At 43.3% G+C, this 72,089-nt stretch overlaps 1 protein-coding gene across 1 annotated transcript; it reads right to left on the bottom strand.

Moving 5' to 3' along the window:
• Positions 1-17,882: 17,882 nt before the first annotated feature.
• Positions 17,883-48,050, bottom strand: TIPARP (TCDD inducible poly(ADP-ribose) polymerase). The gene is made up of 6 exons (XM_077290695.1): positions 47,754-48,050; positions 43,348-44,292; positions 25,061-25,229; positions 24,796-24,977; positions 20,217-20,492; positions 17,883-18,545 (listed from the first exon to the last, which is right to left on the bottom strand). The coding sequence occupies exons 1-6, from the start codon at positions 47,972-47,974 to the stop codon at positions 18,098-18,100; spliced, it is 2,241 nt and encodes a 746-aa protein (XP_077146810.1). The 5' UTR covers positions 47,975-48,050; the 3' UTR covers positions 17,883-18,097.
• Between the last annotated feature and the right edge of the window lie 24,039 nt (positions 48,051-72,089).

Raw genomic sequence — 72,089 nt, forward strand, 5'->3', positions numbered from 1 at the left:
CCCGTAAAATACGCATAACACACGGCCCAATGATTCTCTATGGCCCAGCTCCTATCTGCCGTATTTTACTGATCCGTATTATACGGTCTTGTACGGCCGTACAAAATCGCAGCATGCTGCGTTTGTCACCGTATTGCGCAAAAATGATCGCCAATGAAAGTCTATGGGGGCGAGAAAAATACGGATTACACACAGACCAGCAGTGTGACTTGCGAGAAATACGCAGCAGTGTTCTATAGAAAAGCTGGCAATTCAATTGCTGGCTTTTCATTCCTCCTTCCCCAACCCGACATGATATGAGACATGGTTTACATACAGTAAACCATCTCATATCACTTTTTTTTTGCATATTCCACACTACTAATGCTAGTAGTGTGTATGTGCAAAATTTGGGCACTGTAGCTTGTAAAATAAAGGGTTAAATCACGGAAAAAATTGTCGTGGGCTCCCGCGCAATTTTCTCCGCCAGAGTGGTAAAGCCAGTGACTGAGGGCAGATATTAATAGCCTAGAGAGGGTCCATGGTTATTGCCCCCCCCCGGCTACAAACATCTGCCCCCAGCCACCCCAGAAAAGGCACATCTGGAAGATGCGCCTATTCTGGCACTTGGCCACTCTCTTCCCACTCCAGTGTAGCGGTGGGATATGGGTTAATGAAGGGTTAATGTCACCTTGCTATTGTAAGGTGACATTAAGCCAGATTAATAATGGAGAGGCGTCAATTATGACACCTATCCATTATTAATCCAATAGTACGAAATGGTTAATAAAACACACACACATTTTTTACAAGTATTTTAATGAAATAAAGACACAGGTTGTTGTACTATTTTATTATACTGGTAATCCACCTGATGACCCTCGGTCTGTAACAAAGGAAAAATAAAAACTCAACAATATCTCATACCTTCCGACGCTCAGGTAAAGTCCCACGAAGTAAATCCATCTGAAGGGGTTAAATCATTTTACAGCCAGGAGCTGTGCTAAAGCAGTGTTGGTAGATGTAAAACCCCCGGGAATGAATGGATTGCAGGAGAATGACCTGTAGTTACCTTGAGTTGCGGTGATGCGCCCTCTGCTGGATGTCCTCATGAACTGGAGCCTGGTAAAAGTTCCCACGCTCGAGTTCATATGAGGACATCCAGCAGAGGGCGCCTCACCGCAACTTTAACATAAATTAATGTTAACTACTAACATTAGTAGTGTGGAATATGCAAAAAAAAAGGGATATGAGATGGTTTACTGTATGTAAACCATGTCTCATATCCTGTCAGGTTTGTGAAGGAGAAATGAAAAGCCGGCAATTGAATTACCGGCTTTTCTGCTATATCGCGCTGAAGTAAATATAAATATATATATATATATGTCTCAATGACATATATATATATATATATATATATATATATACATACTGTATATATGTTTTAACGAACATTTGAGCACATAAATTCATTAGATGTCGGTTTTGCAAGCCTGCGAGAAAATATCGCAGTACGGATGCCATACGGATTACATACGGAGGATGCCATGCGCAAAATACGCTGACACAACCTGCCTACGAATGACATACGGATCACTATTTTTGGAACATTTCTGCGTATTACGGCAGTAAAAAACGGACCGTATTTACATACGCTGAGTGTGACGCCGGCCTTAGACCCCAGTCCTGAGCCTCTCACCTAGCCAAATCAGTTCTCATGCTTCGCACTGACGAGGGCCAACAGCCCGAAACACCGTGTCTGCGAATTGATTTGGCTTTTATCCTAAGTCATATTACAAGACTCGTTAAAGGGTTGATTGTGACTTGTAGGTTCGCTACTTCCAACAGGTGGCGCTATAGAGTTCAAGTCCTCTTTTTCAAGAAGAGGCAATTTGCATATGTTGTTGTTTATCGTTCTGTGTCCTGCTCGTCTATACTCTGCTGTTGAGTTTTATTTTTTGCATTACTAATAAATGGCATATTAGTGCATATAAGGTAGTGAAATGCTAGATTTTGTGCACTATGTTAAAATATGGAGAAGTATGCTCACATACTGTTTCCATTTTCTGGAATTTTGGGGTCTATTTTGCAGGTGTAGAGTACTTTCTGCACGTGCTTCTTCAAAAATGTCAGTACGCAATGACAATAATGTAAAAACTCCCTAAGTTTCAATCAGCTGGCATTTTAACATGTCTAAAACACAACAACAATAAAAAAACCTGTTATGGCCACGTGCACTCGTTGAGTATTTGGTGAGTTTTTTACCTCAGTATCTGTAAGCCAAAACCAGGAGTGGGTAAAAAATACAGAAGTACTAACATATTTTTATAGTACTTTTCCCACTCCTGATTTTGGCTTACAAATACTGTGGTAAAAAACTGACCAAACACTCAACGTGTGAACGTGGCCTAAAGTAATTCTATCCACGAGTCTCAAATGCAGCAATTTTTCAGACAGAAGTTCAGGATAATATTACGATGGCAGCAATGTATGTCATATTTCTAGAAATCTCAAGCACATATTGCAGAGAATATCCACAAGGTAAATTCACTACCATTGTGGATTTGAAATCCATAATATGTGAAATTAAGACCGCAATTTTTTTTGATGATTTCACCATTTGTAATGCAAAGAGCCAAGTATGAGGTTAGGGCACATTTTCACATCAGTTTCGTTATGGCGTTTCTGCTGTCGATCTCCTGTGGAAGTATGTTGTTTCCTATTTGTGTGATTTTTGCATAAATATCTTTATGAAGAAGGGATAGGAGGCTCCACCAGATAGTAAAGCCCATCTCCTTTATTATAGTAGGCATTAAAAGTATACAGAGGACGGGAGGCGTGCGTGCGGCGTGACAACCTGGCTGTGGCCATTTCGCATTTGATTACATGTTTGAGGCACTATCATTATGATGCAGTGTGCCTTAGTTAAGGCTATTTTAGCTAACATGTCATCATTGTATATGTTGTGAAAAACAAACAGAAACAAGCAGGCAGAAGAGTTAGGCCACATTCACACATTCAGTATTTGTTCAGTATTTTACTTCAGCATTTGTAAGCCAAAACCAGGAGTGGGTGATAAATACAAAAGTGGTGACTTGTTTCTATTGTACATTTCCTCTGATTGTTCCACTCCTGGTTTTGGCTTACAGATACTGAGGTAAAATACTGACCAAATACTGAACGTGTGAGTGTGACCTTATAGAAATACACTGAGGTTTTGTTTTAATTAACCATTGGAATTCTTCTGTCACCATCTAGTGCGAAGGGTCGGACATGCTCTAATCCCATAAATGTCAGTAATATTGGGCTACTAGCATGGCCTTTTGCCAGTAGCGTTGCTACTGGGGGTACAGAGGGGGGGGCGATTGTCCTGGGCCCCGCTCTAAGGGGCCCACCCAGAGTTACACTACTGTAACTGTATCAGCGTGCACAGCATGCCTATATAGACTGCACTGCCACCCTGCCGCTGTGGGGCCCCTGAGCAGACGGGGGGCCTGGTGCAAGCAGTGCAGCCCCGCCACCCATCATTTCAAGTTCAACTGTATCAGCTGGATGCTGATACAGTTGTCCGCATTGATGAGAGTCGGAGCGTCAAGCCCCTCTCAGCATCTGACGTCCCTGATGCAGACACTGACAGGGGGTCGCGATGACGTCACTACTCGGCGTCCGCTGTCCAGAGATGTGTGGGCACTTGGAGCAGTAGAGGAATGAGGAGGAGACGATTGGAGGTATTTATTTTTTTATGGTGGTGCTTTATATTATTGTAACACACAGGTGCTTAGATGCAGTGACACAGATGCGCAAAGCAGGGGTTAACTATTATTTAATTGTTCAACAGCAATAAACTCGCAGGGAGATAACAGGGAAAAAGGGATGCAAAACTAAACTGTATAACGGTTGTTTAACTAGACAGTCTTTGGTTATCAGGTTCGCTTATCGTGGCTCCGCTGTCCGTCACTCTCGGGAAGTCTAGTGGGTAAAGGGATGCCGGCGGAGGTCAATGCAGAGTCTTCAGGCGTCCTCACCCAATACACGGTCCCGCTTCTGGCGGCAGCGGGCGGTCACCGGTTTTGCCCGCTGAGCCCCTAGTCCATTTAACTGCAGAGCTGAAAAGTAGAGCTCTCTGCAAAATTCCACTCAGCACGTGTCTCCCTGAGCAGCCGCCATCACCTGAATGGCTGCTCTGCAATGCTCTGCCCGGCGTGCACTTCCCTGTGTGTCGGCCAATACCTGAACGTCCATGCTGTGATACTCTGTCCAGCACACGTTTCCCTGTGCACCTGCCAATATGGATGAGTCTTTTACGCGGCTGCCCTGTCTCTGCGTGCTGCGGCCTATCGCTCTCCTCACTGCAGCTGCGGTCCTCACCTGTTCAGCACTCTGGCGGGAAGCCCTCTTCAGTTCTCGCACTTCCCCTTTTAACCTACTTCCCCTGGCTATGCCCCCTTCACCCAGGTTACTGGCTCGCTCCGTCTGCAATCTCATTCCCTCCAGCAACAGGAGGTTCGGCCCTAGCAGTTCCGGACCCGGCGCTTCAGCAGCACTTGCAGCCCGGTCCTCTCTTCTACACTCCCGCCTTCCTTTAGCGCGCCGTTATTGTACACCCACACCAGCTCTGCCACAAACTCACTGTATCTCCCGATTTTCTTCCCAAGTGCGTAACGTCTGGATCAATGTTCGATTGAAATGTTCCCAGGCTCCATTCCCTTGAGGGTGATAAGGAGTAGTTCTGGACTTTCCGATCCGGTACAAACGGTGTAGCTCTTCCATAACTCGTCCCTGGAAACTGGCGCCTTGATCGGAGTGGATTCATTTTGGGCAGCTGTACACGCGGATGAAATCTCGACAGATGGCCTGTGCAGCTGATTCGGCGGTCTGATCTCTAGTCGGAGTTAGCACAGCAAACTTGGTGAAATGGTCGGTCATCACCAGACAATGTTCATAGCCAAGATGCGCTGGTCCTACAGTCAGGTAGTCGATCTTCATGACTTCTAAAGGGGCGGAGGTCACAATGGTCTGTATTGGGGCCCGCTGTTCTGGGGCTTAGCCAGCTCACAACTTCTGCATTGTTGGCAAGCATCTTCCACCACATTCTTCAGTCGTGGGTGATTCACTAATCTCTGTAACCATCGGAACGTTTTCTCTGCCCCGAAGTAAGCCCATTGCTCATGAGCCTTGGTAGCCACCATTTTGACCGACTTCTCCGGGGGCACTACTTGCCAAGTGACCCCCTCTTCTCTCAGCAGCTACACTTTCCGATATAACAATCCATCTCTCAAGTAGAGTCTTACCCATTGTCCCAGAATCAGAGGACAGCGCATTTCTCTCCCTCTGACTAGGAAGTTCTCCTTGTCCATCTGTTGGAGTTGGATCCAATCATCTCGAGACCTGCCTAGCATCTGATCTTCAGGCTCCTCTTCGATCTGTCCCTGCATTGCCAACAATGAAGTGAACAGGTTCTGAAATCCAGGGATCTCTTCTGCTTCAAGCTCTTCATCTCGGTCACAGCCAGGACGTTCATGTATCACTCTGGAGAAGGTGTTGATATGAGTATTCTCGGCCTTGGCCCGGTAGACAATCTTGTACCGATACTTCGCCATGTGGGCACGCACCGTTGTTCCATGGTCCCTAGTTTTGCACTCTTCAGGTGGACTAAGGGATTGTAATCCATCCTCACCAGAACTTCCAATCCGGACAAGTACTCTGTGAACTTCTCAGTCATGGCCCATAACAGGGCCATCAGCTCCAACTTGAAGGAGCTATAATTGTCTGGGTTTCGCTCTGAGTCATGCAGATGTTACGAAACTGCAGCACAGAACTAGGAGAGAAGGGGGAGAGCTGACCCTGCACTAAGACTAGGCTGAAACCCTACGATGGAGTGGATGACCTTGCAAATAGACCCACCAACGATCCTGGCCTAAACTCAGCGAAGAACTATAGATAAGGGGAAGGAGGTCCCTAAAAGATCTAAGGACTGGGTACAAAAAACAGGTCACCTCCTAATAGGAAACACAGAGAAGGCTGCAGGAACAAACTGAAAACAGAAACAAAAGATAGCAGAACCAGAGATCCCAGAACTGCAAAATATCAAACACAGAAAGCTGTATGAGCACCTAGCCAGAACTCTAGCGGTTTAACACTGTTGTCCAGCAAGGAATGGGAGGCAGGTGCTGGGTAATAAAGGGTGATACAATCACCTGCGCAAGACAACCCAGCACCAGGGGAAAAAGACCAGCAGCTAGAAAACCACAACAAGATGGCGGATGGTTAAAACAAAACAGATTCTAACAACAGAGACCGGCTTGCATAGGCTATCACCTGTTCTTTCTCTCCTTGTACCTGTGACAGGACTGCTCTCAGGCCGTGTAGACTCCTGTCGGTGTGAAGGATGAATGGCTGTGAAAAATCGACATAGGTGAGTATGGGGCCTCGGTCAGAGCCATCTTCAAGGCTCGGAAGGCTTCCTCTTGACGTTTTCCCCACTGGATGGCTCTGTTCTTCGATCCGGCTGGCACTCCCTTTAACAGTTCCATCAAGGGGTTTGCTATACGGATGAAGTTTTTCACAAATCTTCGGTAGTAGCCAGTAAGCCCTAGGAAAGCCGGTACATCTTTCACCATCGTAGGAGTGGGCCTTTCTTGTACCGCCGCCATTTTCTCATTTTCAGGTCTTACTCCTTCACTGGACACATTATGTCCCAAATATTCAATCTGCTTACGGAAGAGATGGCATTTCTGTGGCTTCACCTTTAGGCCATGGCTCTGTAGCCACTCAACATTTGCTCAAGCCGCTGCAGGTGCTCCTCAAAGGTAGGTGCATATATGATGATGTCATCAAGGTAGATCAAGGCAGCCTCAAAATTTAAGTCCCCAGACATCTCTCCATCAAGCGCTGGAATGTCCCTGGGGCGTTAGTCAGGCCAAAGGGAATGCAATTGAACTCAAACAGTCCTATGGGCAATACAAACACTGTTTTCGGCCAGTCGTGCTCAGCCATTGGCACCTGCCAGTACCCGCTGGCCAGATCAAGAGTGGAAAAATGCTTTGCCTGTCCCAAGGCAGAGAGGGATTCCTCAATTTGGGGCAATGGATAAGAGTCTCGCACTGTGAAGACATTCAGCCACCTATGTAAACAGTAATCTTCAAGTCTCACCACAGACTATCAATTGAATTAAGGTCTAGGCTTTGACTAGGCCACTCCAAAACATTTACACTTTTCCCCTTAAACCACTTGAGTGTTGCTGTAGCAGTATGTTTGGGTCATTGTATTCTTGGAAGGTAAACCTTCGTCCCAGTTTCAAATCACTGACAGACTGAAACAGGTTTTGCTCAAGAATATCGTAGCATTTCACACAATCCATCTTCCCCTCAACTCAGACCATTTTCCTTGTCCCTGCTGTTAAAAAAACATCCCATAACATGTTGCTGCCACCATCATGATTCACTATGAGGATGATGTTCTTGGGGTGATGAGCTGTGTTGGTTTGGCGCCAGTCATAGCGTTTACCTTGGTGGCGAAAAAGTTAAATTTTGGTCTCATATGAGCACAGCACCTTCTTTGATAAATTTGTAGAGTCTCCCACGTCTTTTGGAAAACTCAAAAAGAGCCTTACAATTTTTGTATGTAAGTAAAGGCTTTATTTTGCCCACACTTACATAAAAGCCACCTCTATGGAGTGTACAGCTTATTGTGGTCATATGGACAGATACTCTAGTCTCTGCTTGAGAAGTTTTCAGCTCCTTCAGGGTTACCTTTGATCTCTATGCTGCCTCTCTGATTAATGCCCTCATTTCCCGAGACGAGAATTTTGGTGGATGGCCCTCACTTGGCAGGTTTGTTTTAATGCTATGTTTTTGCCATTTGATGATAATGGATTTTATGGTGCTCTAAGAGATTGGGATTTTTTTTATAACCCAACCCTGACTTGTACTTCACAACAACTTTTTCCCTGACTTGCTTGGAGATCTCCTTGGTCTTCATGGTGTTCTTTGGTTATTGGTGCTTCTGTGGCATTTCAGAAAAGATGTGTATATATTGAAAGACCATGTTATACTTAGATTGTACACAGGTGGACTTCCTTTCACTAAGCATGTGACTTTTATGAAGGTAATTGCTTGCACCAGCAAAAGGTGTAAATACATATGCACATGCCAATTTTTAGTTATTTGATCCCATAAATATAATTTTGCCTATATTTTTCTCACTTCAATATTAGATAATTTAGTGCTGATGCATCATGCACAAATCGGATTATCCAAACATTTACACACAGGTTATAATGTAAAAAAAAAAAGGTAAAGGTAAAAAGTCGAGAGGGGTGTATACTTTTGCAAGCCACTATACATCACAGGCTCTGAATGCAAGTCTATGAGAGCCAGAACGAGACTCTCATAGACTTGTATTGAGTTGTGACTTCTGGCTCACCCTAGCAAACACTGGAGTAATCAGGCAGGTCACAAACTGCTGGAGACCGACGGGAATGGAGGTGAGTATAAGAGTAGGGCCAGGGACCTTAGATTAGAAGCACCATTCCAGCAGTACAAAACAAAACAAAACACTGGAGCGGTACTTAAGAGTGCAATGAATACGGACACACTACCTGCCTTCATTGTAAGAACCGATTAAGTTGATATCATCCTTGATAAAGACCATTTCTTCCCAAGAGAACACAATGTGTTACCTGAAGGACCGGTAACCCAAATGATTACTCGGTGCCATTACTTTTAGACCCAGAGTGATCCAAAGTGATGTGGGCCGCCTGGTTCTTCTGCAGTAATATAGCTTTTTAGGTAATATCTTTTCTTTTCACATGTGACCGTGATGAGACATGTTGCTCAGTGTTAATACTAGTTTGCCTTAGGCCAAGGTCACAAGACCATATTACATTTTCCTAATCAGACTCAAACTGCACTGCGATGTCTTCCGAATGTGATCCGATTTATTTTTTTCTGACGGACCCACTGACTTGCATAGTCAAGTACGATCCCAACATCGTTTGCAAATCGTGCATGCTGCAATTGCTTCCTCGGACATGTGTGCGGTCCCATAGAATAACATTGGTGCGAGATGTTTCATCGGATCACGTTCGGGCCGAAAATATGATCGTCTGCACGAGCCCTAACACCGATGGCTTTATTTTTACATTCTCAGGATACTATAGGTTAATTCTAACTGTGAGGTTGGGCAAAAATCAGGAAATTTCTACTGTGCAAAGGCCCGGCACTGCTGCGGAGACTAGATAACGCCTTATCTGATTCCTTTTAAATTAACTAAATATCTCATACACATGACAGAATCTTTTTTTGTGATATTGAAACCTTGAGTTTTACAGAAAATATCCCCAGATCATAGAGACAATATATTTTCTCTGCTGAGAAAAGTGCGGTTGCCAGGCCTGGCCTATGGAGCCTGATACAGAGCACGATCCTGCGGATTCTGTCACCTTGCCATCTAGATTAGCCCTGTGATACTGTGGCAGAAGCGTCGTGTTATGTCTGTTCCTATTTCCTTTGTGCCTTCCCCATCTGTTTCTACCTAATGGAGTAAACTAAAAAGACGAGTGACAGCTCACAAGAAAACCATCTTCACCTCCCGCTGTTCATGCCATGACTCTACACTGGCTAAATGCTATTGAATAAAGCGAGGCTTTTCTCCGTCTTACTTTGCAGTTTGTTCTTTTTCCCTACATTTTATTGTCAAAAACGGCAGCGTTCTTTTGTTACATATTATTTTTAAAGGATTCTTCAAACCATTTACACCTAACTAATCCTGAAGGTAAGCGAAACCTTTTACTTTGACCACAGGGACACTTCAGCTTTGGCTAGAACATGTCTCACCGGAGCCAAAAGTTCTACAAAAAATTATACCAGTTTTGATGCCCTTCTATTTTAGATGTGCCTTGCACAGCAATACAAAGTTTGTTATAGCTTTCAGAGTAACCTTCAGTTTTACTTTTTTTGTTAAATAAAAATTACGCATAAGTAGAAGAAACTTTATAATATATCTTATTAGAGAAATCTGCCTTGTGCTCCTCCTGGACTGGTCATTCATTATCCAAATTCTCAAGTCACGGGCAAAAGCTACATTTGGTGAACATAGAGTATTGTATCACTGAAATACACTGTACCTATAGGACATAACCCCCGGGGTCTTACTTATGGAGACCACCTAGAAGCAGAAAGGAAATTTAAATACTCTTGCAAAGTGGTTCTAGTGAGCAACGCTAAGGCACCAAATATTAGCACAGAGCAAGTGTCTGTAGTATTTATTTCTGCATTGTTTGGAAAGTGTACCTAACAACGCATTAGGTAAGACTGCAGTCATACAAATGGGATTTGACGAACAGATGCTGAATTTCCTTTCCTGGAGAACAAGTAATCATGCACAAGCTTACTCATCTAGTAACTGATGAAATAAAACTAATTCTATGGAAGCATTTCTCTTGAAACCTTAGACAATAGGACATGGGTGTAGCCATTATGACCGTTACTCACAGGACTCATTGAATTGCGTATCAGGAGCTGGTGCAGGTGAGCACTTGTAATTTGCTTGGGTTCCCTCTTATTCGGCAAGCTATACAGGTCCTTCTCAAAAAATTAGCATATAGTGTTAAATTTCATTATTTACCATAATGTAATGATTACAATTAAACTTTCATATATTATAGATTCATTATCCACCAACTGAAATTTGTCAGGTCTTTTATTGTTTTAATACTGATGATTTTGGCCTACTACTCCTGATAACCCAAAAAACCTGTCTCAATAAATTAGCATATTTCACCCGTCCAATCAAATAAAAGTGTTTTTTAATACCAAACAAAAAAACCATCAAATAATAATGTTCAGTTATGCACTCAATACTTGGTCGGGAATCCTTTGGCAGAAATGACTGCTTCAATGCGGCGTGGCATGGAGGCAATCAGCCTGTGACACTGCTGAGATGTTATGGAGGCCCAGGATGCTTCAATAGCGGCCTTAAGCTCATCCAGAGTGTTGGGTCTTGCGTCTCTCAACTTTCTCTTCACAATATCCCACAGATTCTCTATGGGGTTCAGGTCAGGAGAGTTGGCTGGCCAATTGAGCACAGTAATACCATGGTCAGTAAACCATTTACCAGTGGTTTTGGCACTGTGAGCAGGTGCCAGGTCGTGCTGAAAAATGAAATCTTCATCTCCATAAAGCATTTCAGCCGATGGAAGCATGAAGTGCTCCAAAATCTCCTGATAGCTAGCTGCATTGACCCTGCCCTTGATGAAACACAGTGGACCAACACCAGCAGCTGACATGGCACCCCACATCATCACTGACTGTGGGTACTTGACACTGGACTTCAGGCATTTTGGCATTTCCTTCTCCCCAGTCTTCCTCCAGACTCTGGCACCTTGATTTCCGAATGACATGCAAAATTTGCTTGCATCAGAAAAAAGTACTTGGGACCACTTAGCAACAGTCCACTGCTGCTTCTCTGTAGCCCAGGTCAGGCGCTTCTGCCGCTGTTTATGGTTCAAAAGTGGCTTTACCTGGGGAATGCGGCACCTGTAGCCCATTTCCTGCACACGCCTTTCTACACCAGACTCAGTCCACTGCTTCCTCAGGTTCCCCAAGGTCTGGAATCGGTCCTTCTCCACAATCTTCCTCAGGGTCCGGTCACCTCTTCTCGTTGTACAGCGTTTTCTGCCACATTGTTTCCTTCCAACAGACTTACCATTGAGGTGCCTTGATACAGCACTCTGGGAACAGCCTATTTGTTGAGAAATTTCTTTCTGGGTCTTACCCTCTTGCTTGAGGGTGTCAATGATGGCCTTCTTGACATCTGTCAGGTCGCTAGTCTTACCCATGATGGGGGTTTTGAGTAATGAACCAGGCAGGGAGTTTTTAAAAGCCTCAGGTATCTTTTGCATGTGTTTAGAGTTAATTAGTTGATTCAGAAGATTAGGGTAATAGGTCATTTAGAGAACCTTTTCTTGATATGCTAATTTATTGAGACAGGTTTTTTGGGTTATCAGGAGTTGTAGGCCAAAATCATCAGTATTAAAACAATAAAAGACCTGACAAATTTCAGTTGGTGGATAATGAATCTATAATATATGAAAGTTTAATTGTAATCATTACATTATGGTAAATAATGAAATTTAACACTATATGCTAATTTTTTGAGAAGGACCTGTAGTGCTTACTGAATAAGCTGCAGAGGGAACCCGGCTTCTTGGGTCGCACCGGCCGATCAGCTGTTTGGCGCCGCAGCTGCATGTGTTGTTGCTGTGTGACAGACACGACACATGTATGGAGAGCCCAACAAACAATTATTTTTAAATATTGATATATTAGCATGTTGTAAGAGAGAACCTGTCACATTGAACTACTATAACGTCTCATACCCCACTCTTGGCCCCGATAAAATAAAAAAAAAACCCCTATAATCCCTTCCCCTGCTGGTGCCCTTCGCGGGGTGTCGGCCCCCTCTCCCGTGTAGTTGTGACCCGTGATGCCGCCGCCCAATGAGTTATTGGTTGTATATTGCACACGTCTCATTTTTCAATAGTTTTATGTTCAACGAATATTGAATCTTATCCATTTGATGTACAATCATGCTCGGCCATGCCATTGTGCTGCATTGTCATGTATATTTATTCAAGCCGGTGCTAGGATCGGATCATAAAGTAAGCCAAATTATTTAGGAAACTTTTAATTCACTACTTTAGCCCCTTAAAAAACGACATAAGAACCTGCATCAAAACAGCATGTGTAAGTATCAGTGTCGGGCTGCTGTGACACTTTAGGCTATGTGCCCACATTGCAGAAATGCTGCGGAAATGTCCGCAGCATTTCCGCAACTCCCTGCAGCGTGCTTGACAAATGTGACCAACTTTGGCTATTGATGCTGCCTATGCAGCATCAATAGTAAAAGATAGAATGTTAAAAATAATAAAATATGGTTATTCTCACCTTCCGACGGCCCCCGATCTCCTCAGCGGCGCTACTGGTACGTTCCGTTCCCAGGGATGCATTGCGCGAAGGACCTTTGTGACGTTACGGTCACGTGACCGCGACGTCATCTCCAGTCCTTCCCGCAGTGCATCCCTGGGAACGGAAGCCGCCACATACACCGCTAAGAGGCGGGAGGACTCCGGGGGCCATCAGAAGGCAAGTATATCCATATTTTTTATTTTACTTTTTTTTTTTTTTTTACAGAAATATGGTTCCCAGGGGCCTGGAGGAGAGTCTCCTCTCCTGCAGACCCGGGTACCATCCGCACATGAAGCGCTCACTTTACGCATGGTGGGCATAGCCACATGCTTAAAGTGAGCGTTTCAATGTAATCCTATGGCTGCGGAATTGCCACAATTCTGCAAAAATAATGAACATGCTGTGGATTTTACCGCTATGCGATTCCGCTGCGGAAAAATCCACAGCATGGGCACAGCAGCAACTGCGGAATCCCATAGGAGTGCATGGGAATGCGATTTCGAAGCGTTTTTATGCGTTTCCCCTGGGGCAAAAAAACAACAACAAAAAATGCAGTGTGGGCACATAGCCTTACCATTTGATCTCAACTATGAAGCTACAGTACAGCTGCAGTCCAAAGCAATGCATGGACTTGTAATCTTGTGGATTGTAGCGAGTAAAGGTCATCTGTCAATAGGATCAACACTCCTAAGCTGTCTGTACAGGCATGTAGGTCATAGGAGGTTAAACAAAATGATATATGCGATCCAAAGTCTTAATCCAGAGGAATCCACGTTTTACTTAAAGGGAACCTGTCCTCCCCCCCCCCCCCCCCCCCCCGTTGGTTTTAACTAAAAGAGCCACCATGTGCTGCACTAATGCTGCATTCTGTCAAGGTGGCTCTTTTAGTTGGGGGTCCCTGCCAACAATGAACTATTTGTTTTTATAATTTGCCCCTCATACCTGTAGTTTGTCCAGGGGCACGTCTTATCCCCCCGGACACAAACGCCTCCCAGCGACCACTCAGCCCCTCCGTGCGCTGCCTCCATTTCCTTCATTAACGTCCCCGGTGCTGTAAGGTTTTTTTTAAGGCATGAGCAGTTTGTGCTGCCCTTCAACTCCCATCACATGATGGGAACTTACAGCGCAGGCGCCGGGGACGTTAATGAAGGAAGTGGAGGCGGCGCCCGACACACGGAGGGGCTGAGTGATGGCTGGGAGGAGTTTGTGTCCAGGGAGAAAAGACATGCCCCCGGACAAACTACAGGTATGAGGGGCAAGATTCTAAAAAGGAATATAGTTCAGCGTAAAGCAGGGACCCCAACTAAAAGCCACCTCGACAGAATTCAGCATTAGTGCTGCACAAGGTGGCTTTTAGTTAAAAACGCCGATGGGGGTGTGGGTGACAGGTTTCCTTTAATATGCAAATGAGCTGTTAAGATCCATGGGGTGGACATAGATCTCCTCCAGAATTGCCACTAAGTTTTTTTTTTTTTTTAAATAAAAGGGAGAGTTACCAGTGTGAGACATGTACAAAGAGCAGACTGTCAGTCATTACATGTCTCACACTAGTAATGCCACATTTTTGTGTAAAATAATCTCTTGAGGCAGATTCTCAGGGAGATCTGTGTTCGGCCCATAGATCTTAACAGCTCATTTACAGATTTAAAAAACATGTGGCCTTCTCTGAAGTAAGAAATCAGATCATACCTATGAAGATAATATTTTGTTTAACTTCCCATGACCTACATGCGCATCTAGATGGCTTACGAGGATTGATCCTACCAACAGATTCCCCTTAACAATAAACAGTACTGTGATGTCTTTAGCCTTTAACCACTGCCGATACACATTAAAACATCAGACGCTAAGGGTACTTATTAGCTCATCAGTAATTGGTAATGAGCCTCTAGTGCCCCCCGGGGGGGGGGGGGGGGGGGGGGCGACAGGTTCCCTTTAATAAACCTCTTGAATGTTTGAGCACCTTGAGGGGTGCAATTTTTTAGATCGGTACCACTTTTGGCCATTTTCTCTCATCAAGGCTCCTCAAAAGTCACTTCAAATGTGATCAGGTCCAAAAAAAAAAAAGCTTCAAAAATCGTGATGATGTAAAGTAGTCATGTGAGAAATGTTATTTCTTTGTGTGACATCTCTGATTTAGGGCAGGAGAATTAAATTTTCCACCAAACTCCTGTTTTATTTCACAAAAATGCAACTTATAACTAAAATTTTACCACTATGATAAAGTATAATATGTCATGAAAAATCAGTGGGATACGTTGAAGCGTTTCAGAGCTATAACTCAAAGTGACAGTGGTCAGAATTGTAAAATTTGGCTTTAAAGTCAAAATTGGCTCATTAAAGGGATTAATCTTTGTTTAAAGTGTAAAATTCAGCACATTTCTAGTTCATCAACAGTAATTTCAAAGTCTTACTGCGGCGTAGTCTGCTACTCTAAGAGCGAGTGCAGACAAGCGTATGAGGTTCATGTAAAGAACTCGGGAGATTTCCCCCCTCCCCCAATTTAACATTTACATCCACATGCCTGTGTTTTTTTTTTTTTCCCCAACACATCCTAGTGCAGTTTTTGTAGACGTACATTATGATCATGTAGATGTTTTAGTCTCCTCGATTTATAGTAGTCTTGGGTGAAAGTACTGAATGCTGCAGTTTTGCTCATGGGCAGGGGAGAGAATATGAAAAGCCTTATTGAACAACATGTGTCAGTGTGCTATCAGAATTGGAAAAAAAAAAAAAAAAAAAAAAAAAAGTGTGGAGAGATGGAAAGCATCCAGGTAGGGCAGATCATACTGTATTGAATCAAATAGATTGAAAAAAAATAAAATAAATAAAAATCACAGCAGTCTTCAGGACGAGTGGATCAAATCACACGAGCTGTGCGTCTGCCATTTGTGCTCCCCTCAGTACACAAACTGCAAAAGGCAGAGTGGGGGAAATACTCTAAGGGCCCCTTCACACTGGTCGATTCTGCTACGATTACGACGCATTTGCGTCATATTCGACATCGCAGTACGAGCTCGTAGCCAGCGGTCACACTCTACGATGTTAACGCTTTTTCTGACGTAGTTGCGATGTGAACGTCACGCGTCGCAATCGTACGCTACCCTTCACACCGCCATAGTCCTACGACTCCGAGCGTGACGTATTACCAGCATGGGCGTGCTAAAACGTCACGCCCAATCAGGAGACAGGTATGCGGAAGCCCAACCCACGTAGTCGCATTACGAGCTCGTATGACCGCCGTCACATACTACGATTTCGACCGCCACAGCGAGACATTTACGACGAAAGAAAGTTCTGCTCTTTCTTTCACATCGTACGATGCTGGGCTGCGTCGCAAATCGTAACGCCATGTCACACTTTGCAACCTCGGAACGAGGACGGATAAACGTCACAAATCGAACGCTCGTTCAGACTTTGATTGCACAGTGTGAAGGGGCCCTAAGGGTACCGTCTCACAGTGGCACTTTGGTAGCTACGACGGCATGATCCGTGACGCTCCAGCGTCGTAGACTGCGGTCACACTTCGCAATGCACGGCGCTGGAGTGATAATTTCATGACGTATTTGCGATGTAGAAGTCGTATGGGACAGTACGATATACAATATATACAGTATACAATATCGTGCACACCTTTGTTACACGATGCGATCATGCCGCCACAGCGGGACACTTGACGACGAAAGAAAGTTTCAAACGATCTGCTACGACGTACGATTCTCAGCGGGGTCCCTGATCGCAGTAGCGTGTCAGACACCGCGAGATCGTAAGTATATCGCTGGAACGTCACGGATCGTGCCGTCGTAGCGACTAAAGTGCCACTGTGAGACTGTACCCCAACTCCTCAGCAACTGTGTCAGCACAAAAGGTAAAGATACTTTAAATGGGTTGTCTGGTCTTCTGCTAAAAGTTTGGAGTCCCCGACAGCAGACTTTATATTAACAGCATGTGGTGGGCACACCATCAGGATCCCCCTGTATTACTGGCGAGAGTGGGCCATCATGGAGCCACGAGTATGTGATTCGCATACATGAGGTCATGTGCAGACTAGACGTTCTTGGCTTCTCATCAAGTAGGTGACAGCAAGTATGCAATTTGCACACGACTGCCAGCTCTCACTGGCAATACTGGGAAATGTTGACAGTGTGCCCTCCACCCACTAAGGATAAAAGAAAGTCTAGTCAGAGTGACTGAGCTCAATCCTGGACAAACCCTTCAAGGTGCTGTAAAAGAAAGAATGAGAGTCTGAAAAAAACAAAAAACAAACAAAAGAATGAATAGCTCAATCTGAACCCAAGTGCAACACTTCACCTGAATAATTTTTTTTCCTTCCAATTCAAGAAAGTGTTAAGATCTAGGGTTGTCTGATGAAACAAAGCCATCACTTAGACAACAGATCTGTGGGAGGGCCGACTGATAGGACCTGCACGGATTTGGCAGAAAGGGGTACAGTCTGCAACAGAGTTTATACTCAACTGCTACTTCATTTAGTCTGTATGGGGTTACTAGTAAAAGACAAGTGCTGCGCTCAGCAGTCCCATAGAGGACAAATGTGCACTGCGGCGCCATTCCAACAGGAAGAGAAGTGCCCTGTTCTCCAGATTGGTGCAGGTCCTAGTGGATAAGTGATCACTTCATTTGACTGGAGAAAAAAAACAAAAAAAAAAAAACAAAGTTCTACACCAGTTTCATCCTTCCCCAACAGATCATGTTTCCTGGATTTCCTCAGCATTGCACAGGTGAGAATTATAATCAAGGCATCAAAAACTGCAATACTAAGCAAATCCTGAAAACATGATGTGTTTGGGGCCATGAGGACTGGAGTTTAGGAAACCATGTTCTACAGAAGCTCTCCATATAGCCCTAGCCTCAAAGTGTCAGAGGCACCGGAAATAAAAGCATCCAGACCAGAACAAATTAGTCTTTCAACATAAGGATGTTTACGCACATAAATAAAACATTTTATTAACAAAAAGGCACACAATGAAACTGTTAACAATGAAAGATATTTACAATATGCACATAAATTATTAACAAGTGCACTGTTGGTCATTCTCACAGAGCTTGGAAGTTTCAGGGAGGTTTTTCCTTAGTCTATTTGTCAAATTAAATAAGGATTCCTAGGACTGACTGTAGCAGCATCCTTTCATTCAGATGGAAACCGTGTTACCAACTTCTTCATACTGAATAATAAAATACGGGTAGCTCTGGTCATCGTTAAATATAACAAAGATCTGAGGTTCAAAGAAGTTGTCCACACAGGAATCATAGAGGTCGCTGGTTATGTCTCCTGGGTTGAGTGGAGGAGGCCTCCTCATGGTGTGATTCCCTACGATGTATCTTCCGGTTAAAACTTTTGCCAGGAACATGTAGTGAACTCCTTTTTGTGACCGCTTTGAGAAATTGTGAGAATAACTTGCTTTCCTGGCAAAGTAACTGCCCTGTCCAAACATAGTGGCATGTTTCCCACAGACTCGCGGGTCAAAGTTATGTTTGCAAATCCCATCAACAACGTCCTGGGAGGTCCCGTGAAACAGATGTCTCTCGTTCATAATCCTGTCCAGTCCGGTCATCTTCCTGGCCATAAATTCTTTTTTTCTAGGAGAAAGGTGATAACACAAGTTATAATTATGGTTCAAGGAGGCTTGAATCTTCCATCACAGGACTCAGCTTGTGAAGACAAATACAAAACTGACCACCATTGTCATACCACATCTCAAGTGACAGGTCCTCTAAATAAAGGGTTATATTTTAAATAGAATTTAAGGCTACCACCAAGTCAACAGGGACCAGTTTTAGTTCAGTTTTTGTTATTTGCTTTCCTTCCCACAGCCATAATGTTTTTATTTTTTGGTCAATATGGCCATGTGAGAACTTGTTTTTTTTGTGGGACAAGTTGTATTTTTGTACACCACCATTGATTTTAACATATTGTGTACTGGAAAACAGGAAGAAAAAAAACCAAACAAACAAAAAAAAAAACAAAACAAAAAAAACAACGTAAACTACCCCACCACTGGAATTGCACTTTTTGGGGTAATTTCACTGCACTTTGAAATTTTTCTGGGGATGGGGGGGTGTTTTCATTTTTTTAATTTTTCATAGCAATTTGGTAATGACAACCAGAGTTCTGCAGCAGACCTCTGTGGTTGTCATGACCACCCATTGATGACCCGTGATCATGTGACGGGATCGCCTATGGGTGGAGCCAGTGGCGCGCCTCCTAGCGCAAGTTAAATGCCGCTGTCGTGATTCCACCCACCGATGTTGTGGGCATGTCAGCTGCATAGATCAGCTGTCAGGTGCCTGGAAAGGTGCGGTCTCAGCGCCAGAACATGCAACAAACAGGGGGGAATCGAACATATGCGTATTACACCACGTCGGAAAGGGGTTGAACAGAGCAGCAAAAATAAAGATTTAGGTCTCTTGACCTGGCGATGGGACAGTCTCTTTAAAGAGGACCTACCAGCACATCCTATCAGTTATCCACAAGTTAGGTGAAAACTAATAGCCAGGGCAGACACAGGACCCACCATTCTGCTGTAGTGAAGTGGTGGTTCTGAACTTTTATTGATGCAACAAAGTCTAAGGACTAACAAGGAGCCAAGTGCAGAGCTGGAGTGGTACTGCACATATATGACAACAGCTCCTGCCACACTTTACAGGAACCACGTTCTCATTATTGGTGGCGGTGGGGAGGGTCTCTACACAAGATACCTGATAAAGTATTTTCTGAACTCTAACTTCAGATTAGTTCATGTTATATGTGGATGCAAAAAGGTGGAAATAATTAACTACAACCTTCAGATACGAACCATGAAGTGACAATGGAAGAGCTTTCTAGAGCCAACCAGTAACAAGTAATATGTAATCTATCCCCTCTTATCGACCTCTCACAAGAATGTGAATTAATAATCTGAAGTGCGAGGACAAAAAAAGGAATTCAAACTCTCGTGCCCTCAGTTCCCCAACCCCCAGCGTAATTCTGCCTCTCCGCCATGCAGCTTGGAGGACATAACTGGAGTGGGAAGGTGTGTGGAAGCGGCTGACATTTCCTTTGTGCATGGGTCAGAAGATATTTTGCAAAGTCTGAGACTATAGTAGCACTTATTCTTTTGGTTGGAAGTCTCCTTTAAGCCCTTCTCCCCTGAATGGATCATGAATGTTAGATTGGTGGGGTCCTCGCCATTTGCTAGAACAATGAACCACCTTCTCTCCCAGCTACACAAGCTATTAATCAGGCAAGCTTCCCATCACACAGACGTTTACCTTTTATATTTTTCCCACAAGAAGAGGTTCTGAACTCTGATTATTTTCAATATTCGGTACTTGGTTTCAGGAACAGTTTTGTGAAATAAAGAATAAACCGTTCTGTAACTTTTATCTTCCTTTGGCATAGGCACTTGGACAAACTCCTGAGATGAGTCCATGGGAATCCAGGTTTCAGGGTAGAAATTCGGGGCAGTGACAGCAACAGGGGATAAGAATTGCAGAGCTGCAGAGTCCGTTATTGCAGGGGAAGCTGGGGATAGTCCGCTCAGTGTCCTAGGGCGAGACAAAGGAAAAGTCAATAGAGTTTTATAGAAAAGCGAAGCGTAGTAGTCCATAACACACAACAACCACCGATGATGCGGCAACTACCAGGAGCCAACACCCAGCTTTCCCACAATCCCAAATAGGAAACCATTCATATGAGAGTGAGGAATGGATTCTTGTAAATGCAGGCAGACTTCCCAACCAGGGCAGTAAGGAGAGCTGGAGGTGGGGAGCCCTGTCATGTTGATTACCACATAGCACTTAATATGATGAGCAACTCAAAGACTTGTCATTTCATGTACAGTGCACTGGGGCTTTTTTTACCTTCACAAGAGATTTTTTTTTACCCGATCCCAAAATAAGGCAAACTAATTAAAACTACAGCCTTAAGATAAATAAACAAGCTAAAAAGCAGTCAGAAATGGAGAACAGTCTTATGTGGCCGGTTAGACTACATTTTGTAGGGGTAATTGATTTCAAGCGGAGCCAACATTAGAATTGTAAAGCCATTCATTCTGCAACAGCTCGGAAATGGTATTGGAAGGGGGGGGGGGGGGGGGGGGGGGGGGGGAAAAGGACAGACGAGCGCTGTGCCCGGCAGACAAAATTACCGGAGTATGCAACCAACTCTGCTCTTAATGTAACCCATTCATATGATTAATACCAGGAGAGGCGCAAAGCAAAATCTGCTGAATGGACCCCTCCATGGAGATACAAATAAAGAAAAAGCCCCCATAATCCTCTACTTACATTAATACTCCTCATAGATCAGGCTTTAATAACGTCACCTTTTATATGGTTTATGTGCACAGTATATACACCATGTGTGTATGGTGGCTTATTAATACTGTAAATATAAAATCAGCCAAAGGGCGCTGTACCACAACCTTAGATTAATCGCAGCAAATAGGACGAAACCACTCTCTTCGTCCAAAAACAAACAAAGTAAAAGTAAAGAATTTTCTTTATATTCACGCTAAAATCAGGTTAGGCTGTGAAAATAGGATACCATATTTGTTTAATCCATCATAGGTACTATTGATTAGTTACCACCATCTTTGAAGAAAACTGTGCACAGTACCTATGATCTATTTAACAAATATGGTATCCTATTATTTTCACAGCCTAACCTGATTTTTAGCACTTAATACGGAGTTAGAATTCTGCTCACTTATCTCAAGTGTTAAAGATCATTTTCTGCTTTGCTCATATGAAAGATTCATATGGGGGATGGGGAAAACTTGGAGGACAAGTCACTTCCCAAAAATGTGTCATTTTTCACCTGGTGTAAATGCTGCTGCCCTCTTGTCTTTTTGCCTATCGCCACTCCATTCAGTATATAACCCCACACCCACTGTATATAAAGAGGATGCCCTGATTTAATCAAGCAATTTTCATCCTAATTTTATAAAACAAAATTGTTACTTCTGGCGTTTGCACCAGTCCCTACAACTTTGTTAAGTAGGCCATGCTTAGCAGGGGAAGGGAAGCACAGCTGAGATTCAGATGAATCTACACCCCCCAAAAAAGGGAGTGAATTACCACAGAAGTGTGCTCCAGTCCAGAATAAAGTGATATTTCTTATGGTGGTGAACAGTAGCTGAAAGATTCCCCAAATTCATTAGATCCCACAATCTTTTAGGCCATGTTCACACTTTCATGATTTTACCTCAGTATTTGAAAGCCAAAACCAGTAGGTGATAAATACAGAAGTGGTGATGTGTTTCTATTACACTTTTCCTCTGATTGTTCCACTCCTGATTTTGGCTTACAAATACTTATGTTAAATACTGACCAAATACTGATCGCGTGAACCCGGAATTATGCATGCGCTGGATTAAGATGCTCCCAATTCATTAACGCCGGTGTAAAAAACACCAGTCTTGATGGAGCACTTGTCCTTTAGCAAATTGGGTATGGTCCTCAAAAGGGTTCCTATAAGGAAAAGTTAGGGACACACCCACTTTGCTAATAAAACTAGAGATTACATAAAGAAAAAAAAAAGGGTCACATCTTAAGGCCCCGTCTCACATAGCGAGATCGCTAGCGAGATCGCTGCTGAGTCACTAGTTTTGTGACGCAACAGCGACCTCAGTAGCGATCTCGCTATGTGTGACACGTACCAGCGATCAGGCCCCTGCTGTGAGATCGCTGGTCGTGTCGGAATGGCCTGGACCTTTTTTTGGTCGTTGAGGTCCCGCTGACATCGCTGAATCGGTGTGTGTGACACCGATCCAGCGATGTCTTCACTGGTAACCAGGGTAAACATCGGGTTACTAAGCGCAGGGCCGCGATTAGTAACCCGATGTTTACCCTGGTTACCAGCGTAAACGTAAAAAAACCAAACAGTACATACTCACCATCTGATGTCCGTCAGGTCCCTTGCCGTCTGCCTCCTGCTCTGACTGAGATCCGGCCGTAAAGTGAGAGCACAGCAGTGACGTCACCGCTGCGCTCTGCTCTCACTGTACGGCGGCTCAGTCAGAGCAGGAAGCAGACGGCAAGGGACCTGACGGACACCGAAAGGCGAGTATGTACGGTTTGTTTTTTTTGGTAACCAGGGTAAACATCGGGTTACTAAGCGCGGCCCTGCGCTTAGTAACCCGATGTTTACCCTGGTTACCCGGGTGCTGCAGGGGGACTTCGGCATCGTTGAAGACAGTTTCAACGATGCCGAAGTCGTTCCCCTGATCGTTGGTCGCTGGAGAGAGCTGTCTGTGTGACAGCTCCCCAGCGACCACACAGCGACTTACCAACGATCACGGCCAGGTCATATCGTTGGTCGTGATCGTTGGTAAATCGCTATGTGAGACGGGGCCTTTAGAAATAAATGTATGCGATCAGAAGGGGAAAAAAAATTAGATAAAAAAAAAAAAAAAGTTATTTAAGGCAAGTGACAGGCCCCAACAAGGTATTGCCTATCCACAGCATAGGATTACTTACTATCTAGATAGACCCCTAGTTTGTATGGAGCAATGGCAGTGGATGCATGCCACGGCTACCTTCATTTTTTTTTTGGACTGCTGGAGATCAGTGCTAAATAAATGCTGTACATGTTTGCCATGACTAAACAGTTTTAATCACTGAGGCATTTTTCACAATATTCATCCAAGCCAATGGTCATATACAGAACACACGGAGAGGAATGAGAAGTGTAAGGCATAGCTGCCAGCCAGGGCCTTCGTAATGACAGAGCTACGAACATAACAGAATGTAAACAGGAAGATAAAAGCAATGATCTCCATCAGCAACACAACAAACTGTGCCATTTATGACCCAGTAATGAATCAGGAGCTTCCTCCTAGCAGGGTGCCCAGTTGCCAATACAAACAAAGGGCAGTGTCACATCGTGCGATATAAACAGAAGTGAGCCGCCCGCTACTTCTGCCGTACAGGGCATGTGATCGGCCACCACAAGGCAATGCACAATGCCAGGGCTATAGATGATAGATTATATATATATATTACACAATATATAAAGTTTTGCAGCATATACAGAACACATTCCAGGAAATGCTAATAGAGATCAGGACCCCAGCCCTGCTGCCTCCATTACCTCTTCATAGCTAGAGGTGATCAAGCTCAAGCATGTCAGACTGGCGTATACCTCCAAACTATAAATAGACAAAACATTTGCTTTTTTGCCTTTCATTCACCTCCTACGTGCAGCTTGCTAACGAATCTATGGAGATTCTAAGAACTCTGATAATGTGCAACTGCTCACAAAGGCTCCTTGTGTAACCTGGGGCCCTTACTAGACCATGCATGTCAGGCCTCCAGGATAACAGCGTGTTCCTAAATACAGACTGTACAATCCTGCCACCAGCTGTGCAAGAAATGCCATAAACAGCTTCAGATCAAAACAGATTACACCGTGGGACGCGCCAGATAAACGTAGACATCCGCTCAAGTCATCACTACCGAGGAACATGACATATTCCGACAAGGTTCACAGTGTAGGATGTTACCGGCGGTCAGGACTATTTTGGTTCAGACCCAGCTGTATTTGTGGAAAGCCAAGCTAACAGAATGTATGCCGTCATACCACTGCACTGCCATAACAAGCCGCCACACTGAGGTCATGGAATCTGCTAAGAGTACAGGCAGACAATGTGAAAGGATGGAGGAGTACAAGTACCTACATAGATGTGAAGAAGCACGAGTACACCCAGAGGACAACAGGCAAACCATAAAGATTAAAATATGGACCCCCCACATCAACAATCGTTAAGATGATCCACTACAGAACATACATATAGGAGATTGGATTCCTGATTTTAAATCAGAGCTCTTGAAAATGACTTCCACTTACTGGAGATGTGGCAATAACAGGACAGAAGACCGGAACAATGGCCGCCTTTTGATCTCCTTTCGGAAACAAGCATTCTGCTGGAAGCCATCTTTAATGTTCAGGATATATTGGTTGTGCCATGTAACAAATCGGACTTCCTTCAGTCCTCGACAGTTGGCTTCCTCTATCAGCTTCACAACAGGCTGTCAAACAGAAAAAAAAAAAACAGTCACCACCATAGAAAGGCAAGACATTTTATATAGTTCATAGATTGATAATAGTTTACCTCTGAATACTCTCGCCACCCAAAGTGATCTCTGCAATAGTATTTCCAAACTGTATGGTAATTCGAGGCAGCGCCGGAGGTAGATGGAGTAGACAGTCGTCGGATTTGGTCAAATTCAAGACTTTCAAAAATAGTCATGGAGTCCAAGTTTAATATACAGTCGTGTCCCCTAAAAAAAAAAAAATTCCAAAGTAATACATGGTTAGTCATCAGTGGAAACAACTAGTCATCTAAGATTACACTATACGGCAAAGTTACTGCAGTGTCAATGCATTCGTTACCATAGGGTGCCTACCTGTGTGGAAATCTCATTCCCAGTTTACATATAGACTGGACAGAACTCACATGACAAATGATTTATTGGCAGGTGACAGCAGGGTAAACGATGTCCACCATAGTCCTGAATGCTACTCTTACTCAGAGGCCATCAGTTAGGACCAACAGTAAAAGTTCTATTAGCAAGTTGTAGATGAGCCCTGTTGTGGCCATGGATCCCAGAAATTAGCGCTCTAGAGTGCCCCATTTGAATGTTGGTTCTACATACACAGCAACGTCTGTCGTAGATCGAGTAAAACGATCCTCTCAGTCGTGACAACTTGCTTTTATTGTACAGCTTTAATACGATGATAAGACAAATGACTGGCAACCTACAGGCTCCAAATGGAGATGGCACAAGACAGACTAATGAAGGGTCCAGCAGGGCTGTGATGGGCTATTCTATAGATTCATACACAGATTTACTGCAGACATTTGTGGCAGAGCCCTTCATGTGAATGGATTTCAGAAGAACCCAAACTGCCCAATGAGGCCGGCGTCACACTGGCGAGTTTTACGGACGTAAGAGCGCAGAAACTACGTCCGTAAAACTCGCATAACATACGGCACAATTATTCTCAATGGGGCTGCTCCTATTAGCCGTATATTACGGTTCAGTATTATACGGCTTTCTACGGCCGTACAAAATCGCAGCATGCTGCGTTTGTCAGCGTACTGCGCAAAAAAAAAAATCGCCAATGAAAGTCTATGGGGGCGTGAAAAATACGGATTCCACACTGACCAGCAGTGTGACTTGCGAGAAATACGCAGCGGTGTTAGTGAAAAGTCGGTAATTCAATTGCCGGCTTTTAATTTCTCCTGCACAAACCCGACAGGATATGAGACATGGTTTACATACAGTAAACCATCTCATACCCCTTTTTTTTTTGCATATTCCACATTACTAATGTTAGTAGTGTGTATGTGCAAAATTTCAGCGCTGTAGCTGCTGAAATAAAGGGTTAAATGGCGGAAAAAATTGGCGTGGGCTCCCGCGCAATTTTCTCCGCCAGAATGGTAAAGCCAGTGACTGAGGGCAGATATTAATAGCCAGGAGAGGGTCCATGGTTATTGGCCCCCCCGTGGCTAAAAACATCTGCCCCCAGCCACCCCAGAAAAGGCACATCTGGAAGATGCGCCAATTCTGGCACTTGGCCACTCTCTTCCCACTCCCTGTAGCGGTGGGATATGGGGTAATGAAGGGTTAATGCCACCTTGCTATTGGAAGGTGACATTAAGCCAGATTAATAATGGAGAGGCGTCAATTATGACACCTATCCATTATTAATCCAATTGTAGGAAAGGGTTAAAAAACACACACACACACACATGATTTAAAAGTATTTTAATGAAAAAAACACCGCGGTTGTTGTAATAATTTATTGTACTCTCAGTCCATCAGGAACACCCTCGCTTGGCAAAATAATAAACGCACAAGATACATACCTTCTGCTGTCAGATCAGGTCCCACGAAGTAATCCATCTGAAGGGGTTAACTAATATTACAGGCAGAGCTGCGATAATCCACTCGCTCTGCCTGTAATCCCCGGGTGCTGAAAGGAAAGCAGTGATCTATACTTACATTCAGTTGCGGTGATGCGCCCCTGCTGGATGTTCTCATGAACTGCAGCCTGGGAACTTTTTCCCACGCTACAGGTCATATGAGGACATCCACCAGGGGGCGCATCACCGCGACTGAAGGAAATGTAGGTCAATGACCTATAGTTACCTTCAGTCGCGGTGATGCGCCCCCTGGTGGATGTCCTCATATGACCTGTAGCGTGGGAAAAAGTTCCCAGGCTGCAGTTCATGAGAACATCCAGCAGGGGCGCATCACCGCAACTGAATGTAAGTATAGATCACTGCTTTCCTTTCAGCACCCGGGGATTACAGGTACGAGCGAGCGGTTTATCGCAGCTCTGCCTGTAATATTAGTTAACCCCTTCAGATGGATTACTTCGTGGGACCTGATCTGACAGCAGAAGGTATGTATCTTGTGCGTTTATTATTTTGCCAAGCGAGGGTGTTCCTGATGGACTGAGAGTACAATAAATTACTACAACAACCGCTGTGTTTTTTTCATTAAAATACTTTTAAATCATGTGTGTGTGTGTTTTTTAACCCTTTCCTACAATTGGATTAATAATGGATAGGTGTCATAATTGACGCCTCTCCTTTATTAATCTGGCTTAATGTCACCTTCCAATAGCAAGGTGGCATTAACCCTTCATTACCCCATATCCCACCGCTACAGGGAGTGGGAAGAGAGTGGCCAAGTGCCAGAATAGGCGCATCTTCCAGATGTGCCTTTTCTGGGTGGCTGGGGGCAGATGTTTTTAGCCACGGGGGGGGCCAAAAACCAAGGACCCTCTCCTGGCTATTAATATCTGCCCTCAGTCACTGGCTTTACCATTCTGGCAGAGAAAATTGCGCGGGAGCCCACGCCAATTTTTTCCGCCATTTAACCCTTTATTTCAGCAGCTACAGCGCTGAAATTTTGCACATACACACTACTAACATTAGTAGTGTGGAATATGCAAAAAAAATGGGGATATGAGATGGTTTACTGTATGTAAACCATGTCTCATATCCTGTCGGGTTTGTGCAGGAGAAATGAGAAGCCGGCAATTGAATTACCGGCTTTTAACACATATCGCGCTGAATGAAATCTAAATACAGAATATATATATATATATATATGTGTCTCAATGACATATTATATATATATATATATATATATATATATATATATATATATATATATATATATATATATATAAATATATACACACTGTATATATGTTTTCCCGAACATTTGAGCACATAAATCCATTAGATGTCGGTTTTGCAAGCCTGCGCGAAAATCTCGCAGTACGGATGCCATACGGATTACATACGGAGGATGCCATGCGCAAAATACGCTGACACACCCTGACTACGGATCACTATTTTGGGAACATTTCACCGTATTTCGGCCGTATTACGGCCGTAAAATACGGACCGTATTGTCTTACGCCGAGTGTGACGCCGGCCTGATAGGTACAAAATAGGGTTTTCTCCTAAAGAGGATACATCCAGAGTAGGTAACCAGAACTCTGTAGTGATTATTTTATTTATTTTTTAAATTTTCCAAAATTGCTAAATACTGTAAGTCTGAACTATTTCCCAATAGCTGACTAAACCAAACATGCACAGAACCAAGATGGGGATCTGAAATCCATGTGCGATTTTCCTGTACAAGCCCATCTGAATGAAAAGTGAGGAATAAATGAGGATATAAATGGGATCATCTGTTCGACAGCTGGAAGCAGAAACGTGAGTGAAAAATGAAACTGGGCACCGTTCCTAAATACAAGGCTGTTTCTCGAGAACTGAAAATGCTCAGCCCTCCTGTGTACTGATCGTGCTGGTTTAACAGATACAGCCCAACTAGTTAACCTTCACACATCTCCAAGGTAACGCGTACCCGTATTAACCAGTAATATAGCCGCCATACAATGCAACAACATTGAAACAAAGGAAGTGGCAGCTCGTGAAAACCTAAAGACACGCGGACCGTAGAGAAGAAATACACTGAATACAAGGCACAATTCCCAGAAATACTGACAGGCCCTATACAGCACGCCATGTATGTGATATGTGCATGCTAGGAAGGAATTTATGGCATCAGCGTAACTGGGCAGACTACCGCTATCTAAATATGTGCTTAGCACGACTATAAATAAGAATTTGCATGAGAAAGACTGAGGCTGCAACAGTTTCTCTCACGCTAGCTCCTCGCTGGGGCTGAACATTTTGCAATACAGAGACTTCTTAGAATAGGTGTCATTAACCGTGACTTCACTGCAGTACGTCAACCTCCAATGGTAAGTTATGCTGGAGGAGTTTATCCAGTCCACATCTAAAACTTTCCATCTGTTATTAGGAAGGATATAAAAGAGCAGTAGGACATGATAATGGGGCTCAGTATTTAATGACAAAAGGAGCCAACAGAAAGGAAAGCATGTGATGAATAAAAACTGACAAAAAGGTGGGGTCTGTAATAATGGAGTAATTACAGGAGTCAGATAATCATCAGTCTCTCTGGGTCAGAGAGATTGAGGTTCACACAATGATCAGACAAAGCAGAGTTCAGTTTTTGGACAAGACTGCTGGTCAGGAAAGCCTGTAGCCATGTAGTGATTGGAATGGAGTTCAGAATATATCAGATTCATTATGCTGGGTTCCATGGCACAATCCATGCTCTTAAATGACAGCCAATTGGCTATATACAAGTAGATCGGCGGTGGTTCACTGGCCCACAAGTTTTCTATGTGCACAGAATAGTCAGTATGATCCATAGAATGTCACATTATCGCAGCACATCTGTTTACACAGAACAATGTGCTGCTGATCATTTTTAAGCAAGTTTAAAAGTTATCGCAACAGGCATTTGCTCACCTGTTTACACTGGCTGCTCATCAGGAAACCGCATTCCCCAGTTACTGACTAGTCTAAATGGACCATCGCCCTACAGTAACCATTCACTCCCAGCGTGTAAAAAGCTACATTCAGACATGTGGGTAATAGCCCTAGCATTAAAAAGCAGATCTAACTGGGTAGGGTCCAACTACTATCTGAACTGGTGGCTGACGATTACCATCTAAAATTGTGATCTCTACGATAGATTATACGCAGAATGGTCACACCATGCACAGGCTTTGAGCAGCTGGTCCCAGACTTGGACTCTTACTGGGAGCGAAATTTATATATACTATATATATTTGCCATTCTTAGTATCCCCTACTTATTTAGGGCTTCACAACTTTTTATAGTATCTATGTATAAGACTAGACACCCAGAACATAACCTAAACACCGTCAGCTGCCCGAAAGCAGCCACATTCGGCTGATCTGTGACAGGAAGCCTGACAAGTTTACATCCCATGATGTGGTTACAAAACTGTTAAAAACTGATGGTAATCTCTAGACACCTCCATATAAACAGCATGGGCACATCTGTTATCACCACAGTGTTGATGAACAGCCCGGGTTTCCTTAGTTTCTAGTTTTGTCATACGTTTCTCAAGAGTCACATCTTCCCAGTCAGCTCGGATCTTCGCTTTGTTTGCGGTGGTATCATTTGGCCACATAATCCTCATTACCACGCACAATACACTGGTACAGATTGTTCCTACCGGGAGCTACTCTGTGTCCTGACTGTTCTGTAACATCGTGTTACATCAGTGGGTTGTACTCTGCACAGGGGTACAGCCATTAACAAGGTGTGGATTGATAAAATAACAATACACAGGTGTATTGTACAGGTACACAGACATGCTCAGTTACGAAGGAGGGGCGTTCAGCATTCGCTGGATTGCTTAAACAGCATGAGCAGCCAAACTGGGACACGGTGAACTAATGGTGACAGATCGCCCCAATGTATAATATACAGGTATGTAACAATCGCACTCACAATTAACATTTACAGATCAATGATCATTATGGTGGCACAACCCCACACACGCAGGCTTTAGAGTCAGCTAGAAAGGAAATATTAATCTCAAAATACTATCAAGGCTTTGATGAGCAGCACAAAATCATGTACGTGATAAAGAAAACCAGAAAACTTATTTCATGCTTTAAAAACTGCCAGTTTACTTGTTATCTAATAAACCAGTAGTACACATGGAAAAGAGAAACTTTGTATTTAGTGTTGAGCATTCCGATACTTGCGGTATCGGAACTCCGATACCGAGTTCCGATATTTTTGGGATATCGGAATCGGAAGTTCCCAGTGTATGGTTCCCAGGGTCTGGAGGAGAGGAGACTCCTTCAGGCCCTGGGATCCATATTCATGTAAAAAATAAAGAACTAAAATAAAAAATATGGATATACTCACCCCTCCAGCGGCCCCTGGACCTTACCGATGTAACCGGGAGCCTCCGTTCCTAAGAATGAGGAGTTTAGGACCTGCGATGACGTCGCGGCTTGTGATCGCTCACGCGACCAATCACAAGCCGCGACGTCATCGCAGGTCTTTTACTCGCTCATTCTTAGGAATGGAGGCTGCCGGTTACAGCGGTTACTACCAGGGCGCGTCAGAGGGGGGGGGGGGGGGGGGGGGAGTATATCCCTATTTTTTCTTCTTTATTTTACACATTAATATGGATCCCAGGGCCTGAAGGAGAGTTTCCTCTCCTTCAGACCCTGGGAACCATCCAGGATACCTTCCGATACTTGTGTCCCATTGACTTGTATTGGTATCGGGTATCGGCGAGATCCGATTTTTTTCGGATATCGGCCGATACCTTCCGATATTTGAAAGGATCGGATGTTATCGCTCAACACTATTTGTAATATATTTGATCAGAGAAATCCCCTTTCACCTCCTGGATCGATCATTCATTCTCACTCATGGGTAGAATCTGTATTCCGTGAATACAGGTTGTCCTATTACTGAAGTAAGATATGCAAGAAGTATCGTTTCTCCTTGAGATTGACATGCTAAGCATGCCGAGAGGAGACTTAAAGCCGCAATGCTCCTCTGGGTAATATGCTAATTATGCAAACTGTCTCTTCAGGGAGGAAGAGAACTAGAACTCTAGTGCCACCTATTGGAAGGTAGCAATCCTACAAGTCAATGTCGACCCTTTAACGAGCCTTGTCACATGACTAAGAATAATAGCTAAACCAGAATCTCAATTGGCAGACACTCCTTCCGGGGTACCCCTCGTAAGTGCAAAGTGGAGATCTGGTTTGGCTGTGTGAGAGGCGTCAGACATGAAACAATTGGTGCGCGGGAGAGAGCTGTAAGTTCTCCTGCAATGACAACTACACTATTGTTTAATGAAAACAGTTTGCATTCACTTTGTTAGAATTCCTTCCTCATTTTGCTGCTCACGGTCCATGAAAAGATCCATTTACTTACATGCTGCACACCGCTTCCAGGACCCTGTGCAAACCGCTGGTTTTAGTGGGAAAATAATTGGCCATAGAACAGTCAATATCACTATACGGCAGCTATGTAGAGGGTAGCAGTTCATGTAATACATGAATGGCTCAAGTTCACCAGAGTGCCCACTGTTCTTGCCAAGGGAGATGCCGGACACGCCGCCATCATTGCAGAGTGACGCACATGCGATTTCACGCCACACTAGCCAATTAGCCACCCCAGCCCCAGATGCTGGGGAGGTAGGAGGCAGTTCTTGAGCTCCAAAACAAACGAAAAAGACAAGATAGTTGAAAATATTGTAACTACAAGAGTGTGGATGCTAAACCGGTGGGAGAGGCAAAGTTTCTATGTATATTTGCTGTCCAGGAGCCTGGCAATGGCGCCATTATTGGCTGCAGTACAAACATTTAAGTGACCAATACGTTTCTGTTCAGGATTGTTAACACCTGTGAACTTCATGTCCTAGCTAATGTAGATGACAGCCGATTTTCATTTTTTCCCCCCATATGCCATGTCACTTGGCTGCAGCGGGATCTTTATTTCGAGCCTTGCACTTCTCGCTGAGGTGCTGCATGCCTCCTACCCTGTGGGAAAGCTGACTGGCTAATTAGGACGGATATTATAGTACATAGTTTAATCACGGCACTGTGCACTTACACCTACAGATCCTCAGCCCGTAATTACCCAGGCTGCTGCGAGACACTAGAAGAGGGCAGATGAATATAAAGCAGGCGGCGAGGGTGTGGAAGAAGGGGAGGTCACTGAATGAAGTTTAATAGACTGTCATGCTCCTTGTACCTTTCCTAGACCTGCTCTACAGATTTCCAGAGAAAGAAAAGCCTACTGTAATTAGATCACATTATACAGGGGCACGAGATGGAGGTGTCACATATGGCGAGGCCAATGGTCACTAGTAACTCCGCTATTTCCAGGGTCCAATGACAATACTGAATGTTAGTCACAACAGGTCCCAGTCACACTGGCAGGGTCCACCAGCAATCATACGTCTATGGGCTGTCCAACAACCAGATTGGATAGGAAAGTCAACTTTTTCTACTCCTATAACACCCCCCCCCCCAAACACCTTTTTGAATATTGTGGCAAGAATTTTTTTGGTTGTCTTTAAACAGATTTGCAAAAATTGCTGTACACAAGCAATGAAGTAGTAAGACACAAAAAGGAGCTAAATTCATAAAACATTTGAGAAATAAAGTCTTTGCTGCCCGTGGCTGTATAGGACAAGTCTTTTCTGCTACATTTCTTACTCCCATATGCCGCGCTGTTCCATACACAGCATCCCACAGGACATATGTAGTGTGCAGGGCTGTAGACTAATACGAAAAGATACAGCCTGGATTAAGGGATTATTTAGGACAGAGTAAGGAGACTGACACACACGCAATGTGCCATTTTCGATGCTTTGTAGGAGAAAGCATTTGTACTGCAGAGTTCAGAGACTAAATCAGACAGCACCATTTCATTACTGCAAGTGTCACAAACATGGGAATGCCTGGGAACATGTGCAAGAACAATGAGATACAGATCAGCGATAGCAATAACTTGTATAAAATATACATGACCCTTATTCTAAGCAATATGTTGTGAGCGGTAATCAACATGTCAAAGCATCAAATGTCCATGACAGTCCTTGTGTGGACCTTGATGAAAGGACCGTCTGTGGGTCTACCGAACCCAACAGCCCCAAATATGCCAGTCAAGTGAACTGTGGACAGTCCATACTTGTACTGTGTTATAGGGATACCACACCTTTTTCTAACGTAGACCATATTTTTGTCATTGCTTGGCTCGGAAAATCTATTAGACGCCTGGGAAATCTGAGAGAGATAAGGGTGGCTATATGGAGTAATTAAACTGGAACAAGAAAGCAACTCGAGGGCTTCTACATATTTACTTTTATTTTATTCCTCAGCACGTGAAGAAGAGTGGAGAGTCAAATTTGTGAAGTCATGAGCTACCTTTTTGTACACAATGGAGGTTTTCAGTTCCTGAATTCTGTTTTTCATTGTTCTGGAAGCACATGAGACTGAACCCGAGACAATGATCACTTCCTTTGCGTACCATGATGCTTGAGGAACGTGTGAGAATGTACACACACACACACACACACACACTCACTCTATTAACAGCAGTAGGGTTTAGTTATATCCACATGGTCTTACTATGATGGTGCCTTCACCTGGAATTGAACTTTAGGTCACCCAGAAGTACAGGTAACCTCAGCTCATTGGTAGGCACATGTGGACAACCAAGGTCAACACAACGACGAGGGACTAAATTGTTACAGGATATTAAAGTGTAACAGTAGTGTCCGTAGACAATAGCTGTATATTTCGGGGAACTCTTGTACGCTACATAGGACTACCAAAAGTGCTGAAGTCAACCAAATAAAAACAAGGGTGGTCTACAGCAGCGCTTCTCAACTCCAGCCCTCAAGGCTCACAATAGGTCATGTTTTCAGGATTTCCTTAGTATTGCACGAACAATGGAATTAGTAAGGAATCAGAAATTTCACAGGTCTTCTATAGGATACTGAAATCATGAATTGGAGAGTGGGGCTTGATAATAAATCTACAGGATCAATTGTCACACAGAATGCAATGCAACTCAAGTGTCCTAACCCCACTAAATGAAGTATTTTAAATTTATTCCATACCAAGTTTTGCTTTTAAAAAAAGCAAAACAATTCAATTTTCTACAACTGGATATTACCATAGTAAGTGGTGGCAAATTGCTAGGATTTGCCACAGCCTAATGATACCATCGGGCATAACTTTTTGGACCCACATTGCCTTAAGTTGTCCATAAAGCACCAATAAGTTATGGTAAGAAAAAAACCAAAAAAAAAAAAAAAAACCACCCTTATACTTTGTGAGAAACTGTACAATATAGGGTGAACGCAATATCCACCATAGTCCGTGTGAGACAATGCTCTACAAACTATATCCTGCGGTATAACTGGCTTATACAAGCTTCATGATCTCATAGGAGACAATCCAATCATGAAATTAGAGTAATAAACTTGATCGAAGGTAAACAGCCCCTACACGAACCACTTAGTCTATGGCTCGCTGCTTCACGACACTCAGAATTAGTGAGGTTTATATAGAAATACCCAATAGAGAAATGCCCGTGTTAGATCAGTGCGGCACCAGTAAAGCGCTCACGGACAAGTGAGCCGTTCACTTTTTTGTGTTACATCCTGCTTTACCGATAAGGACTTTGATACGCAAAGTGGAGTCCATTAGTAAAGATTGTTTGCAGGTCTCAGATTGATGGTTTTGTTCCTTGCTCCATTTAACAATTATAGAAAGTTGTGTGGGTTTTTTTTTTGCAGACAGACCCCTACATAATGACTTGTGCACTGACAAAACCATGGGGGCTTGCAGAGATCAGGGTGGGCATGGACACAGCACTTGACTGCAGAGCTAACCTACATACGGTAAGTCTCTTATGTAAAATGCAGGTCAGGCACAGTGCGTGCCATCTGCAGACGACGGGCTTGGCAGTGGTTATGAGCCCGAAACGCAGTAATATAATCAGTTTTTAGCTTCCTTTGTATGACCTATCCTAAAAGTCAGCAGACTCCTAACTACAAACCCGCTGATTTTTATAAAAGTAGACATGATTTGCCTGGGATGAAAAAACTCAGGTTTATATCCAGTTACTTTATATTCAGGGATTATCCGATAATCATTACCGGATATAAAGGGAAAAAAAAAAAAAAAATTAGTTATGGAAATTCTCAGGAGGAGGTAGTGAGGGGATCCCCCACCCCCTCACTACATGGTGGAAGTGTTCACACAAGAGCTAAAACTCTGCTCCAAATGGTTTTTTAAATAAGCCCCCCCGCCCCCGTTGAGGTTACTTAGATGCCAGCTACTCGGGATAAAACCGCACAACTAGTGGAGTTTGGGAAAATGAAAGACCATGATGTCCTAGATGAAGCCAGCCAGGGTTCCCACAAGGGGTAACGGGGCAGTGGACATTGGGTTATTACAGAGATTGACGCCAGTGCGAGAGCCGTCTACTGAATAATAAGGAGCAATACAAGAAAATGTCCTTTAGTTATAGAACACAGCCAAAACAATGTGTTTGCAGAAGACGTGGATAAAAATAAAGGAGCGTTTTGCTTTGGATCATTAAAGGTAATGTGTCATCGGCCCGATAGCTCTCATCTTCCTGTAATCTGCAGGAATGAGTGAGTAAGCCGCTGATAGCACGAAAGCAGGAATGTTATCTGGTACCGCCCTCAGTAACCTCATCAGGAGAGCGGCTCCTCACTGGGCTGTATATGGCCAGAGCAGATCCTCACTGCGCTGCATACGGCATTATACATGAGGCATAGGTCAAGTGTGACGCTCCACAGATCACACTGTACCCGGGATTCAGATGAAGACGAGGGGGTTGGAACAACACCTGCAGCTTCCAGATAAAGTATAGGACACAAAGCATGAAGTGGGTCAGTGGGACTGGATCGCTTAGCTGTGCCTGCTAACACAGAATTACAGCACATTTACACAGGCTCAGGAAGCAGAAGCACTTGTTCATGAATGGCTAGCCCTCTGGGGGAATAGAGGGAAATGCTGCCTCACGCACCAAATGCTATATCATAAGCGCTAAGCAAAGGGTTAAATGACTAGAGCCCGAGCCCCGCCAACTTACAGGTGCTCCCAAAACTGTGAACTGATTATTAAACAAATAATGAAGCCATTTGTGGTTGCAGAATCTCCAGGATGACTCTTCAAAGAGCCCCAGCTTCTTGGATCGTCGGAGTGGAAACCAATTAGTCCAATTTCACATGGAAATGGCAAGACATGAGGCTGATGGGACCCAGACTGCTCAAACCAGGCATTTAAAGGCCTACGACATTACTAGTCCACTGCAGCTTTGTCACTGGCGTTGCCGAGTCCTGGAGAGCATAAAGTTTAATGTAGGACTTGTGCATAACATGGTCTGCAGCGGCCATGACTGTTCTGTGACACGCTGCCAATAGTTCATCTATAGTGATGAGCGAATATACTCGTTACTCAACATTTCTTGAGCATGCTCAGGTGTCCTCCGAGTATTTTTAGTGCTCGGAGATTTAGTTTTTCTTGCGGCAGCTGAATGATTTACATCTGTTAGCCAGCATAAGTACATGTGGGGGTTGCCAGGGAATCCCCACATGTACTTATGCTGGCTAACAGATGTAAATCATTCAGCTGCGGCAAGAAAAACTAAATCTCCGAGCACTAAAAAAAAAAAAAAAAAAAAGAAAAAAAAAACAAAACTGGAGGACCCCTGAGCATGCTCGAGAAACGAGTATATTCGCTTATCACTCTTCATCTACTCATTCTAGACAGTCGATCTCTAGGCACAATAGACTACAATAACTGCAGAACATGTGTCTAGACCAGGTCTTTCTTCCTACAGTTATATTATATTACATAGTCTGCACCAGCATTTATTTTGAATGGTATGAGCACTAAACCAGTCTGGCACAAAAGTTCTGAAAGTAGCCAGCAGCTGACTACTCAGATGTCCTTTTCAGTTGGATGCTAGTATTGCATAAAACAAAACTGGGATGCCAATTGAAAGATATGAAAATTAAGAAAAAGACAAGAATAAAAGAGGAAATGTGTAAAAAATGTTATACATACACGAAACTTGTAATGAACGATCTTGCATCAAGGCATGAAAAAAAAGTCACAATTGTGCAGAGTCTAGTGTTACCTTTAAAACTTGATAGTTGGCTTCAACAATGGGATTAATGTACAGGAAAGCAAGAACAATGTCTGCCCTGATGGCCATTTTGTTTCGCTCATCTACATAAACAAGTGTGAATGATCAGTCTCCTGATAGGATTTGCACTTATATAGTGGCATAGTGTGCTTACCCTGAGGATGCTGCGGATCTGGCACACAGGGGGCTGTAAGGTCACCATGCACAGGTGTGCTTTCCTTCCATGGGGAATAATCATTGTAATTACAGGGAACAAACATCTTTCCCCTCCATATTTTAGGATTGCTAACAGGATGGGACGGAATCAACAGGTTTATTTTGCAAGGTTTCCCTGATGTCACAATGTAATTTTATGGTAAAGTAATTAAATATAAAAATATTCAGCGTTCAGTCAGCACCCCTTCACTAAATTAGAGTTCACAGCTAGACGGGCGGGCTTGTCATTTGGGTTTTATCTAGAGAGGGCCATTACACAACATGGTAATTTAGGGGAAAACCAAAAAAAACACAAAAGTCTTGTAATCATATCCAGGGTTTGCCATATAGTGTAACTAATCACAGCTTTCTTAAAGGGGTTTATCAGTACAAATAAGCCCGGCCTCACACTAGCGAGTTTTACGGACATATGAGCGCATAAACTACGTCCGTAAAATTCGCATAACACACGGCCCAATGAATCTCTATGGCCCAGCTCCTATCTGCCGTATATTACGCATCCATAATATACGGTCTTGTAGAAGCCGTAGAAAATTGCAGCATGCTGCGTTTGTCACCGTATTGTGAAAAAAAAAAATAAAAAAAAAAAAAATTGCCAATGAAAGTCTATGGGGGGGCGAGAAAAATACGGATTCCACACGGACCAGCAGTGTGACTTGCGAGAAATACGCAGCGGTGTTAGTGAAAAGCCGGTAATTCAATTGCCGGCTTTTCATTTCTCCTTCCCAAACCCGACATGATACGAGACATGGTTTACATACAGTAAACCATCTCATATCCCCCCTTTTTTTTGCATATTCCACACTACTAATGTGCAAAATTTGGGTGCTGTAGCTGCTAAAATAAAGGGTTAAATGGCGGAAAAAATTGGCGTGGGCTCCCGCGCAATTTTCTCCGCCAGAGTGGTAAAGCCAGTGACTGAGGGCAGATATTAATAGCCTAGAGAGGGTCCATGGTTATTGCCCCCCCCCCGGCTACAAACATCTGCCCCCAGCCACCCCAGAAAAGGCACATCTGGAAGATGCGCCTATTCTGGCACTTGGCCACTCTTCCCACTCCCGTGTAGCGGTGGGATATGGGGTAATGAAGGGTTAATGTCACCTTGCTATTGTAAGGTGACATTAAGCCAGATTAATAATGGAGAGGCGTCAATTATGTCACCTATGCATTATTAATCCAATTGTATAAAAGGGTTAAAACACACACACACAATTAAAAATTAATTTAATGAAACAAACACACGTGGTTTTAATATTTTATTGCTCTCAATCCACCTGAAGACCCTCGCTTGGCAAAATAATAAACCAACAATTACATTGAGTCGTGGTGAGGCGCCCTCTGCTGGATGTTCTCATGAACTGCAGCCTTGGAAAAGTTCCCACGCTCGAGATCATGTGAGTTCATCCTGCAGAGGGCGCCTCACCGCGACTCAATGTAAGTACAGATCACCCAGCTTTCCTTTCAGCACCCGGGGTTTACAGGTACGAGCGAGTGCTTTAGCACAGCTCCTGGCTGTAAAATGATTTAACCCCTTCAGATGGATTTACTTCGTGGGACGTGACAGATCATCTGAAGGTATGTATATTGTTGGTTTATTATTTTGCCAAGCGAGGGTCTTCAGGTGGATTGAGAGAGCAATAAAATATTAAAAACAACCTGTGTGTTTATTTCAAATTAATTTTGAGTGTGTGAGTGTGAGTGTTTTTAACCCTTTCATACAATTGGATTAATAATGGATAGGTGTCATAATTGACGCCTCTCCATTATTAATCTGGCTTAATGTCACCTTACAATAGCAAGGTGACATTAACCCTTCATTACCCCATATCCCACCGCTACTCGGGAGTGGGAAGAGAGTGGCCAAGTGCCAGAATAGGCGTATCTTCCAGATGTGCCTTTTCTGGGGTGGCTGGGGGCAGATGTTTGTAGCCAGGGGGGGGCCAATAACCATGGACCCTCTCTAGGCTATCAATATCTGCCCTCAGTCACTGGCTTTACCACTCTGGCGGAGAAAATTGCGCGGGAGCCCACGCCATTTTACCCTTTATTTTAGCAGCAACAGCGCTGAAATTTTGCACATACACACTACTAACATTAGTAGTGTGGAATATGCCAAAAAAAAAAAAGGGGGATATGAGATGGTTTACTGTATGTAAACCATGTCTCATATCCTGTCGGGTTTGGGAAGGAGAAATGAGAAGCCGGCAATTGTATTACCGGCTTTTCACATATATCGCGCTGAATTAAATATAAATACAGTATACATATACATACACACACACACACACACACACACACACACACACGGTATATATTTTTAACGAACATTTGAGCACATAAATCCATTAGATGTCGGTTTTGCAAGCCTGCGAGAAAATATCGCAGTACGGATGCCATATGGATTACATACGGAGGATGCCATGCGCAAAATACGCTGACACACCCTGCCTACGGATGACATACGGACCACTATTTTGGGGACTTTTCTGCGTATTACGGCCGTAAAAAACGGACCTTATTTTTATACGCTGAGTGTGAGGCCGGCCTAAGTGATCCGATTTTGCTTTTTTTTGTTGTTTCCCCTTAAAAACAGCTCTGCTCTTGTCCATGAATTGAGAGTTATTGCAGCTTTGCCCTCAACAATTACAATGGTTCCGAGCGGCAATACCAGGCACAGCCTATCGGTAAGTGTGGTGCCATTTCTTTGGCAACTTCCCTTGAAAATAGGCCGATTACAACTCCCATGACTTGTGTACTTGCTGTTCTCAATGTACTCAGGTCTGATTAATCCATCATGTACATTGCCACTTACGCAGACAATGGGCAGGTTCTCAGGAAGTGCTCCAGGTACCTCCATAAAATAAAATAAAGGATTACGAAATTGTGAAAACAAAAGCAGCGGTGGCAAACTGGGAGGCTGTTTTTCTAACTTATCAAGGTAGAACAATAGGTAGTGTTATGGATGACAGGGTACTAGTTTCTTGCATAGTCAAGGAAATGAGGTTTAAAACCAAGAGGAACAATGTAATCCTAGCCTCTGGTTACCAGTGAAGCCGCCTCATCTTTGGACTCTCTTGACCAAGTCAAGTGTGGTGCCAGCACCTTCCTGGTTCTGTCCATTGCTCAACCGGAAAGCCACAGGATATTAATAGCTCCGGCCAAGTACTGTGGCAACGATGCAAGTCATATGCCGGGTTGGGTTGTTTGGGAGCCTCAATTATTTGTGTCTCGTCACCAGGTAACTCAGCATCGCCTTGTGTTCACTTGGAGACAGGTTGTAGTGACCAAGGAACTTATTGATTGACCCCAAGGCCAACAGTAACACTGACCGAGAACAACCTGAAAACGTAGGAGCACAACCACTGGGCTTCTTGGATCATTCAGGAATAGTATATTTATTTTAATCTTACACACAAACTGACCTAAGGCTTATCATGTACCCACGCAACTACTATAGCAAATTACTGGCCAGTGACGCCAGTATGTATGGTAGAAGAACTGAGGCCAATGATTAGCTACAGCCGTCATGTGCTTAGATGACATGCGATCAACTGCAGAAAAGGAAATCTACTAGGACAGGGGGAGGCACACAATAAGTCTAGGACACCCTCACTGTATATCCTTGTTGCCAAGGAAGGGGGGGGGGGGGGGGGGGGGGTGTAGGGGAAATTAAAAGTTCACCATTTTCTCTCTTCTCCCGGGCTCCATTCTATAACCATTTATCAGAGTAGATTAAAAAAAAAAAAAAACACACATAATCCATGCAAGAGATATGAAGATAACTTCTGCCATGGATGTGCAATCTATTCCAAGGATTTACCGCTGAACCAGCATGTGTTTTTTTGGGTGGAGAGAGCAGTAAGCTCATGTCAGACATCTCTATTGTAAAATTAATTGGATGCTGGAATTTGAAGTGAGTGGTCTCTGTTCCCAAACATCTGTAGATATAGTCAGTCTGTCCCACATTAGCCCAATGTATTCAGAGGCCTAAAACCCCCATAGATAGTTGTTGGCTAAAAGTTTGGCTGGCAGCAGTTTCTCCCAACATCTCCATACACCAGGGCACTTGATCTGCTGAGTGCTCTACAAGATTTGTACGCTTAATAATTAGACCGTCATCCTAGCCTGCCGACATTAGTCTAATGTGCATGTCTAAAAATTTAATGCAACTCTTGAAGGCCAGAAGAAGTCAGATTATTGCCTAATCCTAGCTCAAGCAAAGACAAACTAAACTAGTATATGGCAATCATTGTAACTGCACAATTGTGGAACGGTTTCAAAGTATCTGACATTCTAATAAGCAACAAAAATAAATAAATATGTACCCATAGGTAGACCTCCCTGACTAACCCACCTCACAGTGACTCATACAGTTGCATTATTTGCTATGAGACTGCAGAGCCACAATGGCGGCTTTGTAAATTAAGTAGGGTTATACGATTTAGCAAATCACATCAAATAAAGTGTTTTGAAATGTTCTAAGTATCTAAGCCAACACGATCCCTCCTTAATCGCCAAGGCTCGAGTTATCAGAATACTTACATAAAGGAATTCTTAGGAGAAGGACATGGCCATATTTCACATGTAACATTACAATTTGGGGGAAACAAAGTTTAGAAATTCCTGAGCGGCTTGTTGCCACATTCTCACACCATTACTCTAGGTAAGGCTACTTTCACACTAGCGTTGGGCACTGCACGTCGCAATGCGTCGTTGTGAAGAAAAAACGCATCCTGCAAAGTTGCCCGCAGGATGCGTTTTTTCTCCATAGACTTATTAGCGATGCATCGCCACACGTCGCAACAGTCGTGCGACGGTTGAGTCGTGTTTTGGCGGACCGCCGCCACAAAAAAAAGTTACATGTAATGTTATTTTTGTGCGTCGAGACCGCCATTTTTGACCGCGCATGCGCGGCCGAAACTCCGCCCCCTCCTCCCCGGACCTTGCAATGGGTCGCGGGAGCGTCCTAAGACTGGGCATTTTTTTCACAGTATGTGACGGTAGTGTGAAAGCAGCCTAAGAAAAAAACAAAACAAACAACTACAAAACAAGCAAGTACAACGAATAGATTAACTACTTACTGATATCGCAGTTTGATCCGGTCACTATCTGGGCTACAGTATAGTCTTTCCATGTGTTCCTGGGAATCGTCATTTACACTTTGCCACGTGCTTGTGGCTTGCTTCCTAACTTGCCAGTGATATGGCAATACCGTGTGATGCTTTTGGCAATCTTTACCATAAAAACACAATCCTTGTAAGAAGTCCACACAAATGTCAACTCCATCCTTCTGATGGACGTGATATTGCAGCTGATTTAGGAGTTCAAACACGAGAAGAAGAGACGCCTCCTCAGTTTTGTCCTCAAATATCCCGACCTTACTGTTTTGGCTCGCATTGTATTGGTCCAGACAGCTGGTATCCTGGAATAACCCGGATGAGTAACTTTCTAACATTTTGTCTAAGGAGTTGGTGGAATCACTAGAATTCGTTTGTAAGAGAGGATCCTGGAAGGAGCTGTTGGCAGTGGTAGGAGCGGGTCCACTAGTGCTTTCTGATGGAAATGTTGGTTCGGTGCTCTCTAATCCACTGGTCTGGTCTTCATCAAGATCTTGGGTTGCGTGAACAGATGCTGTATGCTCAGTCACCGGCCCAAGACTGGAATCTCCAGATATTAGTGCATTGTTCTGAGGACAACGTTGGTCTATCTCAAGTGCCTTTTTAACAAGGGGTTCACATAAATTGCTAGCGTTTCCAGACTGATCATTGGACACAAATATTCCATTTAGAGTCCCAGATCCTAAGAAACTTGTAAAAATTGGCCGCAGAGCTTGAAGGGTCTCAGGGTTTAAGATTTTTGGAGTCGGTTTCTTCTTGAAACACGGTTTCACTGGAGGAATTTTCTCCGACCGTCTGGAACAATCCACACTAGATGCTTCAGGAACCTTTATCGTACAGTCTTTACTTATTTCGGAGTCCACTAGTTGCAATGAGCCTTCCATTTTGCTCATCAGTCTCCAGTCTGTCCTATGTAGATGGACACAAAGACATAATATAACTACACAGCAAGAGGTATGCTTAAATCCAGACTCCTTACAGTACACGACCATAAATGACCCAACACAGATGACGCCACCATCCATTATCATCCGCACATATGGAAGCAGACATGAAGGAATGTGCACAGTACATTGGTATGTGAAGTCACAAATACATTGAGCTCATCGCTTCATGAGAATTTTGCACACATCTTACCTTTTATTTGCACTGCAGTATATGACAAGCAGGCCAAGCAAAACACACAAGCTGCGGAGACATAAGGTCACATGCATACGCGCACACACCCCGTCTCGCTCACTATCTTGCGCTCTGACAACACCCAGCCTGACACATTCACATGGACAGTTTTTCATTCCTAAGTGCAAGACTTGGTGCTTCACACACCCAAAAACCACTTATCAGTGGGAAGAACGCTGGTTTATTTTCGGGAGACTTTGCAGGAACCACAGTTAGTCACACTGGAAGCAATTAGTTTATTCATCACCTTATGGAAAAGGGCGAGATGTTGAAATTAATTTAGTGCTCAGGGTGGAAAAGATCCCTCTCTAACCGCATACTATCTGCCATAACTACATGTGCAATTCTGTGAATTAAAAGGGGCGATATCCAAAAGGAAGTGGCCATAAAACTGCATCTAAAATCTGCACCGTGCAGAAAGTTCCGCAGCATGTGGAGGGGATTGGTCCAAATAGCATCTGAACGGTTGGTACACTAATACATCACTGTCTTTCCATGCGCACATCCACAGCACAACTGACCAGTGTGGAGATCACAGCAGAGCCTGCATCACACTGGGCGAGACATCGGAATAGGAAGGATCAGGTCACCGCAACTAGGTCAAGGCAGAGTGGTGTAAGAAGATCTCAGATGGCCGTAATATACGCTGACAGAGTGCCTGCTGGGTGGCCATAAAATGGCCAGCCTTGCCGGTAGGGTGCCACCCTTCACGTGCGGTGGTTAGGTAACAGTACAAGCCCATTACACAACCACAGATAATATACATAAAAAAGTCCCATCTCGCAAATCAGAGAGACTTCCGGACCGCCAAGGTCCAACACTGGGCCAATAAGTCAAACATCAGATCTTTCTAGCTTTACTGAAAACCATGTAAAGTTCTGACAAAGAGGACAAGTGCAGACGGCCTGATTTCCATCACTACTGAAAGACAAAACCAGAGAAACCATCTGATAACAGCAGACAATAACCGCTGTCCAGCCAGGAGTTAAGTACATGCAGACGGTCAGGCTCTGTTACAGTAATTACAAAGACCCCCTGTACAATAATTATGTATATTGGGGACATTTACAAAGCCAGTTCTGGCCTAGCCCATGTAACCAGTGCCTCACTGGGTCCACCATGACCAATGGATTTAGGAGAGTCAGGACAAAGGAAGGTACAATAAGGCATTGTTCATCGGGTGCACCTGGAGGGGCAGGATTAGAGCAAACTACAGAAGTGTCAGCAGGTATGACATTTGGAAATTTCCCCCATTGTATATACTTAAAAGGACCACTAACTCTAAAGAAGAAAAGCCCCCAATGTTGTACAATACACCAGGGAACAATAGACTATTCTACTGTACAGAGTGGCTTTCACAGACATTAGGGTAGTAGGGGCCCTTTAAAAAAAGGACAAGGCTGAAGACAAAGTTCAGTGGGACGACTACTTATTATATGAAATGAAGTTGTGAAAGGTATAAATGGGAACAATACAGTATATATTCCTGTACGATAGCTGTCCCGCACCACACGTACAAGGGAGATTTTCTACAGAAATCCGAGCGTCTGATGAATGAGGAAATCTTCATATTGGAACGGCATCAGTAACAGGAAACATCGTGGCACAGAAGGGGCTTCTACCAAAAACAGCCATGAGTTAATTCCCTCAGATACTTTCATGGAATTGCATCAAGCAGAAGAAAAAAAAAAAAAAAAAAAAAAAGCCATAATGAGGCATCATTAAAGCCCAACAAGCAGGTCCCATGAGCCCCCTACAATAGGTGCTCCCCCCCATGAGCCCCCTACAATAGGTGCTCCCCTCACAGCACCCACGTTCTGCTGAGAAGACAGGTCCATAGAGAACTATGTAATGCAGAATAGGAAGGTCATTATCTCCCTTGTCACCAGCGCAGGATGGGAGAAGAAGGACTTATTTCATGGTGGGTCCGGGGCAGAAGGTCCACATTCCAGGGTAACACGATAAAATAATGAGGAACCATTGTCTATTGTGCTGCTATCTCCGTGCACAGTACACAAAGTACACCGCACCAGTGACAAACAATGACATGCTGCAACTATACAGTCACCCCGAACGTCACAGTAACCAGCACGGATCGGCCCTAATAGGAAGGAGCCATCGGGACAATAGGAAGAGTTCTATCCACATACAGGGTCCATGAGCAGCCACCACCGTCTGCTCTGTGACAACCACCGATGATCAGGAGACATAACTTACTCAGATTCCCGTATCAGATGATCTTGGTTATGCAGGTTCTGTATTACATAGGCTATGGTCCCTATATGGCACTTCCACATATATACAGTTCTGTATTGTGTAGGCAATGATCCCTAAATGGTACTGTAGGTATATACAGCGCTGGGTTATGAAGGACACGGTCTCTGTAGTCCTGTAGGTATATACAGCTCTGGATTGTGCAAGATATGGCCCTGCATGGCACTGTGGGTATATACAGTTCTGTATAATGTAGGATATGGCCCCTACATGGCACTGTAGGTATATACAGCTCTGGATTGTGCAGGATATGGTCCTATAGATATATACAGCGCTGGGTTATGAAGGACATGGTCTCTGTGGTCCTATAGGTTTATACCGCTCTGTATAATGTAGGATATGGCCCTGCTGTAGTTCTATAGGGATATACAGCTCTGTATAATGTAGGATATGGTCCCTACACGGCACTGTAGGCATATACAGCTCTGTATTGTGCAGGACATGGTCCCTGTGTAGGACTGGCACTGCAGGAATACACGGTCGGTGGTGCAGGCAATGCCCGAAGCACCAGCTTCACCTCTCTGCTCCCATCACACTAACTTACTGTGTGCACCAAGGACGAGCTGCCGTCCTGCTGCTGCCGGTCCGGGTCAGGGACAGACGAGCTGCCGTCCTGCTGCTGCCGGCCGGGTCAGGGACAGACGAGCTGCCGTCCTGCTGCTGCCGGTCCGGGTCAGACGAGCTGCCGTCCTGCTGCTGCCGGTCCGGGTCAGACGAGCTGCCGTCCTGCTGCTGCCGGTCCGGGTCAGACGAGCTGCCGTCCTGCTGCTGCCGGCCCATGTCCTCTCCGTACAGACACATTCCAGTCCTATGAGCAGGAAGCCCCCCGCTTCCCGGCCCCGCACTACGTGTTCCCAGGACTGTGCCGCTCCGCACAAAGTTCTAGCTCCCAGGAGAAGTCCGGCCAGGTCACTTACCTGCCAGAGACCAGGGGGGTCGCTCCGGAGGCGGCAGCCTGGTGTGCGCTGTGCGGGGAGGCTCCTACCCGGCTCTCTGCTCTGTACGTGCCTGCCGCCCCATCCCGCTGCGTCCTGTGTGCGCTGCCGGCGGCTTCCTCACATATTTCATTAAATATCGCTTCCTGTGGCCCCGCCCACCGCGTCTGTGCACGACTCAGGGCGGAGCCTCTCTTCTGCATGAACAGCACAGGCTTCAGCGCCACCTGGTGGACACAGAGAGGAGTGTCTCCTCATAGACCCAGTCACTGCACGTGCGTGTAGTACACTGGTCTGTAATGTACGGAAACCTGGGGGACATGGCACAGGAAGGGGAGAGCAGAATGCGACAAGATGCATGCAGCAGCTGCGAGACGGCCATAGCCCTCTCATACTCGCACCAAGGCAGATTTACAGTTACTCATTAACTGAAGTCTGGTTTCTCTAGTCTATTCCTGTAAATCAGACACTGCACAGAATTCCAGGTAAAAGTATTTCCATCCGCCGTCCGGTCTGTGTACTATGCACGCTCAGATTGGTTGACCGTGTTTCTTTCAGAAGAGACAGGGCCTAGTTAGTTGCCAGCCCTGTCACAGTCTATCTACATCTTCCGTATATGTATGAGAAATCTGAATGCAAATGTGGCACCCTAGGAGTCCGGTTGCCACAGTGGCGTTGCCTCCCTCATGGGAGGTCTTCCTGGAAGCAAGGAGGGATCCCCTTACCAGGTACACAAGCATCCAACACCTTTCCTACTCCAGACCAGAAGGGGGAGCTCTAACACCTGATTTGAGGGGAGCTTCCCTGTAAGTTCTGGCCTGGAGGCAGAGTCAGTCGAGTCTGGGGAGCAGACTGTGAAGGAGGAAGAGGCAAGTGAGAAGAACCTGGGAGATTGGAGCTGCGACTGAGCTCACCCCAGGACTGAGTACCAAAGACCGAACACCGGAGTTCGTGGTTGCAGACTCAGCAACTAAATCTGGAGGGCAGGAGATTGCAGGTCTCCTGGCCCCAGCTGTCACCCTGAGGGAGTGACATCTGGAACAGGCTCAAGCTGCCTGCCATGCAGGGAATGTTTCATGGACAGACCGTAACAGGGACTTGTGGGGAGCTTAAAGCACCTAGGACCCAGAGAGCAGCACAGTAGGGAGGCCTCCAACCCCACCTGGCTAGGTGGATTCTGAATTGCTTCCAGGCTGCCTGGATCTCCATTACCACCTGTTGCCTGTGCTCCGGAGTGCACGTTCAATCAAGAGTTAAAGGTAAAGAAAACTGCAGCCCTTGTGTCCTCTAGTCATTACCTGCTCCCTCAGTCCTGCACCCCAACGTCCACAATCCCCTTACAAAACTGTACCGGTAGCCCTGGGGCCCCACTCCACCTGTGGGGAGCAGACCCATCCCAGCTGCATAACCATCGGTACCAGCGGTCTCCTAAAGCAGCCATCTATAGCCGAACACCACAGGTGGCGTCATGAAATCCCCTACAAACATCACCTTTATTGCACGCCCAGGGCCACGGACCGGGGCAGTGCTGCCGTGACCTCCACTTTAAGAATTGTCTGACCTACTGCCGAGTACCCCACGGCCCTAGTGGATGCTGCACACAGGCCTGACGGTTACCACATTGCATCATACTGGAAGGGATTTTTAGTTTTATTGTTTACAGCTTGTTGTCTAGGTTACAACCTCTGCAGTCTAGCAGCAGTGGCTGAACATGTTCAGTTCTTAAAGGGGTATTCTGAAGTTGTCTAGGAGAATGACACCAGAAAATAAGCAAAAAGCAAGTCAGTGGTGAACTTGCTTATTTTCATGGTCTGAAATTGAACAGACTCTGTCCGCACAGAATGACTGTTCAAACCAAGTACAGGCGCTTGGTGTACATGACGTGGCCAATCATTTCAGTGCACCTTTCCACGTTTGTTTTCCCTCTATCTCCACCCCTTCTTCTTTGATTGACAGCACTGGAAAGGACAGACACAGAAACAAAGCACTAGGGAAGATGTACTGAAATGTTTGGCCATGCCATGATGCACCAAGTGCCTGTATTTGGTTTGAACAATCGTACTGTGCTGACACTCCCTTTAAAGCAATATAAGAATACTGATTCAAAACCCTTTCCTATCGAGCTTGTAAGCACTGTTTGAAGATGGCTGAGATCACTGGTGCACGCTGTTAGGGTGCGCTCTCATCTGCGCTTAAAATCGACAAGTGCAATGTGAGGAAAAAAGGGGAAAAATGGCATTGCACTCGCAACAATGTTACTCAATTAGGCAGTGTTCAAATGCAAGTTTTTCCTCAACTGGAGTTGGGGTGAGGAAAAATTTGCATCATGCTGTGTATGGCTGCGTAAAACGGTTGAGACTCACCAATGCAAGTCAATGGGTGCGAGAAAAAAATTGTACGGCACACTGACCATGCGTGTGCTGTATGATTTTTATGCACCTATCTTATAGGAAAGCCGACATTTATTTTTCTTAACCAGCTGAGGGAAAACCGACAGCTTGGGGCTGTTGTTTATACTCTGGTAAGAGGGTAATAAACATGGAGCTTCTCATGCTATTAATATCCACTTACAGGTGTTTACTTAGCCTTTACTGGTTATAAACAAGGGGACCCCCCAAAAAAATTATATGGGCATCCCCCTATTTTTAATAACCAGCAAAGGCTAAGCAGACAGCAGCAGGCTAATATTAATAAGCTGGGAAGGGGCCATGGATATTAGCTCTCTCCCAGACTAATAATATCCAGAAATGGCGCATCAAGTCTGGCACTTAGCCTCGGTTCTTCCAGCTTGCCCTGGTGCGTTCGCAAGTGGGGTAATGGTTTTGGGGTAGATGTCAGCTGTTTTATGTCCGCTGACAACAAGCCCAGTGGTTAGTAATAGAGAGGCATCTATAAGATACCCCCATTACTAACCCCATAAGTTTAAGTAAAAACACACAGAACAAACTCCTTTATTTGAACAAAACACTCCACGATCCTCTTTTAGCTATTTATTAAGATCCAAATAAAAAAGAAAATAATCGTCACCTGTCCCCAGATAGGCAATGAACTCTGGTTACCTTTCTGACGTCACTGCAGGTGCATTCTCAAGCTACTGCCAGTGTGCTCAGGCTGGGGGATGAGCGGGTGCATCATGTCACCACTTAACACACAATCTGGATGTAGCAGAACTGGGGTTCGTCATGGGACATCATCATTATGGATTGTCTGCTGACAGGTGAGGATTACCGTATATACTCGAGTATAGGCCGACCCGAGTATAAGCCGAGACACCTAATTTTACCACAAAAAACTTAATGACTCGAGTATAAGCCTAGGGTGGGAAATGCAGCAGCTACTGGTAAATTTCAAAAATAAAAATAGATACCAATAAAAGTAAAATTAATTGAGAGTCTTGAGACATCAGTAGGTTAACTAATTTTTTGAATATATTGAATCAGGAGCCCCATATAATGCTCCATACAGTTCATGATGGGCCCCATAAGATGCTCCATATTAAAATATGTCCCATATAATGCTGCACAAAGGTTAATAATAGCCTCATAAGATGTTCCATAGAAACATTTGCCCCATACAATGCTGTATAAAAGTTGATTATGGCCCCATAAAATGCTCCATAGATTATGCCCCATACATTGCTGTATAAAGGTTGATGGCCCCATAAGATGCTCCATAGATTATGCCCCATACAATTCGGCATAAAGGTTGATGGCCCTATAAGATGCTCCATAGATTATGCCCCGTACAATGCTGTATAAAGGTTGATGGCCCCATAAGATGCTCCATAGATTATGCTCCATAAAATGCTCCATAGATTATGCCCCATAAAATGCTCCATAGATTATGCCCCATAAAATGCTCCATAGATTATGCCCCATAAAATGCTCCATAGATTGTGCCCCATAAAATGCTCCATAGATTATGCCCCATACAATTCAGCATAAAGGTTGATGGTCCCTTAAGATGCTCCATAGATTATGCCCCATAAAATGCTCCATAGATTATGCCCCATAAGATGCTCCATAGATTATGCCCCATACAATGCTGTATAAAGGTTGATGGCCCCATAAGATGCTCCATAGATTATGCCCCATACAATTAGGCATAAAGGTTGATGGCCCCATAAGATGCTCCATAGATTATGTCCCATACAATGCTCTATAAAGGTACCGTCACACTCAGCGACGCTGCAGCGATATAGACAACGAGCCAATCGCTGCAGCGTCGCTGTTTAGGTCGCTGTAGAGACGTCAAACACAGCAGCTCCACAACGATGCAGGAGCGATCCTGTGACGTAGCGGTGACTAACTTATCGTTCTCACAGGTTGTTAGCTCCATGTAAAAGATTGCTGACATCGTTGCTTTTGCTGTCAAACATGACGATACACGCCGACCTGACGACCAAATAAAGTTCTGGACTTCTAGCTCCGACCAGCGATATCACAGCGGGATCCAGATCGCTGCTGCGTGTCAAACTCAACGAGATCGCTATCCAGGACGCTGCAACGTCACGGATCGTTGTCGTTCTCGTTGTAAAGTTGCTGAGTGTGAAGGTACCTTAAAGGTTGATTGCCCCATAAAATGCTCCATAGATTATGCCCCATTAAATGCTCCATAGATTATGCCCCATAAAATGCTCCATAGATTATGCCCCATTAAAATGCTCCATAGATTATGCCCCATAAAATGCTCCATAGATTATGCCCCGTAAAATGCTCCATAGATTATGCCTCATACAATTCAGCACAAAAGGTTGATGGCCCCATAAAATGCTCCATAGATTATGCCCCATAAAATGCTCCATAGATTATGCCCTATAAGATGCTCCATAGATTAAGCCCCATACAATTCAGCATAAAGGTTGATGGCCCCATAAAATGCTCCATAGATTATGCCCCATAAAATGCTCCATAGATTATGCCCCATAAAATGCTCCATAGAGTATGCCCCATAAAATGCTTCATAGATTATGCCCTATACAATTCAGCATAAAGGTTGATGGCCCCATAAAATGCTCCATAGATTATGCCCCATAAAATGCTCCATAGATTATACCACATAAGATGCTCCATAGGTTAGGCCCCATACGATGCTCCATAGATTATGCCCCATACAATGCTGTGTAAAGGTTGATGGCCCTTACCTCTCTTCGCTCAGGCCCCTGGCACTTGCGATATTCACCTGTCCCTGTTCCACCGCTGCACGCCGCTCTGTCTTCTGGCTCTCTGACTGTTCAGGCAGAGGGCGCACACTAAACACGTCATCCCGCCCTCTGACCTGAATGTCACAGGCAGAGAACGCGGAAGCGGAGCGGTGCCCGGCGGTGGAACGGGGTCAGGTGAATATTGCACAATGCTCACCCTCCCCCGTTATACTCACCTGCTCCTGGCGCGGTCCCTGGCAGCTTCTCACTGTCAGATGGTCTCCGGGAGGCGGCAGCTTCTTCCTCTATTCAGTAGTTACGTACCGCTCATTAAAGTAATGAATATGAGTCCGCCAGGAGCAGGTAAGTATGTGACAGCCGCCGCTCCCCTAAAATAATGGTCTGAAAATCTCGGCTTATACTTGAGTATATACGGTACTTAGTTTTTTTATTTTTAGTTGGATCTTAATAAATGGGTAAAATCACCGTCAGCACCATCTTGGAGTAAGCCATTTTTTTTCCTCTAGCAAGATAGCGCCGCCGACGCCTGCGCAATAGCAGCTATCGGATCACCTCTATATACATCGATTGCTGCTACTGCGCAGGTGCCATTTTCAAATAGATTTTTTTTAATACTCTCAGGATAACCTCAAGCACATCTATTAACAACACAGTACTTTTGCGATTATGCTTCAGCGCAGGTGCCACAGCCGGTGCCTTCCTGCAGAAGGGTTTTTTCTTCAGTATGTACATTTATTCATCATGTAAACTAGCGGGCAGGTCAGTGAGAGATCAGTGACCTGTCAGCAGTCTGCATTATGAATACCTAATCAGAGCCCCACATGAAGACCCCCACAGTCCGCCCCGAGGCACAAGCATATCACTAACTCAAAACTGAAAATAAAGATTACACAACAACCACAAGACGGATTTCATCAACCAAGGTATCATTGTAATCAGTATAACAACCTGACACTATAACGACCTGACACTGTGCGTAGGTTACTGAGCACAATCCTGCTGACATGTTCCCTTTAAGTGCCACTGTGCATGGCTAAAAAGTGTTGTGGATGAAATTGTTACCATTGAGGAATCCACCCTCCATGTGCTGCTTGCACCAGGGCACGATCCATTACGAAATCTGTCTAAGTTGTGATCTAATGTACACTGGAAAGGTTAGCAGTAAACTACTTCCACAAGTTAAAAATTATACATGTTACTCATGGATAAGTGTCTAGTAAGCTGGAAAAGGCTGGACGCTGTCTCCGCTCACCCCGACGCGCGTTTTGCTGTGGTTTCTTCCTGGGGGCACTTCTTGGTCTTTACATGATTAAGTATCGTGTGATCTATGTGGTATTCTATGATATAAAGTGTTGCCCTACAGTTTGGTGAGGGGTTCAGGGTTGTGTGTTTATCAAGATTTTTTATTAGTTAGAAAACCAGCTTGAAATGGCAGAGAATTACTGTATGTAAAAGCTGATGTTAAAAACACATTGCATACGCATATGATACGGATATTAGGTGAGGGAAAAAACACACACTCGTATACCACTCGCATGGCATACGATGCTAGATTGCTAGGTGAGAAAAAAACGCATGACACTTGCCTGACACTCACCATTTTTCTGGCTAAGAATCTCAGGTTCTTTGTATACGGAGATGTGAGCGTACCCATCAGCTTGCGAACCTGCCCAGTTTCTGTGCCGCTGTGCTCCTATGATGCTGCAGAGGCAAAGCTGCTTCTCCTTACAGCATCAGAGAGTGCACAGTTCAGGCCGGAAGAACAACATACATACTTAGGGATTCCCAGCATGTATGAGGAATGCAAAGGAAGAAGTAAATGAGAACAGAGCAGACAGGTGGAAACGTTCCCACAGAAGTGAGAATTTACCTGATCATTGAAATGTAGAAGTTTTATGCTTAAGACATGTTGCTTTTATGGTCAGCCACTGAGGGTGGAGACACGGAAAAGAAATGAAAAAGAATAAAACAGTCATTTCTACGAAGAACTTGAAATTATTGCTCCATAGCTGGTAAAATGGACATTATACCTTCTCAACATGGCTACCTAGTGATTTTTTACTTGAGCTGGGATCTCCATTTGAGGTTTGTTGAATTGATAAGAACGGCAAACAATTTCTGAGATCAATGTGGACATTGACCACCAACATTTTATTACATCTCAGGTGCTTGCAGATTATACGTATGTAAATTATATTAGTCGGTTCCCTTTCTGCATTATTAGCCTCGCAGCTTCTGCACCTCTGAGGAATCTACAGGAAGAATAACCAGTTCAGCCTATACAGATTAGTTCTTCTTTCTGTACATGTTGTGCCTATGCATGTGACAAATGTGCAGAAACCTGACATTTCCTTCCGCATGTGTGCACACAGAGATCTCACTTCATAAACACACCTAAGTGCCTTGTGATTTCCTCCAGAACGTGAAACAAGATTAGAAAAGAACAGGGAGCAGTGTGCACCTCATAAAGGAGCCATCAGAACCAGGCAGAGTAAAGTGTGAGTTTACTCTGTGTGCTGTGGTTTCTTGCACGTGACAGTTCATATAAGTGCACACTTCGTGGTACTATTCTTTATTACCACATATCCCAGTATATACAGTCAAAAGTGATGTCACCCTTGAAATTGTTCCAGAAAATGAACCATTTCTCCCAGAAAATAATTGCAGTTACACATGTTTTGTTATACACATATGATATGCGACAGCTCCTTCCTAGCGACGGCTGTCGCATATCCAACATGTGCTGACACACTCCTGTCTTCATCCAGGTTCCATTCAGGCATCCTGTCACCAGATATACCACAGGATTCCTCTTTATGGAATATTGAGACTTCATATCTAATCTACTGAACCAGCTAGTTCTGATGAAGGTACTTTTGTATAGACTGAAAATGTTTGACATTTATTGAATGCACAATAGACATAAAAATGTAGACTACAGTTTGCCAATATGCATGTGACTAAGCCAAAATCCGTCTAGGAAAGCATCTTGTGGACAGATGAGACCAACATAGAGCTTTTTGTTAAAGCACATCATTCTACTGTTTACCAAAAACAGAATGAGGCATACAAAGAAAAGAACACAGTACTTACAGTCAAATATGGTGGAGGATCAAAGATGTTTTGGGGTTGTTTTGCTGCCTTTGGCACTGGGTGCCTTGGCTGTCTACACTGGGTGCCTTGGCTGTCTACAAGGCATCATGAAACCTGAAGATTACCAAAGGATTTTGGGTGGCAATGAAGTGCCCAGTGTCAGCTGGGTTTGCATCCTAGGTCATGGGTCATCCAGCAGGACACTGACCCTAAACATACTTCGAGAAGCACCCAGAATTGGAAGGAAACAGTGCTGGAGAGTTCTGAAATAGCCAGCAATGAGTCCAGAGTTGTGAGAAGGCACTCTTCAATTACAGTATCAGAGACCTGGAGCAGTTTGCAAAAGAAGAGTGGTCCAAAATTCCATATGAGAGGTGTAACAAGCTTGATGATTGTTATAGGAAGCTATTGATTGCAGTTATTTATTCCAAAGGGTGTGTAACCAAATATTAAATTGAGGGTGCCAACAATTTTGTCTGGACCATTTTTGGGTTTTTGCATGAAATTACCGATTATACTTGTGTATAAGCCGAGTTTTTCAGCACATTTTTTGTGCTGAAAACGCCCCCCTCGGCTAATACACAAGTCATTGTCCCAGGAAGGCAGCAGGGGAGGGGGAGCGGCAGGTCACAGCGGCGGCGGCTGCTGTAACTGTGCCCGCTGCTAAAGAGAAATGAATATTTACTGCGCTGGCAGTGAATATTCATTTCTCTTATAGTGTACACAGTAGTTGCAGCCGCCAGCTTCCAGCACATATCCTACTTATCTACCCTGCGTGCGCTCTCTGCATCTCCTTCCAGTACCAGTTTTCCGGCCGATCGATCACATGTCCCCCGCTCATTAAGGTTATGAATTTTCACCTCTCTCCACTCCCCTAGGCATGGAGTGAATATTCATTACATTAATGAGCAGGGGACATGTGATCGCTCAGCTGGAAGAGCTGCTGGCGTCAGAATGAGATGCTGCGAGGGCACATGGGGAAGATAAGTAGGATGTGTTTTTTTTATAGGAACCATGCATATAAGGATGGGGATAAGGAGCCATGCATACAAGGATGGGGATATGGAGCCATGCATACGGGGATGGGAGCCATGCATAGAAGGACGGGGACCCATGCATACAGGGGTGGGGAGCCATGCATACAAGTATGGAGATGGGGAGCCATGCATGCAAGGACAGGGATGGGAAGCCATGCATGCAAGGACAGGGATGGGGAGCCATGCATACAAGGACAGGGATGAGGAGCCATGCATACCAGGATAGGGATGGGGAGCCATGCATGCAAGGACAGGGATGGGGAGCCATGCATACCAGGATAGAGATTAGGGGACAATACATACCCAGCTGATACTCGAGTCAATAAGTTTTTCCATTTTTTTGTGGCAAAATTAGGTGCCTTGGCTTATACTCAGGTCGACTTGTACTCGAGTATATACGGTATGTCTAATTTGCCTTTTTTACTCTGTTTGTGTTGTTCCAATACACACAAAGGAAATAAACGTGTATAACAAAACGTGTAATTGCAATAATTTTCTGGGAGAACTACTTCATTTTCTGGAACAATTTCAAGGGTGCCAACACTTTTGGCCATGATTATCTCATATCATGGGTCCCATTATCTGCCTTATTAAGTGTTTTTAAGTGGAATTATCTCTCCATGCACACACATCTGTAGCCTCTTGATGGGGGGGGGGGGGGTGATCTTCCATCCACTTACTTACCTCTTTCCCTCTTGATGGCACTTCTTGTCTCAAGATAGATATTGCTGAGCCGTTAGGCCATGTGCACACGTTCAGGATTGTTAGCGTTTTTTTCACGTTTTTTCGCTATAAAAACGTGATAAAAACGCGAAAAAAAACGCTTACATAAGCCTCCTATTATTTACAGGGTATTCCGCATTTTTGGTGCAAATGTTGCGATTTTTTCCGCGAAAAAATCGCATAGCGGAAAAAAAAGCAACATGTTCATTAAAAATGCGGAATTGCAGGGATTCCGCACACCTAGGGGTCCATTGATCTGCTTACTTCCCGCACGGGGCTGTGCACACCATGCGGGAAGTAAGCAGATTATATGCGGTTGGTACCCAGGGTGGAGGAGAGGAGACTCTCCTCCACGCACTGGGCACCATATAAGTGGTCAAAAAATAAGAAATAAAATAATAAACAGTCCTATACTCACCCTCGATGTCTTGCCGCCTCCTCGCACGCTGCCGTTCGGTTTCTGTACCTGGTGTGCGCTGAAGGACCTCGCCGAATGACGTCACTGTCCTGTGATTGGTCGTGAGCGGTCATGTGACCGCTCACGTGACCGTGACGTCACGGGAGGTCCTGTGCGCACAGACCAGCTATACGGAACGGACGCCGGTGAGATGTCTGGGTGAGTATAAGCATTTTTTTATTTTTTTTATTATTTTTAAACATTCTATCTTTTACTATAGATGCTGCATAGGCAGCATCTATAGTAAAAAGTTGGTCACACTTGTCAAACGCTATGTTTGACAAGTGTGACCAACCTGTCAGTCAGTTTTCCAAGCGATGCTACAGATCGCAGGGAAAACTTTAGCATTCTGCAAGCTAATTACGCTTGCAGAATGCTAAAAAAACGCGAAAAAAACGGAAAAAAAACGCAAAAAAAAAAAATGCGGATTTCTTGCAGAAAATTTCCGGTTTTCTTCAGGAATTTTCTGCAAGAAATCCGCAACGTGTGCACATACCCTTAATGTCAGAATATTTTATTTATTTTATGTGCTTATATAGCGCTATTAATTTCAACAGCACTTTGCAGATATCACCCATTTTAATTATTTGTCTACAGTTAAAGGGAATCTATCAGTGGGGACAACTCTTCTGAGCCATTTATATGGGCATATAGGTCATAAGAAGCTGAACAAAATGATACCTTGATATCTGTGATCCGATGTCTTATTACAGAGAAATCCACTTTTTTATATGTAAATGAGCTGTTCCAGGCTATGGGCCATACACTGATCTGCATGAAATGCTGCCTCCAGAGATTATTTTTAATAAAAGGGGACGTAACCAGTGTGAGACAAGTAAGTAACACAGGACAACAGAACTGAACTTTGTCTCATAACAAACACTTTAGCAGCTGCAGCTCTCACAGCTCTACTGTATTGCATCAATACTGCAACACTGCCTGTGAGATACCTGCAGATGTGTTAGGTATAATCACGCACAGCTCTGCAGTGAGATGCGGAGAACAGAGCAGTCGTCACACTGGTAACTCCCCCTTCAGTTATAATAATCTCTGGGACAAAAGTCAGACGGCACTAGAGGTGTGTAAAATGTCTCAGTCTTGAGTAAATTAACCACTATTGTGCAGGGAACACGAGCTGGTTGGGTATATGGTGCTCAGCATAGAATAATAGACTAGATATTCATATGAAGTGAAAGAAAAATGCGGCACTCACCCTGTAGTAGCTGTGCTTGCGTGTTCTTTATTGGATAAGAAAAAGTTAATAACAAACGTCCATTGGGACAGCAGGTGAGCGAGAGGGTGCGGGAGTGTGGACGACGGCCGTTTCGCACCAAATGTGCTTCGACGGGTCCAGGTGATCAATTACTATACGTCATTTCCTTATAAAGGTTTTCGGACGAAAGTGGAAAAGTGCAAATTGCAACATACAAAAAATGCTAAAAAGTTAATATAAAAGTGATATACTGCTATAGTGACAATATAATACACTGTTCGGTGATAATTTACGATATAATAGTAATAGATACTTATTTTTCCTATACAGACTGTTATACCTATATATTTTTATATCTTTATATAATATATTTAATATCAAATCACTGGACCTTGTTATTCATTATAATATTGTCTAGAAGCTAGCACAAAATATAGCTGCTATTTTTATAAGAAGACTGACATATCTAGTCTGTCGTTTAGTCCAATAGGACCCTGCGCATTGGTATTCAAGATCCATCTAGCTTCTTTCTGTAAAAGCAGTCTATTCTGGTCCCCTCCCTGTGGAGGCATTCTCACAATCTCTAAACCAGCAAATTTTAACAGATTCGGATTTGAATTGTGCATCTCTTTCATGTGATTAATTAACCTTAGACAGCCTTTCTCAGTTGTTACGGAGTTGTAATGTTCTTTGAAACGTGTTACCATCGGTCTGATTGTTTTTCCTATATAGAAATATGAACATGGACAAAACAGAACATAAATTACAAATCTACTTTTGCAGTAAATAAAATCTCGGACTCTATGTGTGACAGAACCAACTTTGATTGGATTATCTGTGATGTGAAGATGACAGAATCTGCAATTACCACATCGGTAATTTCCCACAGAGGAACTACTTGTTAGCCAATTTTTCTTTCTGGACGACAACATTCTATTGTGTACCAAGAGATCTGACAGGTTATGCGATCTTCTGTACGCAAATTTAGGCATGTTTTTATGTATATGAGTTAGATCTCTATCTGATTGTAATATGTGCCAGTTTTTACGTATAGCAGCATATATTGTATTGTCCAAGTTGCTATGTTTAAAACAGAACGAAAATCTTTCCTCATTTGTATTTTCAGATATAGTTTTTCTTTTTCTCTTGGATAAAAGATCTGTTTGTGAGAGATTACCGATGCGGTTTTCAGCCTCCTTTAGTATTTGTGGGGGATAGCCTCTCTGCATAAAGCGAGATTTTAATTCATTAATTTGTTCCTTGAAAATATGATTATCATTATTAATTTTTCGTAGTCTAGCCATTTGGCTAAAGGGGAGTCCTCTTTTTGTGTGAACTGGATGTGCACTATCAAAGTGTAGCAAACTATTAGTTGCTGAAGGTTTTTTAAAAACTTTAGTTTTTATTTCTCCCTCTATGATATCTATTTTCACGTCTAGGAACTCTAGGCTGTTGGCTCCATAGCAAGATGTGAATTGCATATTATCTGTATTACAGGAATTTAGATATGAAACAAAATTATTAAATTGTATTTCTCCCCCGTCCCAAATTATGAAGATGTCATCCACGAATCTTAAAAATAAACGGATGTGTCCAAGAAAAGGGTTATTAATATTGTTAATATATGTATCTTCAAAAACTGCTAGAAAGAGATTAGCGTATGTACATGCAGTGGGCGTACCCATTGCAGTCCCGACTAGTTGTTTGTACCATTGGTCCATGAATTTAAATGAATTGTGAGATAGAATAAATTCTAAGCTTTCTAAAATGAAGGCACTTATTAATGGATCAGTATCCCCATTGTGAAGAATTTTTTCAATAGCTGCAATACCTTTGTTTTGAGGTATCCGCGTATATAAGCTTACGACGTCTATTGATGTCAATGCAAAAGTACATTGCCAGTCTATGTCTTTTAACGCGAGGATGAACTCCCCTGAATCTTTAATATATGAAGGGATTGTTGGTAATAGCGGTTTTAAAACCCAATCTATGTAATGAGATAATGATTCTGTTATTGAATTAATCCCGGATATTATTGGACGTCCCGGCGGTTCTTTCATGGATTTATGTACTTTTGGTAAACTGTACCAATGGGGATATTGCGGGGATTCAGGCAATAAGCTTTCTGCACGTTTTTTAGATAACACCCCTTTTTCTACATGTTTTCTTAACAAAGATCTTAGTTTCGTTAGATATTTCTGGGTTGGATTATTGGACAGTGGGCAATAAGTAACTGGATCATTTAATTGTGTCAGGGCTTCTTTAATATAATAATCTTTATCTAACACCACAATGTTGCCTCCTTTATCTGCCCTTCTGATAACAATATCTTCCCATTTTTGTAGGTCTTTTAAAGCTTGCAATTCTTTGTTGGATAAATTACTTTGTGGTGTACGATAAATGATAGCTTCTACATCCTTAATCACTAAATCGTGAAATAAATCAATGGCATTACCCGGAGAGATAGGTGGCATATATCGTGATGGAGTACCTCCTTTAAATGGTTTTTTCTGAACAATTAATGCCTTATTATCAACAAATGGGGATTGTGTTTCTGATGAATCATTAATACTTAATAATAATGCTGCATCCTCGATGTCCGAAGTATTTTGGGGTGAATAAGCCATAAAGCCCAGTGATCCTATATTATTCTCTATAGAGGGAGAAAAAGCATTATTTACTGGTAGATCTACTGTGTTATATAGCGAGGCTTTTTTATCTTTATGAAAGTGTTTCTGTAAATGTAGTTTTCTCACACTCTTGAAGAGGTCTATTTTAAAGTCCGTAAGATCAAAGGTTTCTGGAATACAATAATTCAGACCTTTTGAAAGGAGTGAAATGTGGTCCGCATTGAGAGATCTTTTAGATAGATTTAAGACTTGGAGTTCATCCTGGTGACATTCTATTTTCTCCACGAGACCTGCTTGCGCTTTCCTCGGCTTGTTGTGCTTTCTCCTCCCTCGTCGGGTTTTCTTCCTAAAGGGAAGGACGCAGCTGTTTCTACTCCGGTTTCATGACTGTTATCGCTTGTATCCTCTGCAGCGCTAGATTCTGAGTCAGTTATCCAACCATCCTGTCTTTTTTTCTTATGGTTATCTTTATTCCTTTTTTGACTCCGAAATTTGTTGAAATATGAAGATTGTTTTTTATTTTTGTTCCATGAAAATATTTGACCATTATCAAAGTCATTCTTATCTCTCAGAAATTTTTCTTTCTTTTGTTGTTTAATTTCTATTTGTAATAAGGCGAGCTTTCTCTCCATTTTATTAACGAAATTTTTATACTGACTATCGGTCAATCGAGATGATAATTCTGTTTTAAATTTATCCAAATCTGCAAGTAAAAGGGAGTATTCTTTTTCGTTCTGATTAATCACTAGCTGTAGCAGGCTGCGAGAGCATTGTAGGTGTATTTTCTCCCATTCTTCTTGAAACAAGGTAAGCCTAGAGGCTTACGAGTATTCAAAGAAATCTCCCAATTCCAACATGACACCTTGTTTCAAGAAGAATGGGAGAAAATACACCTACAATGCTCTCGCAGCCTGCTACAGCTAGTGATTAATCAGAACGAAAAAGAATACTCCCTTTTACTTGCAGATTTGGATAAATTTAAAACAGAATTATCATCTCGATTGACCGATAGTCAGTATAAAAATTTCGTTAATAAAATGGAGAGAAAGCTCGCCTTATTACAAATAGAAATTAAACAACAAAAGAAAGAAAAATTTCTGAGAGATAAGAATGACTTTGATAATGGTCAAATATTTTCATGGAACAAAAATAAAAAACAATCTTCATATTTCAACAAATTTCGGAGTCAAAAAAGGAATAAAGATAACCATAAGAAAAAAAGACAGGATGGTTGGATAACTGACTCAGAATCTAGCGCTGCAGAGGATACAAGCGATAACAGTCATGAAACCGGAGTAGAAACAGCTGCGTCCTTCCCTTTAGGAAGAAAACCCGACGAGGGAGGAGAAAGCACAACAAGCCGAGGAAAGCGCAAGCAGGTCTCGTGGAGAAAATAGAATGTCACCAGGATGAACTCCAAGTCTTAAATCTATCTAAAAGATCTCTCAATGCGGACCACATTTCACTCCTTTCAAAAGGTCTGAATTATTGTATTCCAGAAACCTTTGATCTTACGGACTTTAAAATAGACCTCTTCAAGAGTGTGAGAAAACTACATTTACAGAAACACTTTCATAAAGATAAAAAAGCCTCGCTATATAACACAGTAGATCTACCAGTAAATAATGCTTTTTCTCCCTCTATAGAGAATAATATAGGATCACTGGGCTTTATGGCTTATTCACCCCAAAATACTTCGGACATCGAGGATGCAGCATTATTATTAAGTATTAATGATTCATCAGAAACACAATCCCCATTTGTTGATAATAAGGCATTAATTGTTCAGAAAAAACCATTTAAAGGAGGTACTCCATCACGATATATGCCACCTATCTCTCCGGGTAATGCCATTGATTTATTTCACGATTTAGTGATTAAGGATGTAGAAGCTATCATTTATCGTACACCACAAAGTAATTTATCCAACAAAGAATTGCAAGCTTTAAAAGACCTACAAAAATGGGAAGATATTGTTATCAGAAGGGCAGATAAAGGAGGCAACATTGTGGTGTTAGATAAAGATTATTATATTAAAGAAGCCCTGACACAATTAAATGATCCAGTTACTTATTGCCCACTGTCCAATAATCCAACCCAGAAATATCTAACGAAACTAAGATCTTTGTTAAGAAAACATGTAGAAAAAGGGGTGTTATCTAAAAAACGTGCAGAAAGCTTATTGCCTGAATCCCCGCAATATCCCCATTGGTACAGTTTACCAAAAGTACATAAATCCATGAAAGAACCGCCGGGACGTCCAATAATATCCGGGATTAATTCAATAACAGAATCATTATCTCATTACATAGATTGGGTTTTAAAACCGCTATTACCAACAATCCCTTCATATATTAAAGATTCAGGGGAGTTCATCCTCGCGTTAAAAGACATAGACTGGCAATGTACTTTTGCATTGACATCAATAGACGTCGTAAGCTTATATACGCGGATACCTCAAAACAAAGGTATTGCAGCTATTGAAAAAATTCTTCACAATGGGGATACTGATCCATTAATAAGTGCCTTCATTTTAGAAAGCTTAGAATTTATTCTATCTCACAATTCATTTAAATTCATGGACCAATGGTACAAACAACTAGTCGGGACTGCAATGGGTACGCCCACTGCATGTACATACGCTAATCTCTTTCTAGCAGTTTTTGAAGATACATATATTAACAATATTAATAACCCTTTTCTTGGACACATCCGTTTATTTTTAAGATTCGTGGATGACATCTTCATAATTTGGGACGGGGGAGAAATACAATTTAATAATTTTGTTTCATATCTAAATTCCTGTAATACAGATAATATGCAATTCACATCTTGCTATGGAGCCAACAGCCTAGAGTTCCTAGACGTGAAAATAGATATCATAGAGGGAGAAATAAAAACTAAAGTTTTTAAAAAACCTTCAGCAACTAATAGTTTGCTACACTTTGATAGTGCACATCCAGTTCACACAAAAAGAGGACTCCCCTTTAGCCAAATGGCTAGACTACGAAAAATTAATAATGATAATCATATTTTCAAGGAACAAATTAATGAATTAAAATCTCGCTTTATGCAGAGAGGCTATCCCCCACAAATACTAAAGGAGGCTGAAAACCGCATCGGTAATCTCTCACAAACAGATCTTTTATCCAAGAGAAAAAGAAAAACTATATCTGAAAATACAAATGAGGAAAGATTTTCGTTCTGTTTTAAACATAGCAACTTGGACAATACAATATATGCTGCTATACGTAAAAACTGGCACATATTACAATCAGATAGAGATCTAACTCATATACATAAAAACATGCCTAAATTTGCGTACAGAAGATCGCATAACCTGTCAGATCTCTTGGTACACAATAGAATGTTGTCGTCCAGAAAGAAAAATTGGCTAACAAGTAGTTCCTCTGTGGGAAATTACCGATGTGGTAATTGCAGATTCTGTCATCTTCACATCACAGATAATCCAATCAAAGTTGGTTCTGTCACACATAGAGTCCGAGATTTTATTTACTGCAAAAGTAGATTTGTAATTTATGTTCTGTTTTGTCCATGTTCATATTTCTATATAGGAAAAACAATCAGACCGATGGTAACACGTTTCAAAGAACATTACAACTCCGTAACAACTGAGAAAGGCTGTCTAAGGTTAATTAATCACATGAAAGAGATGCACAATTCAAATCCGAATCTGTTAAAATTTGCTGGTTTAGAGATTGTGAGAATGCCTCCACAGGGAGGGGACCAGAATAGACTGCTTTTACAGAAAGAAGCTAGATGGATCTTGAATACCAATGCGCAGGGTCCTATTGGACTAAACGACAGACTAGATATGTCAGTCTTCTTATAAAAATAGCAGCTATATTTTGTGCTAGCTTCTAGACAATATTATAATGAATAACAAGGTCCAGTGATTTGATATTAAATATATTATATAAAGATATAAAAATATATAGGTATAACAGTCTGTATAGGAAAAATAAGTATCTATTACTATTATATCGTAAATTATCACCGAACAGTGTATTATATTGTCACTATAGCAGTATATCACTTTTATATTAACTTTTTAGCATTTTTTGTATGTTGCAATTTGCACTTTTCCACTTTCGTCCGAAAACCTTTATAAGGAAATGACGTATAGTAATTGATCACCTGGACCCGTCGAAGCACATTTGGTGCGAAACGGCCGTCGTCCACACTCCCGCACCCTCTCGCTCACCTGCTGTCCCAATGGACGTTTGTTATTAACTTTTTCTTATCCAATAAAGAACACGCAAGCACAGCTACTACAGGGTGAGTGCCGCATTTTTCTTTCACTTCATATAATAATCTCTGGATTTACATTCTCATGCAGATCAGCTCATAGTACTGAACAGTTCATTTACATACAACAAAAATGTGGATTTCTCCGGAATAAGACATTGGATCTCAGATATCAAGGTATCATTTTATTCAGCTCCCTATGACCTGCATGCCCATATAGACATCTTAGGAGGACTAATCCTACTGATTGTTTCCCTTTTAAAAGGAATCTATCATCAGAAAATGACCAACTGTTTAAAGCAAGCTTTTATTTTGCTATTTTTTTAAAATACATTGGATGTATATATATATACTGTGTATATATATATATATATATATATCTACTATATAATTGTCTAAGGGTCACTTCCGTCTTTCTGTCACGGAAATCCCAAGTCGCTGATTGGTCGCGGCAAACCGGCCACAACCAATCAGCGACGGCCACAGTCCGGCCGCAAAATGGCCGCTCCTTACTCCCCTGCCGTCAGTGCCTGCTCCTTACTCCCCCCAGTCAGCGCTCACACAGGGTTAATGGCTGCGTTACACCGCGTTATGCCGTGGTGTAACGCACTCCGTTAAAGCTGCTATTAACCCTGTGTGACCAACTTTTTACTATTGATGCTGCCTATGCGGCATCAATAGTAAAAAAAAGATCTAATGTTACAAATAATTTAAAAAAATCATTATATACTCACCTTCCAGCACCTTTCCTGCTCCTCGCGACGCTCCGGTGACCGGTCCATGCATTGCGGTCTCACGAGATGATGACGTAGTGGTCTCACGAGACCGCAATGCACTCTTGGGACCGGAGCGTCATGAGGAGCATCGGTAAACACCTCGGCTGGATCCGGGGGGCCAACGGAGGGTGAGTATATCACTATTTTTTATTTTAATTCTTTTTTTAACAGGGATATGGTGCCCACATTGCTATATACTACGTGGGCTGTGTTAGATACTGCGTGGGCTGTGTTATATACTACATCTCTGTGCTATATACTATATGGGCTGGGCTATATACTACGTGGCTGTGGTATATATTACGTGGCTGGGCAATATACTACATCGCTGTGCTCTATACTATGTGGCCTGTGTCATATACTACATCTCTGTGCAATATACTATATGGGCAGTGTTATATACTACTTCTCTGTGCTATATACTACGTAGCTGGGCAATATACTATGTGGCTGTGCTATATACTACGTGGCTGTAAACTACATACATATTCTAGAATACCCGATGCGTTAGAATCGGGCCACCATCTAGTGTATATATATATATATACAGTGGGGCAAAAAAGTATTTAGTCAGTCAGCAATAGTGCAAGTTCCACCACTTAAAAAGATGAGAGGCGTCTGTAATTTACATCATAGGTAGACCTCAACTAAGGGAGACAAACTGAGAAAAAAAATTCCAGAAAATCACATTGTCTGTTTTTTTATCATTTTATTTGCATATTATGGTGGAAAATAAGTATTTGGTCAGAAACAAACAATCAAGATTTCTGGCTCTCACAGACCTGTAACTTCTTCTTTAAGAGTCTCCTCTTTCCTCCACTCATTACCTGTAGTAATGGCACCTATTTAAACTTGTTATCAGTATAAAAAGACACCTGTGCACACCCTCAAACAGTCTGACTCCAAACTCCACTATGGTGAAGACCAAAGAGCTGTCAAAGGACACCAGAAACAAAATTGTAGCCCGGCACCAGGCTGGGAAGACTGAATCTGCAATAGCCAACCAGCTTGGAGTGAATAAATCAACAGTGGGAGCAATAATTAGAATATGGAAGACATTCAAGACCACTGATAATCTCCCTCGATCTGGGGCTCCACGCAAAATCCCACCCCGTGGGGTCAGAATGATCACAAGAACGGTGAGCAAAAATCCCAGAACCACGCGGGGGGACCTGGTGAATGAACTGCAGAGAGCTGGGACCAATGTAACAAGGCCTACCATAAGTAACACACTACGCCACCATGGACTCAGATCCTGCAGTGCCAGACGTGTCCCACTGCATAAGCCAGTACATGTCCGGGCCCGTCTGAAGTTTGCTAGAGAGCATTTGGATGATCCAGAGGAGTTTTGGGAGAATGTCCTATGGTCTGATGAAACCAAACTGGAACTGTTTGGTAGAAACACAACTTGTCGTGTTTGGAGGAAAAAGAATACTGAGTTGCATCCATCAAACACCATACCTACTGTAAAGCATGGTGGTGGAAACTTCATGCTTTGGGGCTGTTTCTCTGCAAAGGGGCCAGGACAACTGATCCGGGTACATGAAAGAATGAATGGGGCCATGTATCATGAGATTTTGAGTGCAAACCTCCTTCCATCAGCAAGGGCATTGAAGATGAAACGTGGCTGGGTCTTTCAACATGACAATGATCCAAAGCACACCGCCAGGGCAACGAAGGAGTGGCTTCGTAAGAAGCATTTCAAGGTCCTGAAGTGGCCTAGCCAGTCTCCAGATCGCAACCCTATAGAAAACCTTTGGAGGGAGTTGAAAGTCCGTGTTGCCAAGCGAAAAGCCAAAAACATCACTGCTCTAGAGGAGATCTGCATGGAGGAATGGGCCAACATACCAACAACAGTGTGTGGCAACCTTGTGAAGACTTACAGAAAACGTTTGACCTCTGTCATTGCCAACAAAGGATATTTTACAAAGTATTGAGATGAAATTTTGTTTCTGACCAAATACTTATTTTCCACCATAATATGCAAATAAAATGATAAAAAAACAGACAATGTGATTTTCTGGAATTTTTTGTCTCAGTTTGTCTCCCATAGTTGAGGTCTACCTATGATGTAAATTACAGACGCCTCTCATCTTTTTAAGTGGTGGAACTTGCACTATTGCTGACTGACTAAATACTTTTTTGCCCCACTGTATATATATATATATATATATATATATATATATATATATATATATATATCACCATCTATGTTGATAAGTAGAAATCTTGCAATTTTCACATTGGCCACTGGAGGTTTTTTTTAGACTCTAACATCCTGTTACTTGAGAAAACAACAAACGTACATTAGCTGCAATGGTTGAATCCTGACCCCATCTTTTCTATTGAAGGGTCTAGTGAGCTGTGGCCTGTGTGAAAATTGTGTGAATATTTTTTGTGTTTTTTTTAAATAAAGATTGTAATATGGAAAATAAATGACTTTTTTTTTTTTTTTTTTTTTAAGTACCTTTTCGCAAACCTTTCAAATTTTGCAAAAGTAAATTTCGCAATTTTCAAACTTTGAATTTTCATGCCCTTAAATTACGGACATGTGTCACACAAAATAGTTAATAAATAACATTTTTCACATTTCTACTTTACATCAATACAATTTTGGAACCATATTTTGTTTTTCTTAGGCTGGTTTCACACTTGCGTTTTGATCTGCAGCGTTTTTAAAAAAAACGCAGGTGGTGAAAAAACGCATGTAAATGCGTTTAAACGATGCGTTTTTGCATTGGGAAAAAAACGCGGCGTTTTTACGCATTTACATGCGTTTTTTCATGCGTTTGCGTTTTTGAAACGCATGCTGAGAAGTGTGTGACAGCTGCCAATCATCAAAATCAACTAGAAAACCCACTATAAATAGAAATAGCTAGGGTTAGGGTTAGGGTTAGGATCCCTAGGGTTAGGGGTAGCTTTTTATTAGAATAATGTCCTGGTCACCAGGTCACTGATAAGCCACCCCCCACCATCAAGGTGATAAAGGGATCCAAATCCTAACCCTACCCCTAACCCTGACAAGCCACCCCCCACCATCAAGGTGATAAAGGGATACTAACCCTAACCCTGACAAGCCCCCCCCCCCCCATCAAGGTGTTAAAGGGATCCAAACCCTAACCATAACCCTAACAAGCCACCCCCCACCATCAAGGTGATAAAGGGATCCAAACCCTAACCCTACCCCTAACCCTGACAAGCCACCCCCCACCATCAAGGTGATAAAGGGATCCAAACCCTAACCCTAACCCTAACCCTGACAAGCCACCCCCCACCATCAAGGTGATAAAGGGATCCAAACCCTAACCCTAACCCTGACAAGCCACCCCCCACCATCAAGGTGATTGTTATGATCCGGTGACCTTGGAGCCGCATGAGAGACTTTCTCAGGAGTAGGTGGTACCTGTACTGACCGCAAACCCTAAACTAACACCGCAACTAGAAGTAGCCGTGGGATGTACCTAACACGTCCTAGACACCTCGACACAGCCGGGGGATTAAATACCCCTATAGATGGAAATGGAATTCTATCTTGCCTCAGAGCAGAACCCCAAAGGATAGGCAGCCCCCCACAAATATTGACTGTGAGTATAAGAGGAAAGACACATGCAGGCAGAAAAACAGGATTTAGCAAAGGAGGCACTTCTAGCTAAATAGAAAAGGATAAGACAGAATTCTAAGCGGTCAGTATTAAAATCCTAAAAATATCCACAGCAGATGATATAAATATTCTACATCTAACTAAAGACATAGAAAGTATATCTGCATCTCCTGAGAATCCAGCATGATTGAAAAATCCAAACAAATTCTAAGCTGGACAAAAACACAATGAATTGCACTGAATTGCAAAGCACACTGCATGTGTGCACAGAGACAAAAAACCAGACACTTATCTTAGCTGAATTGGCAGCAGGGCATGAGGAACCAGAGAGAGATGCAATCCCTCCATGAACCATGGACAACTGGCAAGGACTCATGGATCCTGCACACCTAAATACCTAATAGAGCTGCAATCAGCAGAAACACCTGCCCTGGATTACAACCCCAAGACAACTGCACTACCACCAACAACCACCGGAGGGAGCCCAAGAGCAGAATTCACAACAGGTGATAAAGGGATCCAAACCCTGACCCTAACCCTAACCCTGACAAGCCACCCCCCACCATCAAGGTGATAAAGGGATCCAAACCCTAACCCTGACAAGCCACCCCCCACCATCAAGGTGATAAAGGGATCCAAACCCTAACCCTAACCCTGACAAGCCACCCCCCACCATCAAGGTGATAAAGGGATCCAAACCCTAACCCTAACCCTGACAAGCCACCCCCCACCATCAAGGTGATAAAGGGATCCAAACCCTAACCCTAACCCTGACAAGCCACCCCCCACCATCAAGGTGATGAAGGGATCCAAACCCTAACCCTGACAAGCCACCCCCCACCATCAAGGTGATAAAGGGATCCTAACCCTAACCCTACCCCTAACCCTAACCCTAGGGATCCATAGGAATTGGCTATTATGTTGACCTGGTGACCAGGACATTCTTCTAATAAAAAGCTTTGTTCAATGTGGACACCCCAAGATATACGGTATTGCTATAGACTAGAGTACTAAAAATATAAACTCGTAGAGTATTGACTGTCATAGTGTTAGGGTTAGGGTTAGGGGTAGGGTTAGGGTTAGTGTTAGGGGTAGGGTTAGGGTTTGGATCCCTTTATCAACTTGATGGTGGGGGGTGGCTTGTCAGGGTTAGGGGTAGGGTTAGGGGTAGGGTTTGGGTTAGGGTTTGGATCCCTTTATCACCTTGATGGTGGGGGTGGCTTGTCAGGGTTAGGGTTAGGGTTTGGATCCCTTTATCACCTTGATGGTGGAGGGGTGGCTTGTCAGGATTAGGGGTAGGGTTTGGGTTAGGGTTTGGATCCCTTTATCACCTTGATGGTGGGGGGTGGCTTGTC

This window comes from Ranitomeya variabilis, chromosome 2 (genome assembly GCF_051348905.1).
Source record: "Ranitomeya variabilis isolate aRanVar5 chromosome 2, aRanVar5.hap1, whole genome shotgun sequence".
NCBI lineage: Eukaryota > Metazoa > Chordata > Amphibia > Anura > Dendrobatidae > Ranitomeya > Ranitomeya variabilis.

What these genes read in the sequence shown, in the direction of transcription:
- TIPARP (XM_077290695.1), bottom strand. Translation starts at nt 47,974, where the DNA reads ATGCAGAAGAGAGGCTCCGCCCTGAGTCGTGCACAGACGCGGTGGGCG. An exon ending in GGTGGCGAGAGTATTCAGAG is followed by an intron (nt 24,978 to 25,060) that starts GTAAACTATTAT and finishes TCTGTTTGACAG; the next exon opens with CCTGTTGTGAAGCTGATAGA. An exon ending in CTGTTATTGCCACATCTCCA is followed by an intron (nt 20,493 to 24,795) that starts GTAAGTGGAAGT and finishes GTCTCGCCCTAG; the next exon opens with GACACTGAGCGGACTATCCC.